Here is a 72,089-nt window from a genome sequence, read left to right on the forward strand (position 1 = left end):
TAGTGTCATCCCAAGTTGCCTTCATTGCAGGCTTCTTTTTCTTCTTTTCCTTCTTGAGTTGTGGACATTCTGGTTTGATATGCTCGACTTTTTTACAATGATAGCAAGTGGGAGGATGATTTTTATTTTTGCATTCTTTTTTATTACTTTCTCATTTTTCAGCTTTTGATCCATTAAATTTTCTAGCGAATTTTTTGTTTCTTCTTAAGAATTTTCCAATTCTTTTAGTTATGAGAGCTATGTCCTCATCTTTTAATTCACTAGATTCATTATCTTCCTCACTTGAATATCGTTTCAAAGCTTTTAGAGCTATAGACTTCTTATTTTTGTTTTCAGTGCTTCTTTCTTTCAACATCATTTCATAGGTTAGAGAAGATCCTATGAGTTCATTTAAGGAAGTTGTTTTAAGATTTCTCCTTTCCGTAATGGCTGTGGCTTTTGGTTCCCAAATAGGTGGAAGTGCTCTTAGAATTTTCGGATCATCTCATGGGTAGAATAATTTTTTCCTAAGGCACTTAGTGAGTTTATAATATGTGTGAACCTAGTGTACATGCTTGTTATACTTTCATCGGAGTTCATCCTAAAAGCTTCGTATTCACTGGTTAACATATCGATTCTACTTTCCCTAACATCTACCGTGCCTTCATAGGTTACTTCCAATTTATCCCAAATCTCTTTGGATGTTTTACACGCCATTACTCTATTGAATTCATTTGCATCAAGTGCACAGTATAAGACGTTTATTGCACTTGAGTTAATTTTGCAACATTTTGTAATCTGAGTCGTTTAGTTCTTTATCTTCTTTAGGTAATTCTTTTCCATCAACTAGTTTAGTAGGGATCAAATTTCCATTTGTCACAACATTTCATGCCTTCCAATCCATTGTTTGAAGGTAGATTCTCATTCGTTGCTTCCAAAAGGTGTAATTTAATCCAAAAAAAAATGGGTGGCCTAGTTGAGGATTGACCCTCACCAAAGGGAGCTACTCCTATTTGTGCCATTTTGATCTTTATATAGCTACTTGCTAGGTTTTTCTATAACCAAGCTCTAATACCAATTGAAACCTAAGGTGTAGTCCCAAAAGGGGGGGGGTGAATTGGGTCTTTTAAAAATTCCTTAGATCCTTTTTGTTCCTTTTTACAATCTTTTAAGGCTTTCTTGTATTCTTGTTAACCGAGCAATCCACACAAACTCCTATTTCCTCTAATTAATCCACAATCACAACAACCACAATCAATCAATCAACTATTCATACAAAACAACCATACACCAAGAAATCAATTTGGAATATTTAGCGACCCTGTATATGAATGTGAAGTTCCTGTAGTTGGCTTTTGAATTTGAATATTAAAATTACATCCAAGCACCTTTTTAATATCATAATTTAAATAAACCTTCAGCTAATAGGTTTTGGGGTGTTAACCAATCAACATACTTCCTTTCGATTTTCCGCAAAAGATCGATTAACCAACGTGCTCCTTTTCGGTTTTCGTAAGCCCAAAAACAAATTAGAATTTGGGTTTACTTAATTTCCAATATGCGTTACTTTATGATTAAAAATATTAAAACATCCATGCAGGTTATATCATTGTTGAAATGTAAAAGAGAGTAAGGGAAAGAGAGTGACACCACCACTTTTACAAGGTTCGGCTTACCCCAGCCTATATCCTTGCCTTAGGTCAACCACCTAAGGAATTCACTATACCTTGTTCCTTCTGGGTGGAACAAAAACCTTACAACAATTACCCTATTTTTTAGGAAGAGAAACCTCTCCAAGCAACAACTTGTGCTTGGTCCAACAATCCAACAAACCTTTGACCCATCAAAGATCAAGATGAAAGAAATAGATCTGTGTACAAAAACAATCTCACAATTTAGAGCAGGTTGTACAAATTAAATTCTAAATCATACTTCAAAAACCAAAACTAAATAGAAAATGTGAAGCTTTAAAGGTTTAGAAGTCACCAGTGGTTCTTAAAACAAATTTGAATGCAACTCGGAACCAATCTCTTGTTTGTCAATCCACCAATATCTTATAGTTTTTCCCCAACAAAATGATGTGAGCACACAAAAACTTTTTGGAGAATTTCAGTGTAGGGATCGTATATAACTTTGGCGTATTGCTCGTTTGATCCTTTTGCTACTTTTGCTTGTGTCATTTTTTCATTGCTCAAAGGAGGTATTTATAGACTTTTTCAAAGAAAAGTTTCCTCATTTAACATGAAGCATGTAACTTTTCAAAAAGTATTAAATTATAGAATTAATTTTGAAAATCTTCCATTTAGGTAACTTTTCAAAAAAAATATTAAATTACAAAATTAATTTTGAAAATTTTCCCACAACTTTGAAATTCAAAGATTTTTAATTTTGACAATCTTCCCACTAGTCAAAAATTCTCAATTTTGACAATTTCCCCACAAGTTTGAATTTTAAAGTTTCTTAATTTTGACAATCTTCCCGCAAGTAAAAAATTCTCAATTTTGACAATCTTCCCACAAGCCAAAAATTATCAATTTTGACAATCTTTAAAACTCTAGTTTACTTGAAAAACTTAATTGGAACATTTTAAAAACATTTTTAAGAGTTTTTCAAATAATGATCTCTAGGTCTTTGATTCTTAAGGAGCTTCACATATCTAAATAGCATTGACTTTGAAGTACTTACAACAATCATTCTAATCATGGTCTCCTTAATCACTAAGTCCTTCAGCCTCCTTTAGCCTCTCGAGGTTCACTTTTGACTTTAAGATTTGCTTGGCCTTTAACCTCTTCATCTATCATTCATTGCTTCAATATTCTGAGGAGCTTCCACTAGATTGACATTGATCTTCAGCTTATCAATCGTGAGTGTCATTTTTCCTAGATATGAAGTCAAATCACTTAACACCACATGTTAAAACATCCTTCATTTTGTTATCATCAAAACAAGATTGAAAAGCCCAGTTAGGCCAACGGATACCTCAGCTCGGGATGACATGCAGAGTGAGTTGCCCACTATGATGAGCAGCGTTGGTAAGGTTATGATTAATTTATTTTGACGTAAACTATTGATTTTTATTCACATGTATGATTAAAATATTGTTGTTAATTTAACTCTTCTTTCAACATCGACATCCACGGCCAGGTCAAGCCGTGTTGTAGTGAAGAACATGATACTTAAGAAGCACTTTCAGAGGACGGAGCAGCGCACTAGGATCGACATTCTTCCAGGCTTTACCGCCCCGCGTGACGATTGGTGTCCAACATGGACGCTAGAACTCGACATTATATGCCAATAGTATGCTCCAATCACCGCCTTCAGCTGGCCGCAGGTGACCGAGGCGCAGCGCATGGTTCTTTACGTGCGCATCTTGGTAAGTAATCCCAAACCTTTAATTTTTTTGATTTTATATATTAGCAAAACAACTATCTAACATTCTAACTATATTACTTATGTAGGAAGAGTTCGACATGGACATTCTCCATGCGAACCATGTGAAAAGGGTGGTTAACGTCCAACTGTCCAATAAATTTAAGACCTATCATGCAAAATGCGATAACATTTTCATGCGATGGGAGATCAAGTAGAAACCCACCCGTACGATAAGATATCCCATAAGGATTGGGAGGTGGTGTATCTCCATTTCTGAGATCCACACTATCAAGTGATGTGTTTGTATTATAATAACTACTTTAAGCTTTGATGTGGCTAATAAGAAGTCATTACATCTTTTTGTAGGCTATATGTGAAAAAAATGTTGCAAACCGCAGCAAACTCCCTATAACGCATTGCGGTGGGTCGAAGTTATTCGTAAATCATTAAAGGGTGATTGCAATATATTAGACTATCTGACCATTACCTGAATTAATAGTAATGATGTTTTATATGATAATGTAATGTAATCCTGAGACGGGTGCAGAGGAGCCGTTGCAGATCTTTATTGGAGAACACACCAAAAGCGATCAAGGGAGTGGTGTGACGGTGCGTAGGACAAACACGTAAGTTAAAGAAAATATTTAGTTTCTAATTTTATTCAAAACATCAAATTTGTATTCTTATTTCTTCCTGTTTTTCATTTTCATGACTGAAAATAGGTGATGACGGTCGAGTTGAGGGATGCACCTATTACAGAGGAGAGCCAGCAGATGATGGATTACCAGATAATGGCTCAAGTGCTTGGGGAATGAGCGGGGGGGCTGGGTGAAAGGTTTTAGAAGTGGATACATTGCCCTAACAGCATCATTTTTTATGGGTGCAGCGGCTCGTACTGAGATAGAACGAGCGCGTCGAGACACCGAGTCTCAGGCGAACGAGATGGTTCAGCGGATGCATACGATGGAAATAGAGAACCAAAAATTGAGAGACATGGTGTCTAACATCTCAATAGAGAACCAAAGTTTTAAAGACATGATGTCTAACTTCTCAGTGGAGAACCAGCAATTGAAAGACAAGGTCTCCACCGTTGAAGCCACACTCGCAACAATTCTGAACAAGCAAGCGCAGTTCGAAGAAATGATGCGTCGATCTCAACCAAATGATGCAGGTGGCGCCTCCTATCATTAAAAGGTATGTAAAACATAATTTCAATATTATGTTGGTAGTTCTACTGCTTGTTTAATTGTGCTACTTGATTGCATGCGTAGTCTAGAATGTCTCATGCATAGCGGATGCAGTGAATGTGAATTGCATATTGGTAGTGGATATAGGTTCTCGTATTCCTTGAACTGAATCATAAATTACTTATTTGAGCCTATTAGGTACAAGTTTTATGGGAAAACATCCAATTTACAGATGACATGCTGCCAAAATTTCGGTAGATTTTTTGCCCAAAGTAAAACCTTGTACAAAGATGATTATGTTAAAATAAATGATAAAATATTTTTGAAAGGATGAGTGGAAACTAATTGAATATTAAATTTAATCCTAGAATAATCATCGAATAGTTAGAGGAGCTTAGTTCCATCCCTAGAGAAAGAGCATAAAGAAATCATAGGCATCATGCTTTACTTTTTCTTTCCCTTAAGGATTCCTGAAGGGGTAACTCAAAAACTAAGGAGGGTTACGATGAATTTTCTTTGGTCAAGCGAAAGGGAGAGGAGAGAGAGTTTAGTTAAGTGGGAGGTGGTGATATGTCATTTTAAACAACATTGCAAACTGATTTCCATAATGCATTAAACGATTGAATCTCTTTAATGGATGATTTATATGTTATGTGAATTGTTAATTGTGCTAGCTGATTACATGCGTAGTCTAGAATGCCTCCTGCATGGCGGATGTAGTGGAAGTGAATTGCATGCTGGTAGTGGATATAGGTTCTCGTGTGCCTTGAACTAAATCATAAATTGCTTATTTGAACCTATCAGGTACAAGTTTTATGGGAAACGTCCAATTTACAGATGACATGCTGTCAAAATTTCAGTAGATTTTTTACCCAAAGTAAAACCTTGAACAAAGTAGATTATGCTAAAATAACTGATAAAATATTTTTGAAAGGATAAGTGAAAACTAATTGAATATTAAATTTCATCCTAGCATAATCATCGAATAGTTAGAGGAGCTCAACTTCATCCCTAGAGAAAGAGCATAAAGAAATCATATGCATCATGCTTTACTTTTTCTTTCCTTTAAGGATTCCTGGAGGGGTAACTCAAAAACTTAGGAGGATTACAAGAAATTTTCTTTGATCAGGCGAAGGGGAGATGAGAGAGAGTTTGGTTAAGTGGGAGGTGGTGATATGTCATTATAAACAGCATTGCAAACTGATTTTCATAATGCATTAAATGATTGAATCTCTTTTATGGACGATTTATATGTTATGTGAATTTTTAATTGTGCTACCTGATTGCATGCATAGTTTAGAATGCCTCCTACATGGTGGATGCAGTGGATGTGAATTGCATGCTGGTAGTGGATATAGGTTCTTGTGTGCCTTGAATTGAATCATAAATTGCTTATTTAACGTATCAAGTACAAGTTTTATGGGAAAACGTCTAATTTATAGATGTCATGCTGCCGAAACTTCAGTAGATTTTTTATCCAAAGTAAAACCTTGTACATAGATGATTATGTTAAAATAAATGATAATTTTTTTTTTTGAAATAATAAGTGAAAACTAATTGAATATTAAATTTCATCCTTACATAATCATCGAATAGTTACAAGAGCTCAGCTCCATCTAGTGAAGTTAGGTCCATAAACCTTAGAGATAATTTCTTGGAGTTCATTTTTCTTTTCCTTTTTAAAACTATTCTTATTTTTTTGGAGATATTGGAACTGTATTGATTATGCTGTTAGGACTTGATTTATCTTTTCTGCAATATCATATATGCGTAGACAGACCCTAGGTTGTGTACTACTACTGTTGGCTTAGCTAAACCTAGGGAGGACTTTTGTGATTTTAAGGTTTGGGAAATGTTCTATTTACAAACGGCATGCTGCCTAAAATTTGTTAAATTCCAACGCTTTCTTAACCTCCTCCTAAATATTTTTGTAGTGTGTTCTACTCATGATCAATGCCAACGTGTATTGCTTGTGCTATTAGGACTTGATTTATCATTTCTGTGATTTCATATATGCATAGACAGACCCTAGGTTGTGTACTACTGCTACTGGCTTAGCTAAACCTAGGAAGAACACTTGTGACTTGCGCATTTGGGAAAAGTTCGGTTTATAGTCGGCATGCTGCCGAAATTTTGTTAAATTCCAACGCTTTCTTAACCTCCTCCCAAATAAATCTTCTGAACACTATAGCTTAGCCACTTATGAACATTAAAACCCATTAAAGAATCATAACTCGAAACCTCCTATATATTGAAAACTTTTCTAGTCAAACTCAAGTTAGCAAATTAAATCTTAAGGACCAAAAACAAGCTCAAAAATCTCCAATAAACTGCAAAAGGCAATCTTAAAACCTTCTAAAAATCATCAGCAAAGTGTACATGAGAAACATACTTCATTCCTACCAAGCAACAAACCTTGCACAAGAGCACAAGCCTCACACCTAATTAGCACTGTAATTAAGACATTTACCACCAAAATGAACAAAAAATGAATTAACATACTGCCATTAAGAAAATGAAAGATGAAAACCAGGATTCCACCACTATCATTAAATAGAAGAAAAAAAAACCATAATCCATTTCCTCAATCTATAACCAAAGATTTTTATGTCCATAACTGAATCCAAGAAACTCCAACCCAATTTATCACAAGCCTTCTCACAATCTAAGTAACAATTTCATGCACAACTCAAGCTGCATTAAGAATGCTTGAGAAGCAACCTTCTGGACAAAACTAGAAAACCTTAGTCAAAATCATGTCAACAGTAATCACAAAACCAGTAGGTCTGAAATTCCTTGATATTTTCATCCTTCTTAGGCACTTAAAAAAATAGGACTCTTGGCTACATCATCATTAGCATGAAACTCCGGTAGAAGGGACAAAACCTTCGTATAACATCCTTGACACTTTCCTAACTTAGGATAAAGTCCATCACAAACCCATTAGGTCCAGGAGCTTCATCTCTCCAACTCAAAGATACACTCCCATACCTTTGCAACTACAAAAGTGCCCTCTAACCACCACTTAGCTTCTCAGAAATAAAATTCCATTCCAAATCTTTTATTCATAGGTCAAAAGCAATTTTCCTTAAAATCCAACCTTAAAAATTTTTTTTCTTACCTCCTTTACAATAACTACAAATTGGACAAACTCACTTTTCAAAATCTCCTACTCCCAAATCATATTCATATGCTTCCTCGGACTAGCCACATGACAAAGGAGTTGCAAAAGGCTATAATCCCAAGGGCAGGATGATCTCATCATTCTCAATCTCCAAATCCTAATCTACATATTCTCAGAAAAACAAATGACACTAGCTTTGGATACTTTGTGAGGCATCTTTAATCATAAAGATAGTAAAAAAGTGCATTCTTCAACTGTTAAATCCATGTCAACTTGGTTTAATGTGGAACAACGGTAGTAAGTGTTGACTCTACGAGTCCAATCCGTTTTAGATAATGACAAATCACTTGATATTTGATCTGTGCATGGAGTTTGTGAACAGGAACTATATTAAGCATGCATGGAAAGATGACGAGTCATGGAGCCTTCAAGTAAAGCTTACAAATCTTGGCAAGATCCATGGAATTCAAAGAGTACGAGAATCAAGGTGCAAGCGGCAAAGTTCAAGAACATCTTGAGAATGAGTATTTAGAACTTATGTACTTACATTGTCATATGATTTAATTTGAGGCTCAACATAACTTAGAATGATTCTAAGATTCATGCATTTCATGTACATCATTAGGGAACTTCCATGGACTTAGAAATGTTTTTTAAAGTCTTGAAAAAGTTGTTTTATAAAAGACCCAAGAAAAAGAGCAAAGTAGAATTTTAAACTATAAAAGAAAAATTGAGAAAAAGGGGACTTCGGTAGCCTGAACTCAACCTCAGTCGATTGAAGAATTTCTTCAAGAGCCTGAAGATTAAATTCGGTAGCCTGAAGAATTAATGGGAAACACAGAACCTGGCAGAGGAACTTCATTCACCTGAACTGAGGACCTTATGTGCCTGAACTTGTCACTTCAGGAGCCTGAACCCCACTTCGGTTGCCTGAAGTCGTGGGAAAGTTTAAAAATCAGATTTTTATTAAACAAACTCGCGAGCTATTTCTTTGATTCAATAACTGAGATCAACCCTAAGGGTAAGACACTATATATACTGAATATCTAAACCGTAAAAAGTGGCTAAGACACACAACAAGAGAAAAACACATCGTATTGCAAGATTGTAGAGAAACTAGAGTTGATTGTCTGCACTTCATTCTACTTTCATTATCTTTGGGTAAATCCATTCCGAAAATCAAAGGGCATTCATTCATTCAACTATACTTCAATCTAGCATTGAGGTTTGATCTTTCAAGTTATTATTCTTAAGAACTTCTAATATCATCTCATTACGTGTTCTTGATTATCATTAGAAAAGTTTTGATCTTGAGTGTGCATATACATATAAAAATTATTTTTTGAAAAGATCATTACTTGAGAAAGCTTGTTTAGCTTGGTTGATTGGTTTTTGATTCAAGAGTATAAATATACATATATATATATTTCATAGAGCTTATTATTGAAAAACCTATTTTGGTTAAAAGGTTGATCTTGAAAGTGCCTATACATATATATAGTTATTCTAAACAAAATCATTACTTGATTTAAGTTGTGTGATTGATTGTAAGGTTTGATTCAAGTGTGTGTTTTCTAAAGGAACTATATTTTAGATATATTAACGTTTGATTAAATATCCTTGGTACTTATAACTACATATTCTATTGAGGGATATTTTCTGAAAAATAATATACTCAGTTTTTGATTGAATACTTGATATAAAACTTTGTGATTTTGATTGATTTAATATTTCAAGACAAAGTTTTTGTTAACAAGTTCACTTCAAATATATTTGTGCATTTTTACAAAGTGAACCAAGAACCCTAGTATACTCCAAAACATTTTAAATATATCTTCAATTGGGAGTTTTGGTTAAATAGGGATTTGTGTGTTGAAGCATATCATACATAAAACGATTGTATCATTTTCATACATTCATGAACTTCAAGTTATATCATATGTTAATGTATTAGGAAATTGAATTGTACTCATAAGCTTTTGTTAGAAGCATTGTTTTGAGTGTTATTTTTCAGATTCTATTGTATACACGGTTTGATGTGTGAACCGGTGTGTGAGAAGAGAGTTGTATCTCTTGTAAGTAGCGGAGTAGAAGGGAGTTGTGCCTCTTGTAAGCATCGGATTGTAAGGGAAGCTCCATCCCAATTTAAGGAGCAGGGATTTAGTAAATCCTTTAGTGGTTGCTCAAGGCGAGGACATAGGTCAAGTCGGCTGAACCTCGTAAAACTGTATTTGTCTTCTCTTTTCCCTTTACTCTTTATTTTCAGCACTGCATTTAAATTTTGTATATTGCATGTATAGGTTGGATAGCCTTACACATTAGTAATTGAGTAACAAGAAGTCATTGGTAAATATATAAGAAGGGTTTAAGAGGTAAATAATTGTCAAAGATTTTTTTAAATACCCAATTCGCCCCTCCCTCCCTCTTGGGATTACACTTGATTCAACAGTAAGGGTCCCATTTATCAGTTCCTATGATGCTGATCGGCTCCGTGGATTTTTACTAAAATGTTTTTGTAATGGTTGAGTTCTAATCCCAACTTTGAAAGTTTCGCTCGTAACCCACACTTAAGCTAGTAGGGTCGTTAGTCATCACCCATCATATGTTATCGACGGGAAAGCATTCAATCTTAATCTATATATGTATATATATTTGTGTGTGTGTGTGTGTGTGTGTGTGTGTGTGTATATATATATATATATATATGTATATATGTATCTATGGATGTATGTATGTGTGTATGTATATATTTAAAGAGATCATAGTGTTTCAAAGCTTACTTATATCTTCTTTTTGTTTGTTTTCTACCACTTATATCTTTCAGACTTAAATTGAATTAGTTGATTGGGCCTTTCATTTGGCTGCCTAGTCCATTCACAAAAAAAGGTTTAAACAAATCACTCACTCACCAGTCGTCACTTAAAAAAAATCACCCTAACCTCTAATTCCACAAACCACTTCTTCTGAGCCTCAACCCTCGCCTTGCCCTCGTGAGCCTTCTCATCTTCATGAAAACTCCTCGAAGGTCGCAATAACCTCTCGCATCCCTCATTCCTCCTCTTTTCCCTATAGCTCATTACTCTGTTATCCTCTCGCAAACGAATGATCGTTTCTTTAGTGTCTTTGTACTTTTTCTCCAAGCTTTCCAATTGATCTTCAAGTGAGGGTTTACTGAGCGCCAGCTCTCCATTCTGCTCTCTGATTGTATATGCTCTTCTAGTGAAGTTCATTCATGAATGAAGAGCAAAATGGAGAGCTAGCGCTTAGTAAACCCTTGCTTGAAGATCAATTGGAAGACTTGGAGAAAAAGTACAAAGATGCTAAAGAGACGATCATTCGTTTGAAAGAGGATAACAGAGTAACGAGTTATAGGGAAAAGAGGAGGAAGGAGGGATGCGAGATGTTATTGGGGCTTCGAGGAGTTCTCATGAAGGTGAGAAGGAGGTTGTTGCTTATGTGAAGAATAAGCTGAACGATTCGGAGTTCTCGTGAAGGCGAGAGTCGAGGCGAGGGTTGAGGCTTGGAAGAAGTGGTTTATGGAATTAGAGGCTAGGTCAATTTCTGCCTGAAAGAGGATACAACTTTGTTGATGAGGTTCAAGGTTAGTTGAACTTTGTTTTAACTTTTTCTTGGTAATATTTCTTTGATGGATGGTATTATGTTACATGAATTGTATATTGAACTACTGGAATATATGCTTGTGTTGAATGCCAACTACATGACTAATGCAGTATATTGTGAATTACATGCTGGTAGTGGATTTAGGTTGTTGCATGCTTGAAATATTTTATTTTGTGAAAAAAAAAAAAAGCCATGTTTTAGGTACAGGTTTTATGGGAAAATGTCCAATTTACAGACGGCATGCTTCCGAAATTTCGTTACATTTTTTCCAAAAAAAAAAAATCATGTACAAAGATAATTATGATAAAATGAATATTAAAATATTTTTGAAAGGATGAGTGAAAGTTAAACGAAAAGTTATTTCATTAAACCCTAAATTTGCATCTATGAACATACATGACATATCATTTGTTTTTAACTATGGATAAACATTATCATCTGTCCACCACCAAGGATATTCTATTTTGAGAACGAGTTAAGTGTTTACGTGCGTGGTTTGATGCATGCAACTGTATATATTCATACGTACACCATTCGCATTCATTTCAGTTATTCATTTAGGGTTGAAAATAATTGTACGGCGCACTCTCTATATTTTTCTTCCTAATTATATTGAGTGCCAGCTTTCCATTATGCTCTCCATTTGTATACTAATTTTTTTTTTTTTTATGATTCTTAATTTGCAGGGTTCGCGGCTGTCATAACATCAGCACAATGTCATGCATGCACTACAGTCGTCGGATGCAACTTTTGATTATTTCTTTGTAATTTTTATTGTTATTTGAACAAATGGAATTTCTATATTTTAATTTGAATTTGTATAATGTATTTGTATTTGAATTTTAAATTTTTTGAAATTTTTTTTGTTATCTAAACAAATGTTATTTCTTTATTTTAATTGAATTTGTATTTAAATTCAAAATTTTGAATAATTTATGAATTTTGTAGTAATTATGGTTTCAGGTTATGTATGCAAAAATTTAATTACATATTTTTACAAGAATTGATGATTAAAAAAATTAGTATTAAATTTTTTTTAATTTTTTTTAAATTATTAGTGAAGGATTAAAATTCATCACTAATGGCCTACCATTAAAGACGAATTTGAAAACCGTTATTAATATGCTACTATTAGTGACGATTTTGAATTCATCACTAATACCCTACTATTAGTAACGAATTTAAATTCTTCACTAATACCCTACTATTAGTGACGAATTTGAGCAGAGCCGATGTAGAATTTATAGCGATGGTATTAGGGTTTTAGTGACGACTATAATCCGTAACTAGTACTGTATTAGAATTTAAAATTCGTCACTAATAGTTAGTAGTAACGGCAAATATAGCAACTAATTTAAAACTGTCACTAATACTTATAAATTCGTCACTAATACTATTAGTGACGAATTTATAAGTACTATGACGGTTTTGATTCTTGACTAATAACCTTATTTTTTGTAGTGTTTCAAGGTCATCAACTAAATAAGCCGAGTTTGAGTTAGTTCATACTTGACTTATTAAACTCATAGGCCAGCTCGTTTATTTGTTTGTTTACAGACTTGTTTACTAGTTTGTTAATAACTTGTAAACTAACTCGATAATAGGCTTGTGAACTAGTTCGGTATTAGGCTCATGAACAAACTCGATATTAATATCATTAAATATTTGATTTTAAATTTTCTACCTTAAAATATATATTTCTCAAACTATATTTGTTAATTATCAATCAATTTAATTAGCTTAGTGATTTGGTTCATTTGTTAGTTTGAAACGAGCTTCTTTCAAGTCAAGTTTGAGCTTGAGCTCGACTCATTTAAACTTTAGTTGAGTCAAAATTGAGTTTTATATATATATATATATATATATATATATATATATATATATATATGTATATATATACACTAAAGAGCCAAGCTCAAATAAGAAAAACTTTAAGGTTGAGTCAAACTAGAGCTCGCCACAACTCAACTTGGTTTGGCTTGTTTGCAGTCTTAGGACTAGACTTTGACCTCTATTGCAAAATAATAATAATAATAATAATAATAATAATAATAAATATAAATATAAATAATAATTAAATAAAAAAATACAACTAGAAATACTAGCTTATTCTTTGTGAAATGTCGAGTTTATTCCTTTAAGACCCACAACTTAAAGCCAATATCTTAATTGTTCAATGGGTTTTGTCCATTCTAGGTCTATAGAAGAGTATAATGTCTCAGCTGCACAATGAGGGTGAATAATACCTTTGGGAGAATTCGACTATTTGGCCTTAGAAATTTAATTGTGCACAATATTTTAGATATTTAAACTTCTAATTTTGAAATACTACAAAGGATGGGCTATTGGTTTTGGAAATTAAAATATAGAAAAAATTTAGGGACGTTTTATATCACTATAAACAAATTTTTTAAAAAAATTAAAAAAAAATTAAAAAAAAATTAAAAAAAATTAAAAAAAAATCAACAATCTGTTTGGTTAAAATTTATAAAATTAAAATAAATTAAAAGCTTAAGTAAAAAAAATACTAATTAGTATTTTCCCCTCGCGCGTGGCGATTCCCCCAAATTTCCCTCCTCCCTGTGTTGTTCCCTCCTCCCACCGTCGCCGCCGCTGCTGCCATTTAGACCGTCGTCGCTGCCCAAATGTTCCTGCTTCTCCTCCTCCTCCTCCGCCTTTTCCTCTTATTGTTGTTGTTGTTGTTGTTGTTGTTGCTGTTGTTGTTGTGCCTGCTCCTCCTCCTCTTTTGCCTCGTCCTCTTGTTGTTGTTGTTTTTGTTATTGTTGTTGTTGTTGTTGTTTTTGTGTGTGCACTATGTGTGTGTGTGAGAGAGAGAGCGCGCGCATGTGTGTGTGTGTGTGTGTGTGTGTGACAGTGCGTGTGTGTTCTTCTTCTTCTTCTTCCCACTATCCAAGTGTGTCTGCTGCTCCTCCTCCACTTCTGCCTCGTCCTCTTGTTGTTGTTGTTGTTGTTGTATATATTATTTTGTGTGTGTGCATGTGTGTGAAAATGTGTGTTCTTCTTCTATATATTACTATGTGTGTGTGTGTGTGTGATAATGTGTGTTCTTCTTCTATATATTACTATGTGTGTGTGTGCGTGTGTGCACGCGTGTGTGTATGTGTGGATGTGACAGTGTGTGTGTTCTTCTTCTTCTTCTTCTTCTTCTTCTCTCACTCTCTCTCTCTCTCTGTATGTGTGTGTGTGTGTGTGTGTGTGTGACAGCGTGTGTGTGAGTGACATTGCGTGTCTTTTGCTTCTTCTTCTTCTTCTTCTTCTTCTTCTATTACTGTGTGTGTGTGTGTGTGGGGGGTTTGATGGTTAGATGGAATCCAATTACTTAATTAGATTTGTAGTGTATGCTTTATAGGTTAATAATTTAATTAATATAATTAATTGGATCATATGTTGACCCTATAGTTCATTCCCAGTTTTGATCATGACAAATACCTTGGTATTTAATGTTTATCCAGTTTGTGTGCAGATTTATATTATCAGATCATATGCTAGCACATGAGAAGACTTGAAGACTAAAGACCCTGAAGATTCATTGTAATTTATATTTTGTATAGTTTGGGTTTGTAATAGTAATATAGGAACAATCTATAATAATTAATGCATGACATGCATGTAGGAACTAAAGCTCAAAGACCGTAAAGACCTTAAGGAACACCGGAACTTATTTTGAGTGTATCATCCTCGGACACCCAAACTTGTGTTAGGGCACTTTTCAACTACTCGAGCAACCGAATGACACGTTCAAATTGGGCTCGGGCGACCGAACTGGTAAGTTCGGTTAACTGAATTATGAGCCGGGCACCCGAACCAATGAACAAATGCTACTGACTTTTGTTCGGCCGACTAACTCACAATTCGGGCACCCGAACCACTAAAAACTGGATTTTTGACTAAGTCTATTCGGGCACCCGAACCTCTGGCCGGTCGACCAAACCTCGCGAGTTAAAATAATTTTTACTGAATTTTAAATGGGGTAAACTGGGTTAATTTTCTTAATGGCTTTTTAAACAAATTTAATTTTTCCCGTTGTGTCCCCAACGGTCAAAAAATCCTCGTTGTCTATATATACTCATTCATTTGTCTTAATTAGAGAGGATTAGCAAATTTGATTAGGGCAAAACTCTCTCAAAATCCATAACCTTATTTTAGCCTATACTACTCAAAAACACTCATACACTTCATTTTCTTAGATCTTTCAAGTGATTGTGAGTATTTCTAAAGTGCTTGTGTCTAATCTAGCCTGCTCATACTCTCATTAGATTATATTGTTTGTTTTGATTTTATTAAGAGTAGAAGCATCAAGTTCTTCCACTGATTTAACTTGATAAATCTTGCGTGGGAAGACTTGGAAGGTTGTGGTTCTTTCATTATCATTGCAAGTAACCTAAGCCTATACTTTTGTGTGCAAAAATCATTTTCAAAGAATAGCTTGTTTGATATACACTCTTGTGCTTGATTAGATAAAGTCATTATTTTGAGTGTTGATTGCACATGTAGAGCACCGAGCTTATAGTTAATACATCATTGGGGTGCATTGATTATATTGCCCGTATTTGGGTACATATCTGCTTTACATGAAAGTATAATCACTATACCAATTTGTTTGTGAAAAATACTGTTGTATTTCTAGGCGTGGCCTATGGGGGTTGGATCTAGTCCGGAAGGATCAAGTTTGGATCAGCCCTATGAATTTGACCTAGGGCCTTCTCCGCCCCACAAGGAGAGTTTGTAAAGGTTGATGTCAGCCCTGTGCTAATTGAACTGGTTGTATTAGGTGCCGCTCTTCCCATTAAGTGAGCCATTAGTGGAATCCTCAGGCTTGCGGGCTAGAGGCAGTGACGTAGGCCCAATTGGCCGAACCCCAATAACACATTGTGTGTGCATTGTTTATATTTCCGCAATTTACATTTTCGCACGTGTATGTTATAGTGTGAATGTTGCGTATGATTTAATTTCCACGTTATATTTATCTGGGCATATTGGAACTGCATAGACAGACCTCAGGTAGCGAATGTGCTGCTTCTATTTAAGTCAAACCTAGCAAAAAGTTTTAAATTGCAATTCACCCCCCTCTTGGGAATATGCCAAAGCCAACAATTGGTATTAGAGCCTCGTTGCACTTGACTTAATAGTTTTTGTAAAAGATCGCAATGGCTCAATTTGGTGTATCCCCATTGTGAGGGATAGTCACCCACTAGTCCTCCATTATTTTGTGGTGTTAACTACACCCACTGGAAAATTTGAATGCGCATGTTTATAAAATCTATGAACTGGAGGGCGTGGCAGGTGATTATGAATGGAATTTGTATGCCTGTAGAAAATGATATTACTTTAATGCATGCAAATTCATATGCCATGGATTTATTGTACTATGCTTTAGCTACTGATATTCTTCATGAGATTATGGTATGTAATAGTGCACAGGAGATCTGGGTTGAGCTGAAAAGAGATATGGAGAGACCTAGGAAAAAGAAATTGCCACTCTAAATGATGATCGGGTCGTGGCTAATCATGAGCAGGTTGCATTAGTAGATGATGAGGTATATGAATCTTACACTACCTCATTTACTGATTCATGTAATGAAGCATGTGATGATTCGTATACTGAAACTAATGATATATCTTATGTTGACTCATCAGTCACATCTAATGACTGCTTTGACAATGACACATATATATATATTCATGTGATGATTACTGTGATGATTCTTGTGTCAAATCATGTGATGTGTCAAATTCTGAATCATCTGTTGAATATCATAGTAATTTTTTTAATTATGCATGTGATGATTCTCATATTGAGTCTTACAATACATTATGGAATGAATCATCTGTTGTATTTTGTGAAAAATTTGTTAATGATATATGTGAAAATAATTGTATTAAATCTTATGTTGAATCATGTGTATCAAATTTTGGAAGCATGACATCTTATGACAAACCGAAAAGAAAAATCCTTAATGCTCATGAGATTACAGTTAGGATGTCTAAGCAGAAAATCTTTCTGAAAAACAAAAGTAAAAAGTTGGCAGCAAAAGACTGTCATGCCTCATTAGAAAAGAGAAAGATTAAGAACGAATTGAAAATTATCTGCTTAGAAAAAGACGTGGATGATTATTCTAAACTTACACCCAAACTTAAAAATGAAAAGAATGATCATGTAAAACATTTTGGAGTAAAAAGATTTATTTCTTTCAAAAATGGTTCATCTTTTGAAACCCATATTTGTCTACATGCCTCATCTAGTGTAAGTAAGCAAAATTTTTCACATGCATATAAAGTATGCTTATACGGTGAAAGAAAAGGGCACATCATATACATTTATCCATCTAGAAGTGCCAGAGATTTAAGCAAAGAAATGACATGGGTGATCATGAAAGCAAACCCTGTAGGTCCTAAGGAAAAATGGATTTGAATTAATATTACTTTATTATTAAATGTTTCCTTAGATCCTAAGCTTGGGTTTAGGGGGCTGTGATGACTGTAGGCTTGGGAAGAGATTGTTGCTTAAAATGAAAATCATAGTATACACACTCACTAAACAAACTTGTTATACTAAGAATCTTTATCCACTTCCAAATGGACATGGCATCTTTGCCAGGTAATTAATTTTAAATGTTTAACCCATGCTAACATGAAAATCACAAAGTTAAGCAACTATTGTCCATTGCACAAAATTGAGTGTTAGGGTTCTATCTTATATCATGTATCACTATACCCTAAACTCATTTTTGAATATAAAAAACCTAAATCAAAATCAAGTCATCACTCTAGGCTTAAAGCACTATTGATCATAAATGACTAATATATATTGAGTACTTCTCACAGCTATAACCAAATTAGAGGTATCCACTAGGGATTTGGTCCCTTTGAGTTTAAATTGAAAAACCTTTAATTTTGGTTTAATCGCTCTATAGGAAATCTTTACCAAACCACGATCATATCAGGTATAGATTCATCCTTTCCTTCGTTTGTATCCTTACTCCAAATCATGATAATATCTAAAGGATACTTTCCAATCACCAAAGAGCATTGTTCACAACATTCACATATCCTATATGCTCTTTGCCCAAGCATGGACATGATTACCATCACAGAAATATTTTGAAAAATGTCCTATCTATCCTAAATACTCTTCTGTTCCCATTAGTGATTTAAATTTTCAAAGAGTATTTATTTATCTTCACTTCACAAGCTCTTAAATCATTAAGTCATATCCTTAGAGCTTTATGCACTTAGAAATGAAGTTGAATGGCTAATAAAATTGCTATAGGTTTCAACATACATGGAAATGCAAATGATTAAGAAACTTATGCATGAACTTTAAAAATGGAAAGCCATTTGAACTTGTGCCTCTGTCATATATTGAAATTCATAAGTAAAGAGGCATACCTTGGCTTATGACCCTGAAGAAGTATTGCATGTGACCTTTTGGTCCAATAAGCCTAAAGTGTTCATGCCAAGATTAAACCATTGAAAATCTTATAACGCTTGGCTAAAGAAAGTAGAAAATTAAAAAGGCATTTAATGAGTTGAGTGCATAATTCAAGGGGAGCTTTTACCCTTCATATATATAAATTAACATTCTCTCTTGATATCATACCTTTTATGTTCATATGCCTTTATGAAATCAGCATTGTAGTCGACTATCCCTGATTTAATAAATTGTTAGAATTTCCTTGATAGATAGTTTATGTATTTTTCTAGCACGAACTTCTATTGAACTATATTGAATATCTTGAGTTGATTGTACTACCTGATTGCATGCTTGTTATTAAAAGCCTCCTGCATGGCGGATGCAGTTAATGAGAATTGCATGCTAGTAGTGGATTATAGGTTCTCGCATGCTCAAATTGAATTATTTTGAATTAATTACTTGAGTCTATCAGGTTTTGGTGCATGAAAACTTGGGAAATGTCCGATTTACAGACGACATGCTGTCAAAATTTCGACAGAAATTTTTCCCAAACCAAAACCTTGTGTTAAAGATGATTATGATAATACAAAGGTTAAAATGTTTTTGAAAGGATGAGTGAAAACTGAAATAAAAATATCACACTTTCATCCTTACATAATTATCACATACTTAGGGGAGCTCAACTCCATCCCTATGGAAAGCGCATAAATAACTTATATGCATCAATTCATCTTTTGAATATTGAGGCTCTTCAGAAAACCCTAAACATCATATCATGTGCTTAATGGTCTATGAATATATATAGATTGTTCTAGGTTATGAATATCATTTCATGCCTTTGTATAGCTTTTTGATGCATGTGTAATATATAGGGATGATTATATTGGATGCATGGTAAAATGAATAAATCTTAATCCATTATGCTCCTTTTAAAAGACTTATATGTGAAGGCTTATACTGCATGGCATGTTAAATGAAATTAGTCCTTAACTGGTATAAGCAGTTTATCTCATCTAAGAAATAATTCAAATTGATAGGGGGAGCATCTAGAATTAAATTACTACCCTGTTTTGCTCACCTATATAGTTAGCTTAGATATGTTGTTTAATATAATGTGGCATGTGTTTTTAAATTATAGTTTCTTTTTCAGCAAGCAACCTCGAGTACCATTTTGCAAACATCATAAGGGGGATATATATTTTAAATATATACATATATACATATATAGTTCTCAAGTCGCATAATTGGTTCAGTAAACTACACATAAAAATGCATGTGAACTAGTTAGACTGTTTTTATGCTCAAACCTTCTATTTGGTATCATATGTCGTGTGTTTTAAACTCAAATCTTTCATGGGTCTTATGATATGTTTCAATTGCCATGGTTTGTGCATATTTATGGTTTAATTTAGTTTTCATGTCATTTAAATCTTTAAATGACTAGTTATATAGTTTGTGTGCTTAATTTCTAAATCTGATTTCGTTTGTGCTAAGAAATGCATAACTATCATATCTCTTGCATGTTGATAGTTATATTTATGTTTTGAGAATACTGAACTGTTTGAGTTGATTATTTTGGATATGTTGTAAATTTAAAACTCAATCAGGTCATTCTATATAGGTATTTTTGGGAAAATGCTCTATTTTCAAACAGCATTCTGTTGAAATTTCTAAAACAAATTTCCCAATCTTATTGTGTATTTTAATGATTCATACTCAAATGTCTTACTTACATGCTTTATATTTATAACCTTTTTTGTTGTTGCCAAAAGAGGGAGAAAAGGCAAAACTGGGTACTTTGCTAAAATCTAAATTTAATTACCTACTATTAAATGAAATTGTTTTTATGCATAAAGTCAAGGGGAGCCTTTCTTGGCTGTACCCACTTTTGCATAAAGTATTTGTCATCATAAAAAAATTGGGATATTGTCGATCCTATGGGTCATTCCTTGTTTTGATCATGACAAATACCTTGGTATTTAATGTCTGTCCAATTTGTGTGTAGGTTTATATTATCAGATCATATGTTGGCACATGAGAAGACTTGAAGACTAAAGACCTTGAAGATTCATTGTAATTTATATTTTGTATAATTTGGGTCTATAATAGTAATATAGGAACAGTTTGTAATAATTAATGCATGACATGCATGTAGGAACTAAAGCTCAAAGGCCTTAGAAAGACTCTAGGTCCCAACACTTAGTGCACAAAGTTCCCAATATCACTTTTCATATCAGGGGAATCAAATCAAGGCTAAAATGAAGTGAATGGAAAATGTTGAGAGGCTTCGAGTGACCAAACCCAGGCCATATAAAACGGCTCGAGCGACCAAACTAGTCAACATGTTGACTTTGTATTCGGGCACCCGAACTCGTTTTGAGCGTATCGTCCTCCGGCACTCGAACCTGTGTTAGGGCACTTTTCAACTACTTGGGCAAATGAATGACACATTCAAATTGGGCTCGGCCGACCGAACTATGAGTCAGGCACCCGAACCAACAAAAAAATGCTACTAACTTTTGTTCGGCCGATTGACTCACAGTTCGAGCACCCGAACCACTAAAAACCGGATTTTTGACTAAGTCTGTTTGGGCACCCGAACCTCTGGCCGGGTGACCGAACTTCACGGGTTAAAATAATTTTTACTGAATTTTAAATGGGGTAAACTGGGTTAATTTTCTTAATGGCTTTTTAAATAAATTTGATAATTCCCATTGTGTCCCCAACGGTCAAAAAATCCTCATTGCCTATATATACTCATTCATTTGTCCTAATTAGAGAGGATTAGCAAATTTGATTAGGGCAAAACCCTCTCAAAATTCAAAACCCTATTTTAGCCTATGCTACTCAAAAGCACCCATACACTTCATTTTCTTAGATCTTTCAAGTGATTGTGAGTATTTCCAAAGTGCTTGTGTCCAATCTAGCCTGCTCATACTCTCATTAGATTATATTGTTTGTTTGATTTTATTGAGAGTAGAAGCATCAAGTTCTTCTACTGATTTAACTTGATAAATCTTGTGTGGGAAGACTTGGAAGGTTGTGGTTCTTTCATTATCATTGCAAGTAACCTAAGCCTATACTTTTGCGTGCAAAAATCATTTTCAAAGAATAGCTTGTTTGATATACACTCTTGTGCTTGATTAGATAAAGTCATTATTCTAAGTGTTGATTGCACATGTAGAGCACCGAACTTATAGTTCATACATCATTGAGGTGCATTGATTATATTGCGCGTATTTGGGTACATATTTGCTTTACATGAAAGCATAATCACTGTACCAGTTTGTTTGTGAAAAATACTATTGTATTTCCAAGCGTGGCCTGAGGGGGTTTGATCTAGCCCAGAAGGATCAGGTTTGGGTCAGCCCTGTGAATTTGACCTAGGTCCTTCTTTGCGCCGCAAGGAGAGTGTTTAAAGGTTGATGTTAGCCCTGTGCTAATTAAACTGGTTGTATTAGGTGCCGCTCCACCCATTAAGTGAGCCATTAGTGGAATCCTCAGGCTTGTGGGTTAGAGGCCGGGACGTAGGCCTAGTTGGCCGAACCCCGATAACACATCGTGTGTGCATTGTTTATATTTCCGCAATCTACATTTCCGCACGTGTATGTTATAGTGTGAATGTTGCGTATGATTTAATTTCCATGTTATATTTATCTGTGCATATTGGAACTGCATAGACAGACCCTAGGTTGTGAATGTTCTGCTGCTATTTAGGTCAAACCTAGGAAAATGTTTTAAATTCCAATTCACCCTCAATTTTGGGAATACACTAAAGCCAACATCATATATTCCTTCCTTCATATTCCTTTAAATTTTCTTTGAATTTCTTTGAATTTTTATACATTCCTTTTAAGGTTCATACATGCTTGAATGAATGCCTCTTGGATGTTTTGAATTGTTCTTCATATTTTACTGTCTGTTTACTTTGCTAGGGCCATGAACCCACCACTAGTCTCTTTAGGAAAAAAATATTATAGCATAGGGTGGTTGATCGACCACTTAATGGTGTTCAAGGTGTATTGTTGTCTATTGAGGGAGAAGAAAATTTTTAGCTAATAAATAAGTTTATAATTGAGGGGTTAACTTTTGCTTTGCAAGTTTGTATTTATTTTTTTTCTAAAGTGATTATGGTGTATCAACGGTGGGATTTGAAGCTATTTTGAATCAAGAATGGTGTTGCAAAATCCAAACTTGGGGTCTCTACCTCGTAGAAACAATGATCAATGGAAATGGTATGAGAAATGGGTTGACGTAGGATGAGAAGCAGGTATTTGGATGGATCATTTAGACTCAATTAGGAGGCATATGTCAAACAATAAATTGAATGATTTTTATTAGGTATTTTGGATTGGAAGAAAACTTGGGGAAAACGGTAAGAAACATTTAAGCTCTTTATATAGTTTATATTTTAGCAAATTAGGTTGACTCACAACACACACGAATTATATTTTTTGAGTTATATAGCTGAAAGTTTTCCTGAAGTGCTGTTGTGTTATTGCTAAATTTTCACACGAAATTCTAATTCAATCTCTCAAAATCCTCACTCTTTAATCAAAATACTGGTGATATAATCTTGAGCTTCAACTTCTTTATTGATTTTATTGAAGTGTATTGATTCTAATGTGTACAAATATTCTCTTTTGAGAGTATTTCTATTGTACAAACCATCTTGTTTTGGTTGTTTTTTTTTTACGATTCAAGGTATTTGAATTGCTGCCTAACGAGAGGGTTGTTCTCGTTAAAGAGGCATCTCCACCTTGAATGGAGAGAGGCTTACTTGACCTGATAACGAAGTGGAAAGGAAAATCCTCAAAGCAGGTTACTTGAAGCAAGGACATAGGCCACTGGCTGAATCTTGTAAAAATTTTGGTGTTCATCTCTTCTTCCCTTAACTCTTTAAATTCTTGCAAGATTATAACCTGCGTGTATGTTTATATAATCATTAAGAAATTGCTGGATATTGGGAACTTGCTGAATATTTGATTTTTGTTGTGATTGAACTAACTTGTATCTTGGAGATTGGTTGTATGTTTATGTTGTTAGATTAAAAATTATGACAAGCATAAATTGCGAAATTATTGAGTGAAAAATTTGAGGTAAAGGGTTTGCGATTGACCATTTAACTGAAGCATATGTGCTAAGATAATCATAGTGGTAATACTGAATTTGTATCTTGAAATCATTATTGACTATTGCTGAAAATACGATTTTAATAATTGCTTAACTAAATTAATTGAAGTATTGAGTTTGAATTATAATTTCATATTTGATATTCATATTCATATCTACGATTCTCGATTGGTATAGTATGGTCGGTGCTTAGACATTGAGACTGTGTGGTTGTGAAAACTTTAAATTAAAAAGGTTTAAGGTAATCTAAATTTCCACTAATAAATTTTAATTACCCAATTCACCCCCTTCTGGGGAATATATCTTAATTTCAATTGGTATCAGAGCATTAGGTTGTAGTAAATCTTAACTAGTAGCTACACAAAGATCCCTACGACACACTTAGGTGTTTCCCCTTTTGGTGAAGGCCATTCTTCATCTAGACCTCCTATCTTCTGCAGTGTGAACTACACCTTCTGGAAACAACGAATGAGGATATTTTTACAAACCATGGATTGGAACGTCTAGAAAGTAGTCACACATGGTGAATTTATTCCCACTAAGAGTGTAGACGATAAAGAAATCCCCAAAGAAGAAAAGGAATTGAATGAAACTGATATGAAGATGCTACCGATAAACTTAAGTTCAATGAATGCACTATATTGTGCTTTAGATGCCAACGAATTCAATAGAATCATGGAATGTAAATTAGTTAAGAAAATCTCGGATAAGCTTGAAGTAACATATGAAGGAACAGTTGATGTAAGGGATGGTAGGATTGACATGCTCACCAGTGAGTATGAGGCTTTTAGGATTAACCTTAAGGAGTCTATCACTAGTATGTATACTAGGTTCACCCACACAATTAATTCTCTAAATGCACTAGGTAACAACTACTCTACCTATGAGATGATTAGGAAAATCCTTTGAGAACTTCCTCCCATTTGGAAACCCAAGGCCACTGCCATAACTAAAGGTAGAAATCTAATAAACACTTCCCTAGATGAATTGGTAGGATCACTTCTCACGTATGAGATGACGATAAATGAAAGAACTACTGAAGGTAGTAAACAAAAGAAGTCAATAGCTTTTAAAGCTACAAAAGGATCAAGTGAGGAAGAGGACGATGAATTAGACGATGATGATATAACTTTATTCACTAGACGACTAGGAAAATTGTTAAAAAAAAAAGAAGAAGAGATTTGCTCAAAAATTTCGAGGGCCAAAACTGACAATGGCAACACAAGAAAAAAAGAAACAAAGAATGAATCCTGACTTGCTATAACTGTAAGAAAGTAGGACATATAAAGCCTGATTGTCCACAACTCAAGAAAGAAGCCAAGAAGAAGAAGAAAGCAATGAAAGCAACTACTTGGGACGACTCTAGTTTAAGTGACTCAAAAAGTGAATCAAGTGATCAAGACATAGAAAACCTTTGTTTCATAGCAAGAGACGACGAGGTAAATTCTTATTCTTGCTCACTTGAAGAATTTAGTGATGAATCACTATAAGAAAATTGGTTTTTAGTGACGAACGTCTTAGTGAAGGATGAACTTTCGTCACTAAAAGTTCAGTATTAGTGACGATTTTTTTAAATCGTCACTAATAGTTCAGGTATTAGTGACGAAATTCAATCTGTCACTAATACTGAACTTTTAGTGACAAAATTTCATCATTCACTAATACCTCCGTCACTAAAACCTAGTTTCCACTACTCAAACAAGTGCGGGAAACCAATTTTCACACGAAAACTATCGTGGGAAAATATTAGCGACGATTCTTGAGGTACTAGTGACGATTTAAATGCGTCACTAAAAGGAACTTATTAGTGACGGTTAGTAAACCGTCACTATTATTATTGTATTAAAAAAAAAATTCACAATATTAGTGACGGTTTTACACATTCGTCACTATTAGACCCTTATGAGTGACGGTTTAGAGAACTGTCACTAATAGTTCTTTTATTTTAAAAAAAATTATTTCACAATAATAGTGATTGTTTTGGAATTTCGTCACAATTAGTCTCCTATTAGTGACGATTTAGAGAATTGTTATTAATACTTCTTTTATTTTAAAAAATAAAAATTTATTTCACTGTAGTAGTGACGGTTTTTGATTTTCGTCACTATTAGTCCCGTATTAGTGACTATTTAGAGAACCGTCACTAATATTTCTTTTATTTAAAAAAAATAAAAAAAATTATTTCACAGCATTAGTGATGATTTTGCACATTCGTCACTATTAGTGCCTTATCAGTGACTTTTTATAAAATTGTCACTAATAGTTCTTTTATTTTAAAAAAATAAAAAAAAATTATTTCACTATCGTAGTGGTTTTGAATTTTCGTTATTATTAGTCCCTTATTAATGACAATTTAGAGAACTATCACTAATAGTTCTTTTATTTTAAAAAATTAAAAATAATTATTTCACAACATTAGTGACAGTTTTGTACATTCATCACTATTAGTACCTTATTAGGGACGGTTTAGAGAACCGTCACTAATAGTTCTTTTATTTAAAAAAATTTTAAAAAATTTATTTCATAATAACAGTGACGAATTTATAATTTTGTCATTATTAATCCTCTATTAGTAACAGTTTAGAAAATCGTTGCTAATAATTTTTTTATTTAAAAAGAAAAATAAAATTTTTATTTCACCAGACGATTTTACATATTGGCAGTACTAGTCTCACATTGAAATTAAAACCCGGGACTCCCTCCTTCCTTTTCCCTCCTATCCTCATAAATATCCTAAATCTATCGATACCGGAAAAAGAGAGAGTTCAGATGAGATCTACAGCAGCAAGACCGCGGAGAGGACAATCCCGGCGGCGGATCCGGCGGCTGCGATTCTGTTCAAAGTGGCTCCGCTGGCAGCAGGGGTTTCGGCGGGAGAGCCAGCGGGAGTACCAGCAGGCTCAGCGTCAGTGGGAGCAAGGTCAGGAGTCAACGACGGGGGAGCGGGGGGAGACTGAGCCGGGGACTCATCAGCCAAAGAAGCAGCCGGGGGCGTGGTCATCGTCGGAGCGAGAGATGATTTGGGAGAAGTGGTCGGGGGCTTCACGGCGGGAGGCGGCGTAGAAGCGGGAGGAGTGCCGGTGCGTGTGGCAGATTTCTTGTACCTGCAGATTTCTCGCTCTCTCTTTTCGTTTTTTTGATTTTTTGTCTTTTTTTTTTTATATTTTTGTTTTCTTGCTTTGTGTTGAGATTTCTCTGTTATGCTCCAATGGCTACGGTGCTCTGCCTCTGATGATTTTGTTGTTGTTTTGGCCGTGTTATTGAATTTGAGCAGCAACGGTGAGATTGGGGAAGATAGTTTGGAAAGTTTGAGCTTCGGGAGAAGGAGAGGAAGTGAGAGATAAGGAAGGACTGGGGAGAGCGATGGAAGTCGAGGAAGGAAATGTTGGTAAGAAGATAGCTATTGGAGTCTGCGTGTTGGAAAAAAAAGGTGAAATGCGGCTCCGAGGTTCTTTTATTGTTGCTCAAATGCAGATGCTCCAAAATAGGTTGAATGTTTCTTTTTTGCAGAGTTTGAAGTCATTTCTAGGAGAAGAAAAACTCAAGGTAAGAGAGCATTCCTTATCATTAACCATATTGAGAGATCATTAATTTGGGTAAAAAAAAACATGTGTTCTAGAAGCAGGATTTTACACATTAATGGTTGAACAATAAAATTGCCCTGTATAAAATTACCTGCCTGTCGAAGAAATGGATCAACATGGTCATTAGAAGCATCTGGTTGATCTACATATAATTATGGCTCAAGGAGTCATAGGTTCCATGATTGTCTTATTTTACAGATTTTCTTAATGGAGGGATTGCCAGTATGGTTGAACATCATATATGTATAACATTTCCTGGTGCACAAAGCATTTCTTTTTGGTTTTCATTATACATTTGCATATGATTGTGCAAAAGTTTATTAATTTTATGCTGCATTATATTGCTGACTTGGATATCTCAATAAAAAGGTTAGTGAACTCGATTCCAAGTTTCAATTGTCATGTGTGTCATGTTAGTAGGCTTGCTTAACAAATCACCTTGTTAATAAGCTAGAAGCCTAAATTTCAATTCCTAAGATATGTTTTTCTTAATGAAACATCTAAAAATTTTATAGGGGAACATTTATAGAGTTCTGTATGTCATGTTAGTAGGCTTGCTTAACAAATCGCCTTGTTAATAATCTAGAAGCCTAAATTTCAATTCCTATGAAATCCCAGATATGCTTTTCTTAATGAAACTTCTAAAAATGTTATAGGGGAACATTTATAAAGTTTCGTAGTGGGATGATCAATGTCTCACCAATAGGGCAAAACTGCAGTCAGGAGGAACAGGATTAGTTTGAAAAATATGACGAGGTATATTGTTCCTTTGTTTCTATAGAACATAAATTTTGTACTTGGATGCTTATAATCTGATCAATGTCTCTGTTGTGCCGGGCACCTCACTTGTGTCAAATACCAATACTACAACTATTGCCATTGAATATATAATAAATTAAAGTAATGCAGGAACTAATAATAAAATAGTAAAAAAAACAAGACAAGAAATTTACGAGGTTCGGTATAGAATTACCTACATCCTTGGGCGTCAATTATCAATCTACTACTTCTTGACAAAGTACAACTTTGAGATGTGTTTTACAAATGAATAGTTGAGCTCTTTATATAGTTTCAACCTAAAGTCCAAAAAACACTTTTCTCAAATATGGGACTAATAATATAAAAAATTCAAAACAACCTTTTATACTAATGTGAGACTATTCTACCAATGTGGGATAAAAAACAACAAATCTCTACCTTTTTAATAAATTTTTTAGTCACCAACATTTTCTGGAGTTCCACATCATCGGCGCCTTCCACAAATATTTAGACTTGCAGGATATTGATCAAATCCAAATAATGTTTGAACTTGATTATTGTCACAATCTTGGTCAATATATCTATAGGATTTTCAGTTGTAGCAATTTTTTGAAAAAGTATCTTACCTCCATCAATAATATCCCACATAAAATGAAATCGAACGTCGATGTGCTTCGTTTGTGCATAGTAGATTTGATTCTTTGCCAAATGAATAGCACTCTGGCTATCACAGAACACAACAATATGCTTCTAAACAATTCCTAAATTTTCAAGTAAACCCTGCAACCAAATAGCTTCCTTAACAGCCTCTGAGGCTGTCATGTACTCTACTTTTATTATAGACAATGTAATGGTAGACTGTAAGGTAGACCTCCAACTTATTGGACCATTAGCAAATGTAAAAACATATCCAGTAGTTGATCGACATTTATCCAAATCACTTGTAAAATCAGAATCCACATATCCAACAACACGTTGACAATAATATAATTTTTCTCAAATACTATACCAACATCAATCGTATTCATAATATATCTCAAAATCCATTTCACAGCTTGCCAATGTCTTTTACCTGGATCATGTATATACCTGCTCACCATACTAACAACTTGTGAAATATCAAGTCTAGTACAAACCATTGCATACATCAAACCACCAACAACACTTGTATAAGGAACTTGTGATATATACCTACGTTCCTCATCTGATTTAGGAGATAAAGCTGTGTTAAGTTTGAAATTAGGAGCAAGAGGAGTGCCTACTGGTTTTGATTGCTCAGACATGCCAAAACTCTGTACTACCTTCTTCAAATGCTGTTTTTGAGACAAACTAACTCTTCCTCTCATTCTGTCTCTGCGAATCTCCTTGCTAAGTATCTTCTTTGCTTCACTAAGATCTTTCATCTCAAACTCTTGATGTAACTGACTTTTCAACTTGTTGATTTCTTCCATATTCTTTGAAGCTATCAACATATCATCAACATACAAGAGTAAACATATAAAAGATCCATTTTGTAGTCTACGAAAATAAACACAATGATCATGTTTATTTCTAATGTACTTCTGACCCATCATAAACTGATGAAATCATTTGTCTTGGAGATTATTTTAAAACATACAACAATTTTTCCAGTTTACATACCCAATTTTCTTTTCTAGCAACCTAAAATCCATCTGACCGAGTCATATAGATTTCCTCTTTCAAATTACCATGTAAAAATACAGTTTTTACATTGAGTTGAACTAGTTTAAAATCAAATTGTACTACCAAAGCCAACAAAATTCGAATGGAAGAATGTTTAACAACTGGAGAAAATATCTCATTATAATCAATGCCTTCCTTCTGTGCATAGCCCTTAGCTACAAATTTAGCTTTGAAGCAAACATTATTTGCATCTGGAAATCTTTTTTTCTTTACATAAACTCATGTGCAACCAATTGCTTTCTTACCCTTGGGCAGCTGGGCTAGCTTCCAAGTCTAATTCTGATGAAGAGACTGCATTTCTTCATCCATCGCTCTTTTCCACTTGTCTAATTCAGAGTTCCTCATTGCTTCTTTGAAAGTGTAAGGAACATTATCATCCACAATTGGAAGTGCATAGGCCACCATATTAGCATACCGAGTAGGTTTTCGAATTTCTCGTCTTGGCCTTTGAGAAACAATTGATTCTTATTACTATGAAGATTCTCGAATTGAAATCTCCTCTTCTTGTACACTATTCCCCACAGTAACTATAGAGTTACCTTGTGTAGTCTCATTTCTCACTGGGTTTCCCAAAATTGTCTCAACCTCCACCTGTTGTTAAGTATCACTGGTTTTCTCTTTAACTTGTGACTCATTGCATATTGTTTTCTTCATCATCGCAAGTTCATCAAAAGTCACATCCCTGTTTTAAATCATTTTTTTCATCTTTAGATACCAAAGACGGTATCCTTTGACTTCTGCACTTATTCCCAAGAATATTGTTTTCTTGGCTCTTGGATCCAACTTAGATTCTTTGACATGATAATAAGTCATAGTACCAAATACATGTAAAGAATCGTAATCACTAGCAGGCTTTCCAGACCATACCTTATAGGGTGTTTTTCCCTCTTTTGCTAATAATGGTAGACGATTGATGAGTTGACATGCATATCTAACAACCTCAGCCCAAAACCTTTTGTCTAACCCAGCATTAGACAACATAAATCGAACTTTCTCCAGTAAAGTCCGATTCATGTGCTCTACCACCCCATTCTTCTGTGGTGTATTTCGAACTGTGAAGTGTCGAATAATACCTTCATCCTGACATACCTTCATAAACGGGTCACTCGTGTATTGACCACCATTATCTGATCTGAGTCGTTTAATCTTTCTGCTAGTTTGAGTTTCAACTAATTTTTTCCACTTAAGGAAAATATCATACACTTCATTTTTATGCTTCATAGAATACACCCAACTCTTCTGGAAAAATCATCAACAAAAGTGACAAAATAATGCATACCACCCAACGAAGCCATTTTTGTGGGCCCTTATACATCTGTATGGATGTAGTCTAAAATACCTTCAGTTTGATGGATTGTTATGCCAAATTTCACTCAAGTTTGTTTTCCTAGAATGCAATGCTCACAAAATTCAAGTTTGCATACCTTTGCACCCTTTAACAAACTTCGCTTAGCTAATTGTTACAATGATTTTTCTCCTACATGTGCTGATCGCATATGCCATAACCTGGTTGTATCTGAACCTGCATCTTTCTCAGAACAGTTGCTGAGCTGATAACTGTACTACCTTATAAATAATACAAGTTGTTTTTCCTTATTCCTTTCATCACCAATAGCACACCTGATTTAATCTTTAAGGTTCCATCTTTCAAAGTGATAGTGAACCCTTTAGATTCTAAGGCATCCAATGAAATCAGATTCTTTTTTATGCTTGGAACATACCTAACATCAGTCAAGGTCTTAGTAGTTCCATCTTGACATTTCAAATGTATTGATCCTATTCCATTTGTTTTACAAGTATTATCATTTCCCATAAAAACAATCTCACCATCTAAATCTTCAAAATTAGAAAATCATTCTTTATTGGGACACATGTGATAAGAACAACCAGAATCCAAAATCCATTCACCAAAATAATGTGACGAAGATTTTCCAACAAGAGAAAAATCTGACTCACTTCCATCATTATTGGCTATATTGGCATTAGAATGTGCTTTGCCCTTATTCTTCTACTGTAATTTAGGACAATCTTTCTTCCAATGCTCTCTCTCACGAAAAAAGGCGCATTCATCTTTAGCAGATCTCCCACGATATTTACTCTTCCTTCCAGGCATGCGACTCTTAGAACGTCCCCTTATTGTTAGTGCTTCTGCTATTTCCATATGGACCTTTTGATCATTCTTTTTGCATTTAGTACTAATCAATGTAGTATAAACAGCATCAAAAGTAACTTTATCTTTCCTATACAATAAAGTGGTGGTCAAATGTTTATACTCATCAGGGAGAGAATTTAGTAACAATATGACTTTATCTTCATCTTTCACCTTTTCATCCAAATTTAACAAGTCAGCCAAAATTTTATCGAAAGCATTTATGTGGTCATTAATCGAAATACCTGGTTGATACTGGAAGCGAAACAATTTCTTCTTCAAATAGAGCCGATTTTTCAAACTCTTGGTCATAAATGTATCTTCCAATGTCTTCCACAATTTCTTTGCAGATGTCTCTCTTATAACACAATATTTTTGATTTTTGGCGAGACATAAACGAATCGTATCAAATGCCTGACTATTGATCTTTTCCCAATTTTTGTCACCTATATCTACTGGTTTATCATCTAAAGCAATATCTAGTTCTTGCTGATACAAGATGTGTGACAATCCGAATAAAAATGGAATTTAAATAATAAAGAGGAAGAGAAATAGAAAACAGTAACAAAACGAGGAGGTCGACTTCGTCGACGACATTGCACTTTGAAAGGAATAACTGAAGGAATCATCAGGGCTTCGTCGACAAATATAGGGTATTCGTTGACGAGGATATAAGAGAATTTGTCGACGAAGACAATGTTTGTCGATGAAGAAATACCGAGAGAGGTTTTGAGCCAACTGAATTTTGCCGACGAAATTATTAAAGGATTCGTCGACGAATGACATGGCTCGTCAACGAATCCCCTGTCCTATAAATATCAAAATTCAAATTTTTAACTTCACAATTTAGCTAACTCTCTCCTCTCTCTCTTTCTCTCTCTCCTTCGGCACTCTCTCTCTCTCTCTCTTCAATTTTGGGCCGGATTTATGCCGGTTCGACAATCTGAAGTCACCACGACGCTCATGGGGAAGTTCTCTCCAAATCTGTCGGAGCAGATCGTTGGTGAAAGCAAGTTGGAAATTATCATTGAGTTGAGGTAAGACTTTTTAAGACAAATTTTATCTTGCAGTAGTTATAGGAAATGATATACACGTGAAAATACTGAAATTTAATACTGAGAGTTTTTAGTTTTAGGGTATTGATCAGAAAATCCTACGGCAGTTAGACCAGGATATTTTAGGGGCTTTCTCAATAGTCAGGTAAGGGAATAAACTAAAATAGTTATTTTTATGCAAACTATTATTATTTATGAGAAAAGTTATTTTCTGAAAAGCATGTGTTATATTTGTAAATTACGAAGGAAAGGTACGTTTGAGAAAAATACTGCTACAAAATTAAAATGTATATATATGTATGAGATGTCAGAAATTATGATTTTTGGAATGCAATGTATGGTTTTATACAGTAAATGTGTGGCATGAATATTATTTTACATGGAAGAATATCATGATATGATAATGATACGAATGGAATATGTTTTGAGAAACTATGGAAGAATACAATACCTTATGATGTTGAAATGCATGATAAATTGATTATTTTCAGAATGATATGTATGAAATGTTTGGCACAAGGCCGTAATTATGAAATGTTCAGTACGAGGCCGTAATTATGAAAGATGCTATAATATCACGTATTATATGTTATCAGAATCCGAATGTTAGTTTAGTTCAGTTTCAGGAGCTCGGTACCGTAGCTATATAGATCAGATATCTATGTTCAGATTAGTGCTAACCACTCCACGAGGGGGTGAGAGATGGATAGTCGATGTGACTTTCAGTAGAGTGTGGACGTCCACCTGGCAGTCCGAACCAGGATGTGGCGGACCCATCGTACTTACATATATATTTGACTCGATAGTGGTCAGCCAATCATTGTCGGATCCAGCCTTCGAGCTGCCGAACCCGTCATGGAGGGTAGTACATGACATTAGCTAGTTATTCATCCTGGGTATGTTTTCAGTATTGTCAGTATAACAAATGTTTTATGCACGATATGATTTATTAGGAAGTATGAAAGTATATGATTATTCAGTATGTTATGATAAATGCCTACAGATATATGAAATTTACTGTATATGTATAATTGCATTAAATATTAATGTTGTCACACAGTTGTATTTAGTTTATTTTCCCTTACTGAGATGTGTCTCACCCCCAACATTAATTAATTTTTTCAGGAGACCCTAAGTGATCGGCAGGTCGTGGCCGCCGTTGAGTCAGTGATATTATCCCGTTAGGAGGGTAAGATTTTGTACCAGGATTGGGATTATTCTGTGTTTGATCCTAGAGTTATTTTGATGTTTTGGAGGATGTATATAAACACAGTATTACGATGTTGTAGTAAACTCTGGTATTATAGTTTATGGTTAGATGGTTGAGATTTTATGCTTACTGCTGCTCAGGTTTTCGCTGTGATTAACAGGTGTCACTGTTAACCACTGGTTTGGGTTATGCTACATTTTACATTATGGAATTTGAGGTTGTTATAGTTTGGTATCGGAGCCTAGGATGCTAAGTTCTGTTGACTCTAGAGTGTAGTAGTAATAATACCAGAGTATAGGATAAGGGAATTTGAGGTTTGATTTTGTAGTCTAGATGCAGGACTTCTGTGGTGGTTTGTGTGATTTTCTTGGGGTGATGATTTTAGGAAAGTTATGGTAAATTATCGTCGGATTGGATATTTAGGTTGTAGGATTGAATCTTGAATTAAGATAAGGAAAGATGAATTAATTAAAAGAATATATTATATGAGTTGAGTGATATGTATAGTGAAAGGGTTCTAAGATAAATTATTTGTTTTCAAGATGGACCTTGGTGGCAATAGTGCCCACGCCAGTGGGAGTGAGGGCGCTGGACCCTCAGGCACTGCGGGTTGTGATTCAAATACAGTTCTACGCAGCGTGACACAGTAGGTTATAACAGGAATTGCTAAGAATTCAAAGGAACAGGGTAGTCCATTGGTAGGCTACGGTAGCTAGATAGAGAAGTTCATAAAGATGAATCCTCCGGCCTTTTCTGGAGGAAAAGATCTTGCAATCGCTGAAAATTGGGTGCAGGAGATAAAGAAAGTGTTTGTAGTATTGCAGTGTTCGGAGGAGCAAAAGGTACTATTTGCTACATATAAATTAACTGTAGAGGTCGAGAGATAGTGGTCGGTAGTGAGACTTTTAGAGTAGTAGAGGATTATACTTAGGGAGATGACGTGGGAGCGGTTTAAAGAAATATTTTGCAACAGGTATTTTCCAGCCTTGTCCAGGGAGGCTAAAATTGAGGAGTTCCTAAATCTGAAGTAGGGACAACTGTCTGTGCAGCAGTACGCGGCAAGGTTCATCGAGTTATCTCGCTTCTCCCCGTACATCATTCCAGATGAGGTGAAGAAGGTTTGACAGTTTGAAAGAGGCTTGAGGAGAGAAATATACAAATAGGTATCGATACTGAATTTATAGGACTTTGCCGAACTGGTTGACCAAATCACTATAGCAGAAATTGGTGATTGGTTGGAGACCAAGGAGCAGAGATAGAAGAAAAGATCCATACCTTCTGGTTCTCAACAGGGGATTGGACGTGGTTTGTGGAAGAGAGGTGGCTACTATAGGGATTAGAGGCAGGAGATCAGAAATCGCGATTTTCAGGGTGTACAACCATCTCCTGTTTGCCCGACTTGTGGGAAGAGGCACCTAGGGGAGTGTCGTGTCGAGCGAGGTGTTTGCTATCGATGTGGGGAGTCAGGGCATATGATAAGGGATTGTCAGGCTCAGATTGGTGCTGCTCCTGCTCCTAGACTTGCTCGAGGAGGCTACCAGGCACCACGTGGAGGCCAGCAGAGAAATATGGCCCCAACCAGGGTTTTCGCTTTGACGCCAGGTGATGCTGAGGCAGTCGGCGACGTGGTGACAAGTACGGTTAATATGTTTTCGTTTAAAGTTATTGCACTTTTTGATTCTGGTGCCACACACTCGTTTGTGTCCTTAAGGTGTGTTAAATTATGTGGGGCGGAAATGCAATCATTAGATGTTGAACTGTTAGTGGCTACACCGACTAGGTCAGCGGTGAAATATAGTAGGATGCTTCATAGTTGTCTAGTTGATGTTCAAGGGAGAATTTTATCTGTTGATTTGGTGGTGCTGGATTTGCACAGGTTTGACATCATCTTCGGCATGGATTGGCTAGTAGCTAATTCCGCTATTATAGACTGTCGTGCAAGAGAAGTGATATTTAGACCCCAAGGGAAACCAGAATTCAGATTTACAGGGTCACAAGTGCAATCTTTACCTCAGATGGTCTCAACTGTTCAGGTGAGGAGACTAGTCAAGAATGGCTGTTTGGGATTCATGGCTCTTGTGAAGGAAATGTCAGAAAATGAATTGAAATTTATCAATATGCATGTGGTAAAAGACTTTACAGATGTGTTCCCAAATGAATTACTAGGTTTGCCGCTTGATCGTGAAGTAGATTTCCCTATTGATCAACTTCCAGGTACAATGCCGATCTTTAAAGCACCGTATCGAATGGCGCCAGCAAAGTTGGTAGAACTGAAAGATCAGTTGCAGGATTTGTTTGATAAGAGCTTCATATGACCTAGTGTATCTCTGTGGGGAGTTCTGGTGCTATTTGTGAAAAAGAAGGACGGGTCTATGAGGATATGTATAGATTACAGAGAAATTAATAAAGTGACAATCAAGAACAAGTATCCTTTACCCCGTATCGATGATTTGTTTGACCAACTCCAGGGTACACGGGTGTATTCCAAGATCGATCTCAGATTAGGCTACCATCAGGTAAAGATGAGAGCAGAGGATGTATCGAAGACAACTTTTAGAACCAGATATGGGCATTATGAGTTTCTTGTTATGCCATTTGGTCTGACTAATGCTCCTGCGATATTTATTGATTTGATGAATAGGATTTTTCATTCATACTTATATCAGTTTGTAGTTGTTTTTATTGATGATGTACTGGTTTATTCGAGGAGCTATGAGGAGCATGAGATACACTTAAGGCAAGTTTTGCAAATGCTCAGAGAAAAGAAGTTGTTTGCAAAATTTAGTAAATGTGACTTCTGACTTGAGAAAATTGTGTTTTTGGGGCATGTTATTTCAGGAGACGGAATTTCTATAGATCCCAGTAAGATTGAGGCAGTAATGAATAGGGCTAGACCGAGGAACGTCTAGGAAATTAGGAGTTTCTTGGGGTTAGCTGGTTATTATTGTCGTTTCGTTGATGGGTTCTCAGCTTTATCTGGGTCTCTGAGACGATTGACTAGGAAAAATGTCAGATTTGAATGGGACGACAGCCATGAGCAAAGTTTTCATGAATTGAAGCAGAGGCTAGTCATAGTGCCAGTATTAGTCATCCCGTCAGGGGGTGAGGGCTATACTATCTATAGTGATGCGTCCATGAAAGGACTTGATTGTGTATTGATGTAGCATGACAGGGTGGTGGCGTACGCATACAGACAGTTGAAAGAATATGAAAAGAACTACCCTACCCATGATATTGAATTGGCTATAGTGGTACATGCATTGAAAATTTGGAGGCATTACCTGTATGACGAGCAGTGCGAGATTTTCTCTGACCATAAAAGATTAAAGTATTTCTTCACTCAAAGAGAACTGAATATGAGGCAGAGAAGGTGGTTAGAGTCAATTAAAGATTTTGATTGTATCATCAATTACCACCTTGGGAAAGCAAATGTGGTAGCTGATGCATTGAATAGGAAGACCGCGAGCCCAGTGTTAGCAGTTATGGAGATCCAACATTCGATTATTATGGATTTGGAGAGACTCAATATAGAGTTGGTAGAGAGTAATCCTTCAGTATGTATCGCCAGCTTAGTGGTACAACCTACTTTGCAGGAAAGAATTAAAACCGCCCAGAAGATCCAGAATTAGTAGAGGTAATGGACAGAGTGCAGAGTGGTCAGGAAGAGGAATTCCGCATTTCAGATGACGGAGTTTTGCGGTTCCGTTCCAGACTGTATGTTCCTACTGATACTGACATTAGAAGGTGAAATTAGGAATAGCTTCCCAAGATGGGGGTTGAATTGGATTCTTATTTATTTTAATGTTTTTTTTTTTTTTTTTTTTTTTAAACTTTTGCCTATGATACTAAGAAAAACACAATTGATAGCTGATAATAGCACTTGAAAATACTGAAATTTAAATTAACAAACCAATCAATGAGACAAAAGTAATTCAACCACTTAACCAAGAATATTAGTGCTTTCGTTAATTTCCTTGTAAATGTTTACCACCTTCTTTGAGTAAGCTCTTAGTGTGCACTTCTCTTGATTAAGATTTTCATAGATTAACCAACGTACTCCCTTTTGGGTTTCCACAAACGGTTAATCAAAACGTATTTTCTAAATGTCAAGAGTCTTTGTTTATTTCTCACTTTAAAACCTACAACCTGCACTTTTAAATCATACAACAACAGTAAGTACAAAATATAAAGTAAGGAAGAGAGAAAGACACAAGATTTTTACGAGGTTCAGCTTCAACACAGCCTACATCCTCGCCCTTGGTAAAACATCGAAGGGTTCCACTATAGCTGTTCCATTATCGGGTGGAACAATGTCTGTTTGCAACCACTCCTTGGTCAAGGCTAGAGCCCGTCTTCTCCAAACAATATACCCTTGTTTGGTCAATGATCCAATAGCCTGGAATCGTCCAAAATCTACAAGAGAGATATAAAAAATCTGGTGTACAAGAGAAGCTCACATAAAGAGCAGATTTGTACAAATTGAAAACTATGTACTTGAAAAGATAAATATCAAGAAAGAAATACACTTTTGAAGCTTTACAAGGATTTCACCAAATTCTTTTTCTCCAGATGAGAAATCAGTAATCTTTCTTTAGGAATTGATGAGTAAGAAAATCAGAACCATTATACTTTCAGCTTGTAAGAGATTAATCAAAGAGAGATTTTGAGAGCAAGAGAGGTTGAGAGATTTTCAATGCTTGGTGTATTTTTGATTTACAAGAACCATGTATTTATAGCCTTCAAAGCTGGTTTTCTTGTTGCAAGAGTTTCTTTAGAGAGTTTCCCAAGTTGTTAGAGAATTTGGGGTTCAAACGACTATAATTTAAAAAATAAGATTTTTACAAATTTGCCCGTTGAATAGTGTTTAGATGTGTGAGGATTCGAGGTTAGACATCTAAAGTTCCTAAAACCTTTTAAAAATAGAATTAGATAGAGGGTCAAATGTCTGAAGATAGGGTTCAGATGTCTAAGGTGCTAGGTTTAGATGTTTAAAGTTGCGAGTTCAAACATCTGAACTACTACTGCCTGTTTCTATTTTGCTTCATAAAATCTTCAGACATTTGCACTTAATCTTCAGATGTCTGAAGTAATTCTTCAGATGTCTGAACATGAAGTTCAATCATCTAATCTTCCAAAAACCCATTTTTAAAAAAAAAATTTCTTTACAAATTCTTTTGCTCTCTTATAATTTTTACAAGACTTATTTCAGAAAACTTCAATAGGTCTTTTAAGTCCTTATAATCTCTTGGAAGAGCTTCAAAATATATTTCAAATAATATTTTAGCTTTTGAAATACTTACAATATATTTCCTAAAGCTTTGTATGACAAGCTTGATATTCTCTTCAATTTGACTTTTGAAATTCTTTGCTTGAGCTGCAAATATCTGAGTTTCTCTTTGGATCATTGAATAGTTGTCCCATACTTGATTCATACTTGATCTTCACTTGAACCACATTTCATCTTTTCTTGAATCATACTTGAACTTTACTTGAACCATACTAGAACTTCACTTGAACCATACTTGATCCATATTTCCTGAAACAGAAAAACTCAACCTTTCCAAGTTAAATAGTCCTTTGTTTGTTATCACCAAAACCGATTGAAGGACCTTGTTAGACCAACAATCTCCCCTTTTTTGATAATGACAAACAAGGAGTAAAGATAAAGGTTTTATGAAAAATGAAGTACTCCCCCTTACTATGAACATTAATAGCAAGCCATATAAAATTGAAGTACTCCCTCTTGCTATAAGCCATAGAAAATTTATCATGTATTCCATATATGTTGCAAGCCATAAAAATAGAAAGTTCATCATATATCAATGTTCATGTGTTTATATATATCCATATATGTTAAGTTCACATGTGTCATATATCTATCCATTTACATCAAGTTCTTTCATTTGTTCATATGTGATTCATCAAGTTCTCATGTTGTAGTTCATCAAGTTCTTATGTATATATCCATCCATTTACATCAAGTTCTTTCATTTGTTCATATGTGATTCATCAAGTTCTCATGTTGTAGTTCATCAAGTTCTTATGTAGTTTATTCATCAAGTTCTCATGCTTTATCTTTACTAAGTATTCTCTCCCCATTTGTCATTAGTCAAAAAGAGTAACAAGAGTATGAAAAATCATCAAAAAGTCATTCTTATAACAAAAGGTAATTACTACAAAGAGGCAATACATAGAAGTTTTCATGTGTTCCCATACAAAAACAGAAATACAACAAAAAGTTGCATTGTAGCATGATTACAGACATTTGAGATACATAAGACTTGAGACTTTATGACAAACAAAAAGTTTCATAATATCCTAAACTAGGTAGCTTATCCTAATCTTCTTCTTCAGAGCCATCTCCTTGCTCTTCTTTTTCTTCTCCTTCTTCTTGTTCTTAGGTTCCCTCTTCTTCAGTATTCCCTTCTTCACCTTCTTTTTCAGAATCTCCTTCTTTTTCTGCAGAGTCATCATCATCATCATCATCATCATCATCTCCACTTGTAGGAGCAGAGCTAATGTCCATAGGATCACTTCCCTTAGAGGATTTGGCATGATATTGTTCTATATGAGTGACCTGTTTGTCAAGTGATGTGACTTTTTCTTTAATGTTCTGAAGTCCAGTGTGTACTTCAGATGAAAAGCTGGAGAAACCCTTTTGAAAGGATAAAAACCATGAAGGTGTGTCTTGAGATGAGCCAAGATCCTGTGTAGAAGAAGATTGTGCGGCTGTTGATACTAGTGCAGAGGTTGAGGCTGAGGCTGAATCAAAGGTTGCTGCAGAGGCAAATGGTGCATATGTAGTCCTTCCTATTTTTTAGTACCATCCTAAACTTCCCTTATCATACCCCATCTGCTTGAGAGAAGTCTCATTGAAAAGATCATATCGAGTTCTTTTTATGAAAAAATCAGAGATATTGGTAATATTAAGATGAGTTAAAAAAAGAGTAAGAATTTCTCTGTAAGGAAGAATGACTCGATTAGATTCCAGTTTGGTCCACATCCACCTAACGATTAAACTAGCCAAGTCTAGTTTCTTTCCTTTGAGCAGACACCAAAGAACAAAACATTCGATATAAGAAAGATGATCAAAAGAACTTTGTTTTGGTATGATATTGTTTGAAACTAGTTTATGGAGAATTTGGCCTTTTAAATTCTGTTGCTTGTACAATGGAGGATGTGCAAAATAAATGGGTTCATTCTCCATGATCAGTGGAAGAAAAGCTTCAGGAGTGAATCCTTGTTCTAGGATCCAAGATTGAGTAAACATAGGACAGTTAAATTCTCCTGGAGTAATTTTGAAAATAGGAGACAATATTTCAGAATTCAGCAGTATTTTCTTTCTTTTAACTTCCGATGAAAAAATCCCATTTTCATATGTCATATTTGCATAGAAGATTTTGACCAAATGAGGAAAACAACCTTTAGGTTGTTGAGTGATGAAATAAAGCCAACCAATATCATGAAACAATGAAAGGATTTCTAGAAATTCAGTAGTGAAGAATGATACATCCAAGATTTTACCTAAGATTGGTTCTACAGAACTTAGTGAGTTTCGATAACGGATTCGAGCTGGAGGAGCAACCAACCATTTGTCAATATTTTGAGTATCCTTCCCCGATGAAGAACCCTTGTTTGCAGTTTGCTTGATTCGAGGCATGAAGACACAAGATTTTGGTTACCCTAGGTTTCGTGGGATGAATCCTTGTAAGGTAGAGGCTTCAGATTGAAGTGAGAATGAGAGAAGTTGAATAGTGGGGTGTTCAGATGAATGAAGTAAACAACTTCAGAAGTCTAAAGTTAGGTTTTAGTGCGCTAAAGGTATTTAAACCCCGCGACTTCAGATATCTGAAGATTATCTTCAGATGTCTAAAGTTTTTAAAACCTGGAATTTGAAAAGTAAGTAGCTGGTCAGACATCTGAAGTCCCAAGTTCAATCATCTGAACCTGACTGCTACAGTGCTCAGACGTTTTGGGTGTGAAGTTCAGACGTTTGAAGTGTATAAAAATTTTGAAAGTTCACTTCTAATACACTTCTCTGCTATGGATTAGTCCAAGTTCTCTCCTTATATGTATAAATCTTTCTTCACTTAGAGGTTTTGTAAATATATCAGCCCATTGATCACTTGTATTTGTAAATTCAAGAATTATATCCTCATTTTGAACATGATCTCTCAAAAAATGATGTCTTATGTCTATATGTTTAGTTCTTGAGTGTGAAATTGAGTTTTTAGATACGTTTATGGCACTTGTGTTATCACACTTTATTGGTATTTTTTTATATTCTAAATTAAAATCTTTTAGTTGTTGTTTTATATATAAGATTTGTGCACAACAACTTCCCGCTGCCACATATTCAACTTCAGCCGTTGATAAAGCTATAGAATTTTGTTTCTTTGAGAACCATGATACTAAGGATTGTCCTAAAAAGTGATATGTCCCACTTGTATTTTTCCTATCAATTTTACATCCGGCATAATCAGGATCGGAGTAACTTATCATATTAAAATCAGTGTCCTTTAGATACCATAACCCTAGATCAAGTGATCCTACCAAATACTTAAGAATTCTCTTGACTGCTATTAAGTGAGATTCCTTGGGTGCTGATTGAAATCTAGCACACATACACACACTAAACATAATATCAGGTCTACTAGCAGTTAAATATAGTAAGCTACCAATAATTCCTCTATAGTGTGTTATGTCTACTTGTTTTCTTTTTTCATTTCTATCAAGACTTGTAGATGTACTCATAGGAGTTCCTATAGGTTTACTTTGTTCCATATCAAACTTTTTGAGCATATCCTCGATGTACTTAGTTTGATTTATGAAAGTTCCATTTTCAGCATGTTTTATTTGTAATCCTAGAAAATAATTTAGCTCCCCCATCATACTCATCTCAAATTCTTTTTGCATACATGTGGCGAATTCTTTGCATAGATTTTCATTTGTAGCTCCAAATATAATATCATCCACATATATTTGAACTATTAGCATATCTTTGTTTTTGGATTTAATAAATGAAGTACTATCAACCATTCCTCTTGTAAATTCATTTTTAAGTAAAAATTTACTTAACCTCTCATACCAAGCTCTTGGAGCTTGTTTCAAACCATAAATAGCTTTTTTCAATTTGAATACATGGTTTGGATTTTTAGAATTTTCAAAACCTGAAGGTTGTTTGACATACACTTCTTCATTTATATATCAATTTAAGAATGCATTTTTTACATCCATTTGATATAACTTAAAATTCTTATGGGCTGCATAAGTTAAAAGCATCCTAATTGCTTCCATCCTTGCCACAGGGGCAAATGTTTCATAGTAATCAATTCCTTCTTTTTGATTATACCCTTGTGCTACTAGCCTAACTTTATTTCTTACAATAACTCCATTTTCATCTTTCTTATTTCTAAACACCCATTTAGTTCCTATGATTGATTTATCTTTGGGTTTAGGTATAAGTTCTCATACTTGACTTCTTTCGAATTGATTTAGTTCCTCTTACATTGCTATAATCCAAGAATCATCATTTAAAGCATCTTCAATATTTTTAGGTTCATCTTGAGATAAAAATGCGTAATGTTGCAAATATTTTTTAGTGAGGCTCTAGTGGTTATTCCTTTTGATGTTTCACCAAGAATTTGTTCTTTTGAGTGATTTTTGTCATATTTCCACTCTTTAGGAAGTTTCATATTTTCTGTAAGGTTATCATTTAGAGCATCATCATTCTTTTCTTTTTTATTTCAAGATCTTCTTCTTTTTGTGAAATATCTTCTTTTTCATCATTCATATCTTTAGTGTCATGATTATTTGATTCATCAAAAGTTATATGAATTGATTCCATAATAATAGTAGTTCTTTTATTATAAATCCTATAAGCTTTACTATTTGTAGAATAACCTAGAAAGATACCTTCATCCGACTTTGCATCAAATTTTCCTAAATCATTTTTAGTATTAAGTATAAAACATTTACATTCGAATATATGAAAGTAGGAAATATTATGTTTTCTATATTTTCAAAGTTCATATGGTTTTTTATTTATTTTTAATCTTATTGATACCCTATTTATACTATAACATGTATTTATAGCTTCTGCCCAAAAGTATTTAGGTAAATTATTTTCATTAAACATTGTTCTTGCCATTTCTTGTAGAGTTTTATTTTTCCTTTCAACAACTCCATTTTGCTGTGGACTTCTAGGTGCTAAAAAATTGTGAGTTATTCCATGTTCATTAGAAAATTTATCAACTTCCTTGTTTTTAAACTCTCTTCCTTGGTCACTTCTAAAGCTTGTTACATTATAGCCTTTCTCATTTTGTAATTTCTTGCATAAGGTTATTAATTGGTTACAAGTTTCATCTTTGTTTGCTAAAAAAATTCCCAAAGTAAATCTTGAATAATCATCTACTATTAAAAAAGCATATTGTTTTTCACCTAAACTTAAGGTTCTAGTTGGACCAAATAAGTCTAGATGTAAGAGTTTTAAGGGTCTTTTGGTGGATATGTATTTTTTCTTTTTAAAGCTTGTTTTTACTTGTTTTTCCTTTTGACATGCATCACACAACTTATCTTTTGTGAATTTAGTATTTGGTAATCCTTTTACAAGATTTTTCTTAGATAATTTGGATAGTAGGTCCATGCTAGCATGACCTAGTTTCCTATGCCATAGCCAACTTATTTCATTCAAGACTGTCAAACAAGTTATGTTTTGATTTGCTAATTTCTCAAGATTTATGCAATATACATTATTTTTTCTATGAGCCATAAATAAAGTTTCTTTATTTTTTGGATTTTGGATAACATATTTTTCTTTCATGAAAATTACTTCGAACCCTTTATCACTTAGTTGACTAATACTTAAAAGATTGTGTTTTAGTCCTTCCATTAATAGCACATTATCTATAGTGAGCGAAGGTTCTTTACCAATTTTCCTGATAACAATAATTTTACCTTTGGCATTGTTGATGAAGGTGACGTATCCCCCATCCTTTTGTTTTAAAGTAGTGAACTTGGTCTTGTCACCAGTCATATGCCTTGAGCACCCGCTGTCCAAGTACCATTTGTCTGTTATCGTTGTTGTCCTAAGGCAAACCTACAATGAGAGATACTATGTGTTAGTTTTTGGAACCCAAATTCTTTTGACTTTCTTTGTTTTGTTATTGGTTCCACTATTTGCTTTCTATTCTCCTTGAACTTTAACATATTTTCTCTATAATGGGCAATTAAACATCACATGACCTTTAGTCTTGCACATATAGCAAGTGGTGTGTTCATGTTTGTTATTTGATGAAGTACTAGCATAAAACTTAGCTTTCTTAACAAAATATCTCATGTATAGCTTTTTATTCCTTTTATTTGTTTTACCATTGTAGCCTATTCCTTCTTTGTTTCCATGAAACCTTTGCTGTCCAATCATCTTTTCAAAGTTTTCTTTACCTTTGGTAAAATTATAGATAATCTTTTCTTTATCCTCAACTACTTTTTTGAGTTCATTTATTTCTAAATCCTTCTTATTCAAGTCATCTTTATGAGTTTTATCTAACTTTTGTTTTGCTATATTTATTTCTTCTTCCAACTTATTAATACAAGTATTTCTTTGTTCTTCAATAGTTTTGAATAATTCAAGCTACTTTACTAGTTCTTGATTTTGATATTTCAAAGTTGTATTTCTTTTAGAAACTTTTATGTAGTGAGAATAATTCAGCTTGTAATTCTTTATAAGAAGGCAAGCTATCACACGATTCATCACAAGACTCATTTTGAGAATCGGTTGAAGAGTAGTAAGAATTTACCTTTTCGCCATTCGCCATGAAGCATATATTTGTCATCTCTTGTTCACTTGATTCGATTTCGGTTTCGTTGGAGCTTGAATCATCCCAAGTAGCCTTCATTACTTCCTTCTTTTTCTTCTTGTCTTTCTTGAACAACGGGCAGTCCGGTTTGATATGTCCTGACTGTTTGCAATGATAACAAATTGGTGGTTCATTCTTACCTTTATTTTCTTTCCTACTTGTCTTTTTTTTTCAGTTTTCTTTTTATTAAACTTTCTAGGAAACCTTTTATTTCTTCTATAGAATTTTCCTAGTCTGTTGGTAATGAATGCCAATTCATCTTTATATAAGTCACTTGTTTCATTTTCTTCTTCACTAGTGCTGTGGCTAGATGCTTTTAGTGCTATAGATCTTTTATGCTTTGATTCAGGATTCCTTTCTTTCAAGGCCATTTCATAGGTGAGAAGTGAGTCTATGAGTTCATCCAAAGAAGTAGTCTTGAGGTTTCTACCTTCCGTGATAGCTGTAGCCTTTGGTTCTCAAATAGAGGGAAGACCTCTTAGAAATTTTCTAATCATTTCATATGTAGTATAGGTTTTTCCTAAGGCACTTAAGGAGTTTATGTTGACCTTATAGGTCACACCCGATTTTAATTATGACAAATACTCATTGCATCTAATGGGTGTTTGAGGTTTTGTGTAGGAACTAAGATTGTTAAGATCATGATGGACACAAAGCAAGTAAAGCCTAAAAACCAATTTATATTCAATGTTGTAATATGTTTTAAAATTGGTCTGTAATAGTAATTAGGGTTTTGATTTGTAATAAGCTCATACACATTACATACATGATAATACGTAAGGTCAAAAAAACCATAAATGAAAAATGACCGTAGAATGACCTTAGGGTTTACCCTTCGGTCAACCGAAGGACGATCGACACCGGATTTTTTCGGTGTCTTCAAAAATTGGACTTAAAGTGACCCTAAGACACTCACATTTGCACCTATGTTTGATAGACACTTGATTAGGGTTTGTGTGATGCATAACAGGACCGAAATGCACACATTGTGCACTTTCGATCGACCGGTCAAGGTAGTTCATTTTGCCCTGGTCGACCAAAACTAGCCTGGGTTAACAATTGACCAAGGTCCTGATCAACCGAACCATTGTAGTTCAAAACTCCTGGTCTACCGAAACGCCTTAGGGTCAAACGTTTGACCATCTGGTCGACCGAGACAAAAATGAACTCCAACTACCTGGTCGACCAAGGGTCCTCAGGAAAAATCCTAACGATCTGGTCGACCGAACCTCGGAGAAATAGGAAATCACCCACTTTCGGTCGACCGTGCCCTCAGTTCAAAAACCTCCTGGTCGACTGAATCATATGAGATCTGGTCGACCGAAACTCTTCTAGTTGACCGGACCTCTCGGGTTGCCCTAATTTTTACCGTAGTTAAACATTTTTTAAATAGGGTTAAAATATTTGAAATGTCATTAAACTTCTCTAATAATGCCCAATAGGCCCCTAATGGTCATATCTCTTCTCATGTCTATATATATGAGATCATTTGTGAAAATTAGATAATTATTAGCCACTTTGTTTAGGAGAAATTCTTTGAAATTTTCAAATCCTATAATACTCATATCTAAGCCCTAACCACTCATACTTACCTTCTCTTATTGCTCAAAATCTCTGTAAGTGGATTGAGTGCTTGATTAGAAAGGTTTGCTCTCCCATTTTGATTAGATTGATTTGATTTTTTACGGTAGCTATACCTATGTGTTCTTAGGGGACTTTGTTAATAAGTCTTTCCTAAGAAGACTTATATAAAACTTCTGAGTATCGCATATTCATTGCAATATCTCGAGAAGTTTATATTTGTTTTTGGATTGCAAACTTGTCAAACATTTTCAAACATCTATTGTGCCTTTATCTTGAAAAATATTTGAAGAGATATTAGTTTAGGTGATAAAATCTTTATTACAATATTTATTAACTCACATATCCTTTGCTGAATACAAAGATTGAATATTTTTTTGCAAACCAAACATATACATTACTAGAGCATCATACGATTGAGAAAATCCGCTCATTGAAATATACATATATAGTGTTTGGCTAGTATCTTTGTGTGAACATCTTGCCTAAATATGTTGTGATACAAAGATTACTTGATTGATACTCTCACGCACTTATTACACTGATAGTAAATATATACATCTGAGAGTTGAAATATTGGACCACACTGAGCTTACATATTATATCATTTGTGGTGTATATAATTGCACGTATTCAGGTACATATCTGCTTTACAAGAAAGCACAATCACTGTACCATTTGATTGTAATACATATCTATTGTATTTCCAAGAACGAGCCTAAAGAGGGAGACTAGCCTTGGAATAGTCCCGGATTGGCTTAGACCCGGTTAGAAAAGTTAGGTGTGCCATCTTGTTAAGGCGTGTAGGTTGAGGTTAGCCCCGCTAATTGACATGGTTAAGGTTGAGCTCAACCTTGTGCTAATTGACCTGGTTGTAATCGGTGTCGCTCCATCCTTAAGTGAGCTATTAGTGGAATCCTCGGACTTGCGAACTAGAAGCGAGTATGTAGGCACAGTTGGCTGAACCCCGATAACATATCATGTGTTCGTGTACATTGTCGCACTTTATATTTACCGCACGTGTATGTTATTATGTGAATGATGCGCTTGATTTAAATTTCCGCATATTATATTTATCGGCGTATTTGAAACTGGATAGAAAGACGCTAGGTTGTAATACTCAACTGACATTTAGTTTAACTTAGGAGAAAAGTTTTAAATTCCAATTCACCCCCTCTCTTGGGAATACACCAATTCTAACAGTTTATTATGTGGGTAAATCTGGTGTACATGCTTGATATTGTTTCATCAGAATTCATTTTGAATGCTTTGTATTCGCTTGTTAACATGTATATCCTATTATCTCTAACATCAACGGTTCCTACATAAGTTACTTCTAGTTTGTCCCAAATCTCCTTAGCTGTTTTGCAGACCATGACTCGGTTAAACTCATTAGCATCTAATGCACAATATAACACATTTATAGCACTTGCATTTATTTGAAGCATTTTATAATCTAAGTCGGTTATATCTTTCTTTTCTTTTGGAATATGTTTTCCATTAACTATCTTAGAGGGGATAAGGTTTCCATCAATAACAATTTCCCATGCTTTCCAATCCATGTGTTGGAGATATATTTTCATTCTCTTTTTCCAGAAGGTATAACTGTGTCTACAGAAGATTGGTGGACGAGTTGAGGATTGACCTTCATCGAAGGGTGCTACTCTAATATTTGCTATTAGATCTTTTTATAGTTTCTTGTTAGGAATTTTTATAATTAGCCTCTGATACCAATAGAAATTAGGAATAGCTTCCCAAGAGGGCGGGGGGTGAATTGGATTCTTTTTTATTTTAATTTTTTTTTAAACTTTTGCTTATGATACTAAGAAAAACACAATTGATAACTGATAATTGCACTTGAAAATACTGAAATTTAAATTAACAAACCAATCAATGAAACAAAAGTAATTCAACCACTTAACCAAGAATATTAGTGCTTTTGTTAATTTCCCTGTAAATGTTTACCACCTTCTTTTAGTAAGCTCTTAGTGCGTTCTTCTCTTAATTAAGATTTTCGCAGATTAACTAACATACTCCTTTTTGGGTTTTCGCAAACGGTTAATCAAAACGTACTTTCTAAATATCAAGAGTCTTTGCTTCTTTCTCACTTTAAAACCTGCAACCTGCACTTTTAAATCATACAACAACAGCAAGTACAAAATATAAAGTAAGGAAGAGAGATAGACACAAGATTTTTTACGAGGTTCGGCTTCAATACAGCATACATCCTCGCCCGTGGCAAAACACCGAAGGGTTCCACTGTAGCAGTTTCGTTACCAGGTGGAACAACGCCTGTTTACAACCACTCCTTAGCCAAGGCTAGAGCCCGCCTTCTCCAAACAATATACCCTTGTTTGGTCAACGATCCAACAGCCTAGAATCGTCCAAAATCTACACGAGAGATATCAAAAATCTGATGTACAAGAGAAGCTCACACAAAGAGCAGATTAGTACAAATTGAAAACTATGTAGAAGAAAGAAATACACTTTTGAAACTTTACAAGGATTTCACCAAATTCCTTTTCTCCAGATTAGAAATCAATAATCTTTTTTTAGGAATTGATAAGTAAGAAAATTAGAACCACAATACTTTCAGCCTGCAAGAGATTAATGAAAGAGAGATTTTGAGAGCAAGAGAGCTTGAGAGATTTTCAATGCTTGGTGTATTTTTGATTTACAGGAACCATGTATTTATAGGCTTCAAAGCAGGTTTCCTTGTTGCAAGAGTTTCCTTAGAAAGTTTTCTAAGTTGTTAGAAAATTTGGGGTTCAAATGGCTATAATTTAAAAAATAAGATTTTTAAAAAATTTGCCCGTTGAATAGTGTTTAGATGTGTGAGGATTCGAGGTCAGACGTCTGAAGTTCCTGAAACCCTTTAAAAATAGTGTTAGATACAGGGTCAGATGTCTGAAGATAGGGTTCATACGTCTGAGGTGCCAGGTTTAGATGTCTAAAGTTGCGAGTTCAGACGTCTGAACTGTTACTGCCTGTTTTTGTTTTGCTCCATAAAATCTTCAAACGTCTGCACTTAATCTTCAGATGTCTGAACATGAAGTCCAGTCATCCGATCTTCCAATAACCTATTTTAAAAAAAAAAAATTTCTTTACAAACTGTTTTGCTCTCTTATGATTTTTACAAGACTTATTTCATAAAACTTCATTAGGTCTTTTAAGTCCTTATGATCTCTTGGAAGAGCTTAAAAAAAAATTTCAAATGATATTTTAGCTTTCGAAATACTTACAATATATTTCCTAAAGCTTTGTATGACAAGCTTGATATTCTCCTCAATCTGACTTTTGAAATTCTTTGCTTGAGCTGCAAATATCTGAGTTTCTCTTTGGATCATTGAATAGTTGTCCCATACTTGATTCATACTTGATCTTCACTTGAACCACACTTGATTTTTTCTTGAACCATACTTGAACTTTACTTGAACCCTACTAGAACTTCACTTAAACCATACTTGGTCCATATTTCCTGAAACACAAAAACTCAACCTTTCCAAGTTAAATAGTCCTTTGTTTGTTATCACCAAAACCGATTAAAGGACCTTGTTAGACCAACAAAAGGACTATTTTAAATGAGGCTTATAGATCTTTGTATACGGTTCATACCGACAATATGAAAATGTACAAGGATCTGCGAGAGTTTTATTGGGGGAGTGGTATGAAGAGGGAGATTGCCGAGTATGTAGCCCAGTGCTTGATGTGCCAGTGGGTAGAAACTAAGCACCAGAGGCCAGCGCGTCAGTTGCAGCCGTTATTTATCCTAGAGTGGAAGTGGGATCATATATCCATGGACTTCGTTTCAGGGCTGCCATCGACATCACATGGGCAGAATGCGATTTGGGTGATAGTAGACATGTTGAATAAGTCTGCCCATTTTCTTCCTATCAAGATCAGCTATTCCCTCAGCCGATTGGCAGAGATTTATGTCTTGAAGATAATTCGTTCTCATGGGGTGCCTGTATCTATTGTGTTTGATTGAGACCCGCGATTCATGTCACAATTTTGGAGGAGCTTGTAGGAGGCTTTGGGGTCTTAGTTATTGTTTAGCACGACATTCCATCCTCAGTTAGACGGACAGACTGAGAGGACGATATAGATACTAGAAGATATGCTTCGTGCATATGTATTAGATTTTGGGGGTAACTGTACTCAGTTCATGCCACTGGTGGAGTTTACGTATAATAACAGTTACTACTCTAGTATTGGCATGGCACCGTTTGAGGCCTTGTATGGTAGGAGATGTCGATCTCGTTTGTATTAGGATGAGATAGGTGAGCAGCGAGTTGTGGGACCAAAGTTGGTACAGCAAGCGTATGATAAGGTTCGGCTCATCATTGAAAGAATCAGTGCAACTCAGAGCTGACAGAAGAGTTGTGCCAACAATCGCCGCAAGAATTTGGAGTTTGATGTGGGTGACCACACATTTTTGAAGATAGCTTCGTTAAAAGGAGTTATGAGATTTGGTAGGAAAGGTAAACTTAGCCCTAGGTTTATCGATCCATTTGAGATTTTAGAGAAAGTGGGGCCGGTGGCTTATAAGCTAGCTTTGCCACCTACACTATCCAGAATACATGATGTATTTCACGTATCTATGTTGAGGAAATATGTTCCAGATCCTTCTCATATTATCAGTTATGGTGAGTTAGAGTTTAGTGACTCGCTAGTTTATGAGGAGGTACCAGTACAGATTCTGGACAGAAAAGAACAGGAATTACGTAGTAAGAAGATTCTTATGGTAAAATTTCTATGGAGGAATCATGCGATAGAAGAGGTTTCTTGGGAACTAGAGGAACAGATCAGATAGAAATATTCGCAACTATTCTAAGAAGTTTAAATGTAATTAAAAATGTGAGTAAATATGTAATATTTCTTTTGCAGGTACATATAATACTTTAGTTAGTATGTGGTCTTTTAGTTTTAGGGGAATTTCTTTTGGTATATGTAATCTTCCAGAAATTGAGTTGTAACCACGGTATTCCTTCGCCATAAGTAAGGGTAAGTAATAAAATAAGTAGACCATTTTGCCTAAGGGATGATAAACTACGTGGATAGTAAATTTCGAGGACGAAATTTTATAAGTAGGGGAGAATGTGACAGCTCGAATAAAAATAGAATTGAAATAATAAAGAGGAAGGGAAATAGAAAACAGTAACAGAAGGAGGAGGTCGACTTCGTCAATGACATTGCACTTTGAAATGAATAACCTAGGGAATCATCAGGGCTTCGTCGACGAATGAGAGTATAAGAGAATTCGTCGACGAAGACAGGATTGGTCGACAAGGAAATACCGAGAGAGGTTTTGAGCCAACTGAATTTCGTCGACGAAATTATTAAAGGATTCGTTGATGAATCCCCTGTTCTATAAATATCGAAATCCAAATTTTTAACTTCACAATTAAGCTAACTCTCTCTTCTCTCTCTCTCTCTCTCTCTCTCTCTCTCCTTCAGCTCTCTCTCTCTCTCTCTCTTCGATTTTGGGCCGAATTTACGCCGGTTTGACAATTTGAAGTCACCACGACGCTCTTGGGAAGTTCTCTCCAAATCTGCCGGAGCGGATCGTTGGTGAAAGTAAGTTGAAAATCATCCCTGAGTTGAGGTAAGGATTTTTAAGTCAAATTTGGTCTTGCGGCAGTTATAGGAAATGATATACACATGAAAATACTGAAGTTTAATACTAAAATTTCAGTTTCAGGGTATTGATTAGGAAATCCTACGGGGGTTAGACCAGGATATTTTAGGGGCTTTCTTAGTAGTCAAGTAATGGAATAAACTAAAGCAGTTATTTTTATGCAAACTATTATTATTTATGAGAAAAGTTATTTTCTGAAAATCATGTGTTATATTTGTAAATTACGAAGGAAAGGTATGTTTGAGAAAAATACTGCTACTTTGTTGAAATGTATATATATGTATGAGATTCCAGAAATTATGATTTTTTGAATGCAATGTATGGTTTTATACAACAAATGTGTGGCATGAATATTATTTTATATAGAAGAATATCATGATATGATAATGATATGAATGGAATATGTTTTGAGAAACTATGGAAGAATACAGTACCTTATGATGTTGAAATGCATGACAAATTGATTATTTTCAAAATGATATGTATGAAATGTTCGACATGAGGCCGTAATTATGAAATGTTCGGCACGAGGCCGTAATTATGAAATATTTGGTACAAGGTCGTAATTACGAAAGATGCTATAATATCACATATTATATATTATCAGAACCTGGATGTTAGTTTAATTAAGTTTCAAGAGCTCGGTACTATAGTTATATAGATCAAATATCTATGTTCAGATTAGTGCTAACCACTCCATGAGGGGGTGGGAGATGGATAGTCGATGTGACTTTCAGTAGAGTGTGGACGTCCACCTGACAGTTCGGACCAGGGTGTGGTAGGCCCATCGTACTTACACACATATATGACTCGACAGTGGTCGGCCAGCCATTGTCGGGTCCCGCCTTCGGGCGGCACAACCCATCATGGGGGGTAATACATGACATTAGCTAGCTATTCATCTTGGGTATGTTTTCAGTATTATCAGTATAACAGATGTTTTACGCACGATATGATTTATTAGCAAGTATGGAAGTATATGATTATTCAGTATGTTATGATAAATGTATATAGATATATGAAATGTACTGTATATGTATAATTGCATTAAATGTTAATGTTGCTGCACAGTTGTATTTAGTTTATTTTCTCTTACTAAAATGTGTCTCACTCCCAACATTAATTAATTTTTCAGGAGACCTTGAGTGATCGGCGAGTCGTGGCCGCTGTTGAGTCAGTGATATTACTCCATTAGGAGGGTAAGATTTTGTACCAAGATTGGGATTATTTTGTGTTTGATCCTAGAGTTATTTTGATGTTTTGGAGGATGTATATAAGCATAGTATTATGATGTAGTAAACTCTGGTATTATGTTTTATGGTTGGATGGTTGAGATTTTATGCTTACTACTACTTAGGTTTTCGCTGTAATTGACAGGTGTCCCCGTTACCCACTAGTTTGGGTTGACTTTTCTATTTATTATGCTACATTTTTTATTAAGTATTTGAGGTTGTTACAAGATGTCCATCACCTCATATTGCCACATACCAAAATTATTGGTACCATCAAATTTCTCCACCTCAAATCGAGCATTAGCTATCGTCTTTAGTGATGATGTCGAAGCCAAAGGGGTTGGAGTTCATGTGGACAGAGTTTCTTCTACTGCTACACTAGTTTCTACCATCTTCTATACATTCAATAGTAACCAACAAAACAAAAGGCCTAAGATGAATAGTACATACCAACTGTGTCTAGTCTGTTTTATCCTATGAAATTCCACTTTGACTAGGCTGACCTCTAGGGAGCGACTGAGCCGCAATGGTTTTTGAGCAATCGCTTAGCCAAGGTCTTTCTTAGGCATCAAACGTAGAATCAAGGATCCTAACAGAGGAACACCTCCGTATCAACACTATTCAACCTAACTCTGATACCAATTGTTGTATCGGACACCTCACTTGAGCCAAACATCAATACTATAACTATTGCTACTGAATATATAAGAAATTAAAGCAATGCAGAAACTAATAATAAAACAGTAAAAAAAACAAGACAAGAAATTTACGAGGTTCGGTATAGAATTACCTACGTCCTCGGGCGCCGATGATCAATCCACTATTTCTTGACAAAGTACAACTTTGAGGTGTGTTTTATGAATGAAGAGTTGAGCTCTTTATATAGCTTCAACCTCAAGTCCAAAAAATACTTCTTTCCAATGTGGGACAAATAATATAAAAAATTCAAAACAACCTTTTATACTAATGTGGAACTATTATACCAATGTGGGACAAAAAACAACAGTCTCACCAATAAGGTGAAACTGCAGTCAAGAGGAATGAGATGAGTTTGAAAAATATGACAAGGTATATTGTTCCTTTGTTTCTATAGAACATAGATTTTGTACTTGGATGCTTATAATCTAAAAATGAAATAAATTGCAAAATGTATAGGTTCACAACATATGCCCAAAAATGGTATCAGTGCTTTGTGAGTAGTTTGCGCACCTTAGCCTGACATTTTCCATAGGTGGACAAATAAGCTTTGATGTGAGTAATTTATAATGTTTGCTCCTATGCTTTGATAATAACTAAACAGGTGCTAATGGCAAGGGGCTGGATTGCTTCTACATTTAATTTTTCACATTTGACACTTGTAACAGTTTTCCCTCAAGGTTGGGACAAGACATACTACTTGAGATACCTCAATGATTTTCATGAAATCCACTTTTTTGGTGACAAAACTTACAAGGTAATCCTTTTACTTTCACCAATTGTTTTGTTCCCATATTTTCATCATTTCCTCCATTGGTTGGTGTTCTCCACCATCATCGGCCTATTATCCATAATTTTTTTTAATATTTTTTCTTTTTCATTTTTTTAGTGATTACTTTGCATGTCGTTTATCTATTGGTAAGTCAAATTTTATTTTTCCATTGCTTCTTTAGTAATGGTATATTGTTGTTGATTTTTGGTAAGAAGTGAGTCATTGTAACTTGTGAGTCTATTAGTTGGATGTTGTAAACTAAGAAGAGAAAAAATAGGAGAGGATGACCATGGAGTTGGTGCAAGAATAGTCAATGATCTTCCTTTAACTAATAATATGGCTTTAGTTAAAACTGAATTGCAGAACAATATTGATCTTGTTGAACCCAACTGCCTGGAAGAGAAATTGTGATTTAAATGAAAGATTCAAATCCTATACACATGTGAGGGTGGCAGGAGAGTTGTCTGTGGCACAACCCTCCTGCGGACTGAGGGTGAGCTCTGATGTTTGTTTGTTATTTATTTTATTTATTTTTGTTTTTTTTATTTTTTGAGCAAGGTGGAAATGAGCAAAGTTTGGGCATGGTTTTTCTTCCAATAGTTGATGTCCCGAGTCAGTGACTGCCAGTGTATGGTATTATTCTTCATCTATCTTGGTTATAAAATGACTTAATTCTCTATTACAAGTTCTCAATATGACTTTAGCTCAATGTGAAAAGTTCTTTCAGAATTCACAAAAAATTTGCCACTAATGGAAGTACAGCTCGGTCTCAAAACTTTGAGACTTTGGCTGTTCTAATTTAACCAACTCACTAGTATGGTTCATGAGTCAATCACTATTCAACCTAGAAAGGGTAATATATTCTTGACAATCAAAGTGTAGAAGGAAAAAAAAAATTTGCTTACTCATTAATAAATGATGAGTGCCACTTAATGGTCATAATAGCCTAATTTCAGGATTTTCTTGTAGGCTTACAAGAAGATTGCCAAGTGAAGCGCATGATGAGTATCATTTAAACAAACCTCGCCTGACATGAAGCTGATTATTTTAAGGTAAGACGAATTATTCTCACAAAATTTCTAAAATAAAATGCATGACCAGCATCATCAAGGCTAATATGGAAAATGGTTTGAAGCAAAAACTAGGCTTTGCTTAGGTTTATTTTAATTTCGCAAGTGCTTGGGACTTTAGTTGGAGAAACACAACATAAAAAGAGCCTTAGTCTAATTCTCCTAGTATATTGACAAGGGTGGATATATTTCATAGCCATTGAAGCGAGTCCTCTTCATTGGCCAATGTCATCTTTGCTCTAAAACTATTGTGGTGCACATCAACGATGTGATTCTATATCGCTAAACGCTTTGTATTTTTCTCCTTTGCTGTATCATAATAATTGGGGATAAGTATAGAAGAACTCTAAATTTTGACATGAGTGGTATTAACCTTAGCCTAGCTTCACTAGCTACTGAACATTCTTACATTTTTTATTGTTGACCTTATGATACTAGTCTCTAATGGGGTTGTTCATGATTCCCTTACCTGAATCGAAACTTCCAAAATTGAAACGAATCAAAAGTTTAGGTTCAGTGTTTTTGTAAACCAAAATCGATCTAAACCTTTTGGTTCACTATGGTTCGATCAACCAACAGTTTAGTTTGATAATTCGATATGAACCAATTTTAAAATCATTATAATTTTTTAAAGAAAAATTAAATATTTTACTTGGATTTTGATTTAGTTTGTACATTTACACTTTATTTATATAAATTTAATCATCCAAAAAATATTTAGGGCATACTATTTTTCAACTATAAGATATAAACGATTGTATAGAAATCTATAATATAAATAATATATATCATAAATAAATGCATGGGCAAAAGACACTCACCTTTTTTGAGGTTTCCCAAAAAGACAGAGACCTCCTCTAAAGTTTCAAAAAGTCAAACCTCCTATGAGGTTTCAAAAATCTCAGGACTGCCTTCTCCAACATGGCCTTTGGAAAACTAGCTAACGACGAAAGGATAACCTTTAGGGGTAAGAATTTGGTTAGTTCGACATTTGATAAATGTCGCAGGTGCATTTGACAAACCGAAAGACATAACCATAAATTCTGTTGACCTTATAGGTCACGCCCGGTTTTGATAATGACAAATACTCCTATATTTAATGAATATCTAGTTCATGTGCAGGTCCATATTAGCAGATTATTAATGACACGTGAAAGCTCAAAGTTTGAAGACAAATTCATACTCTTGATTGTAATATTTTTGTAGGGAAATTTTTCTGTAATAGTAATTAGGGTATTCGGTTTGCAATAAGTACACACATCACATGTATGGTTTATTTTGTAAGCTCAAACCAGACACAAACCAAAATTGACCATAGAAAAACCTTAGGGCTTACCCTTCGGTCGACCGACACCGGACTTTTTTGGTGTCTTCAAAGTGGATCTCAAGTGACCCTAGGATACACAAATTTACACATATATTTGTTAGGCACTTCATTAGAGTTTGTATGCTTCAAGATTGGACCGAAATGCACACATGGTACACTTTCGGTCGACCAGCACAGTTAGTTCATTTTGGCCTGGTCAACCGAAACCTCTCTAAGTCAAAAGTTTGACCACCTGGTCGACCAAACTAGATAGTTCAAAAAGACCTGGTCAATCGAAACCCTCCCTGATCAACATTTTGACCATCTAGTCGACCAAATACTTTTGTTCTCCAACTACTTGGTCGATTGGAGGATCCTCGGGAAAATTTCCAGCAGTCTGGTCGACCGAACCAGTCAGTTCAAAATGGCTTGATCGACCGAATCTCAGAAAATTGAGAAATTGCACTCTCCCAGTCGACAGAGCCCTTAGTTCAAAAACCTCTTGGTCGATTGAACCATTTGAGTCCTGGTGGACCGAAACATTTCTAGTCGACCAGACCTCTCGGGTTGCCTTGATTTTTTACCGCAGTTAATATTTTTTAAACAGGGTTAAATTGGTTAAAATGTCATTAAACTTTTTCAACAATCCCTAACAGGTCCCCAACGGTCAAATAGTTTGGTATGTCTATATATACTTCTTTATTTGGGAGAATTAAACATTGATTAGCCAAAGGATTAAAAATTTCTCTCTCAAGCAAAAATACTCTCTTTTGATTCCTACTGCTCATACTTTCCCTACAAACACTCTAGTTTTCCTTCTCAAGTTCAAAATCATTTGTAAGTGCTTTGAGTGTATATTCAAAAAGGTTTTTCTGTCATTGTTTGAAGTGTTTTGAATCGATTTTTCTGACGAGAGCATAATCTAAGCATTCTTAGGAGGCTTTTCTAATAAGCCTACCTTAAGAAGGCTTGTGGTGAACTTTCGAGTATTGCATTCTTATTACAATATCTTTGGAAGTTTGTATTTTTTTTTTGGTTTGCAAAAACATTTTCAAACTACTCAAATATCTTGTGGAATCTTGATTGAACTATTTGTGAAAAGATATTTGTGTTTGTTACATTAATCTTTGTGGCAATATTTATTCAAGTATATATATCATTTGCTGAATACAAAGATGATCTATTTTGCAATCCAAGCATATACATATTCATGTGATTGAGATATTCTATTGATTGTTATTCTTAAGGCTTGCTTGATATTCTGTGTGAACACATTCGATTGAAACATTTTGAAATACACAGATTGTTGTTAACACTCTCACGTGCGTACTACACTGATAGAAAATATATTTGAGAGTTGAACTATCTAGACCATACTAAGCTTACATTATTAAATCATCTGTGGTGTTTGTGACTGTGCGCATTTGTGGTACAAATTTGCTTTACGTGAAAGCACCCTTATACTGTACCTTTTGTTTGTATATCTGAGAGATTCTAGGCATAGCCTGAGAGGGCAGTAATCCAGTCCGGTAAGGATTGGTGTAAAGGTTGAGGTCAGCCCTGTGCTAATTGACCTGGTTAAGGTTGAGGTCAGCCCTGTGTTAATTTGACCTGGTTTGTATAAGTGTCACTCCACCCATTTAAGTGAGCAAGTTATTGTGATAATCCTTGTGCTGGTTAGCCAAGGCGGGGACGTAGGCAGTTGGTCGAACTTCGATAACATATTTGTGTTTCATCCTTATCTTTACTGCTTTTTGGTACTTGTGTAATTGATTAAACTGCTTTATTTAATTTTGATATTACTTGCACTAGATTGACCATAAGATTGTGAACATACTGCTGTTAGGAGGAATACCTAGAGGATAGTTTTTAAAAATACCAATTCACCCCCCCTCTTGGGATCATGGTAAAGCTAACAAATTCTTAATGGTCATATCGGGTACGAAAAGCTGTCTTCGGAACGTCCTCCGCTTTCACCTTCAGCTGGTGATACGCAGATCGTAGATCGATCTTAGAGAAGATCTACGTGCCCTGTAGCTGGTCATATAGATTATCAATCCTAGGTAGTGGGTATTTATTCTTTATCGTCACCTTGTTAAGCTCTCTGTAGTTAATGCACATCCTTATCAACCCGTCCTTCTTCTTTACAAATTGCACCAATGCTCCCTAGGGTGAAACACTCGGTTGGATGTACCCCTTTATCTAGTTGCTCCTATAGCCGCTCTTTCAATTCTCTCAATTCTACTGAAGCCATATGATATGGAGCTCTCGATATTGGTGCCTTAGCTGGGACCAACTCTATAACAAACTCCACCTCTCAATCTAGAGGTAATCCTGGCAAGTCCTCTAGAAACATGTCTGAGAACTTGCACACTACAGGAATCTCTTCCAGTTTATGTTCTTTTTCTGGCATGTCTTTCACAAATGCCAGATACCCTTGGCATCCCTCTAGGAGTAACTTATTAGCTTGCATAGCTAAAAGAATCCGTGGTGCTGAACGCACACATGATCCTACGAACTTGAATTCTTGTTCCCTTGGAGGTCTAAACATCATCCCCCCTCCGGTGGCAACCGATACTGGCATAACTGGCAGATAACCAGTCCATCCCTAAGATGATATCGAAGTCATGCATGTCAAATACAATAAGACTAACTAGTAGTACCCTATCCTGAATTTCTACTGGAAAATCACGAACTACTTTACTACATACAACTACCGACCCAAGTGGCGTAGCCACTACCAATTCATAATCTAACTATTAACCTCTAATCCACACAATTTAACGAATCCCCTGGAGATAAAAGAATGTGTTGCCCCTGAATCAAATAATAAAATAGCTTTATTGGAATGCATGTAAATGATACCTGTGACTACATCTCTAACATTCTCTGCATTGCCTGGAGTCAGGGAATACACCTTTGCTTGGGTTGTACCCCCTGTTGACCACCACACTGCGCCTGTGTACCTCCTCTATATAGCTATGGTGAGGCTCCATCATTCCTCAGCATGCGACAATCTCTTATCTGATGTCCCATTTTTCCACACTGAAAGCAAGCCCCTATACTCCATCTACACTCTCCGGAGTGCCTAATATCACACATAGAGCAAACAGAAGTGGATGAGGTACTCTTAGATGTACCACTGCTACCCTTCTTCTAGGTGCCTTGCCTCGCGCTAGAGTAAAAACTAAGAGGCACTGGCCTCTTCTTCGGAACCTAGACCTCTGCGTCCTTCTGCAGGCTCTCCTCTGCTACAGTGGCTTTGTCTACCAGAGTAGCAAAGTCTTGCAATTGCAAGATCGTTGTTTGCCTCTCGATTTCCTTCTTCAGACCCCTCCAAAACTTCCAGGCCTTCATTGCCTCATCCGGTATCATGAATGGAGCAAATTGGGATAGCTCATGGAATTTGGCAGCGTACTGCTGAACTGTCAGCTGCCCCTGTGTCAGACTCATAAATTCCTCCATCTTTGCATTTCTGACTGTGGTTGGAAAGTACCATTTAAAGAATATCTCTCTGAAACGGGCCCACGTCATCGCTACTAGTATCAATTGATGCTCCTCCATCATCTCTACTAACACCCAGCATCTCTCTGCCTCCTCTGACAACTTGAACATTGCAAAGGTTACTTTCTACTTCTCTATGCAGTTCAGAACATCCAGGATCTTTTCGATCTCCTAGATCCAATTCGTAACTCGAATCGGATCTGCACTTCTCATGAAAATAGAAGGCTTCAGTCTAGTGAATTGGTCGATGGAGCATCCCATCTCAGTTAAGGGATGGTCCTGCTCCCAATTCGTTCACACTACCTCAGCCATAAGCTGCTGTGCGAAATCCCGTAGTACACTCGTGGTGCTGCTGTCAGCCTCATGGCCGGCTCCCTCGCTACTTCTGCCTCCACTGTTAGTAGTATTATTCCTGGACTCCATCTTGAAAAAGCAATTAAAAAATTCGATTAGAAGCTTAATAACCTAAGTATGAGCTAGTACTATAATAGTATACACTCATTTCCCTAAATCCACATTCCTAATACTGACGCACTCTAGTAATTTAACATTCTCATTCTAACTCAAGTTTCACTCCTCTACTCGAAAACGAAACCGTCAATAGATTATCGTGATTTTCTGAACCTTTCGATTGATCTAAAAAAACATAGAAGTTTGTCAATGGATTTTTGTCTCCAGGTATACAAAGCTAAAATCAAGATCTTATTCCCGTTCTAAACTCTGGCATAGTATATTCTACAGAACCTAGGAATGTAAGCTTTGAATATTTCATTAACCAGATCGTGTGAACCACATCAGACTTCCGGGTGGCTAAGGCTTTGATACCAACTGTAACACCTCGGCCCTTTATACGGCCCTAGAGTGCTATTACACCTGTCTCTGATAAACATACACATACAACCTGCCCTGAATAGGGACATACGCGTGTTTTATACTGATCTGTAATCTCAATGCACAGCGGAAAAAATAAACATTCATATGGAATCTAAAAGACAAACCAGAGTTTCTAACTGTATTCTTACATACATATAAACGTACTTGAAACATAACATATATTACATTCCCAAAAAGACCACCTAAACTAAGTCCAGTGCATATACAAAACACTTATGTAAGCTAAAAACAGTACTAAGCTTTGACGTCCCTCTAAAAGCGCCCTAGGACTTGCTTCTTGAAGGATCTGAAACAAAGGTTATAAGTTGGGGTTAGACACTTCTCTGTAAGGTGGAAGATATAACATTAGTGTGTGATAACATGTGTTTATTTCAGTTGAAAGCAATTACATATAAGGCATATTCTCAATACTGTAATATAAGAGATATTTATATATATTTCCTATAATAGATAATTCAGCATCATCACAAGACTTTGCCCATTTTAGTTTTTAAATCATGTATATGCATATTTAGAACACTATCCAGCTTAGAAACTTCATAAGAAATGCCAACACTACCCTTTGGCGCGGGTTGTGCGATCATAAATCCCTGAACAAGCCCTACCTCGCGCAAGCACTATCAGTCATTATGGTTACTATAGTCCGACTGAATCCACCTGGTCCATTAATCCACCAGTGGCCACACCTACCCAGTCGACTATCTCGATACCCACACTAAAGATCATATGTGTGGTAGCATTGTATCTAGATTATAGCAAAAAAATTGTGCTTAAGCTTTTTAAGGCTCTCATAGTAATAATCTGCGGTCCCAATATCATATATACAATATACAATAAGACAAATTAACTTTCTTCCAATTCATAAATCACTTGTACAGTTCCAGTATTTTCACAAACTCACTCATTTATACTGTGGTATAAATCGGCACACACACTCTCAGTTTAACCCTTTTTACATACAAAACTCTGTATATAACCGACACTTGTTTTCCATATTTTCAGATAACAAAATCGAACTTTAGTTCCAATAGCACATATACATATATAACAGTTCAGTATATTACTTTTTATATCATATGCCACACTTGTTTGGTCAAAAATCCACTATATATAGTATATAACTCGAAAGATAACATTTAAACGAAGAACAAGGGGTCAAAGCATCTCCTACATTAAGTTTAATGCAAATAAAGAAGTTTTGAAAAGTTTGGAGATCATACGCCGAAACCCTCATTTTTATCAAATCCGTAAAATCGTAAAATCGACATTTTTACCTGGTGAAACTTTGCAAATAAACAATCAATATGTGCATATAAACATAAGTTAACTTTTTAGCGGTTTAGTTTTCTAAAAAGACTAATGTAAAGAAATCCCCTTACCTCTCCCCAAACACTGAAACACGAACTATACGACTCCAAAATAGCGAACCAAGTTCTCAAAATCTAAAAACCAAAAAACAATACTTCAACACAATTTCATTTACTACAGATCTACTAAGCCAAAAATGAACTTAGACCCATACCTATATTTTGGGATAAAATCTAGAAACCTTAAAATGAAGATCCGATCGCTACAATCGTAGAGGTTTTCCCCCTGATCCACGTGGTAACCTCAAATCATCGAAACGAGCGACGAACAACAAAGGATTGAAGAGAGAGAGAGAGAGAGAGCTTTTGTGATTTATTAACCATTAAGGAACTAAAAATGAAATTTATGGACCTCTTGATATGATCAAATTTGCCGACGAATTGTGCCTTCGTCGACGAGTCATAGAAGGCTCTTTGTCGACGAACCTCTTCCTTCGTCGACGAACTCTAGTATGATATTTTCCCTGTCGGTCAGGATCTCTTTGTCGCTGAGGCTCTGAATTTTGGTAAGGAACCTTATGAGGGAATTCGTCGACGAGAACCTTGGCTTCGTCAACGAAACCTGCTAAAATTACCTTTTTACCCTGGGTTCAGGTCTCTACATATGTACATAACAATCCGACAATATTAAGGTGCACCTTCTATAACTCCACAGAACATTAACATATTTAATTTGGTAAACTCGATGCCTTCTTAGTTAGGTGTCAACTAGGTTCAAATTTTAAGGATTATAACTTTTCAATTTATTAGATTAAATTGTGGTATTTAAATGGAGAAGGGTATGAAGGGGCAAAGACATGTTATCCTAGAGGATTAGTTGAGTACTTGAAGAATCTCAAACACAGTCATATCAATATATATATATATATATATTTGTGTTTTTGTGTGTGTGTGTGTGTGTGTGAGAGAGAGAGAGAGAGAGAGAGAGAGAGAGAGAGAGACATACATATATGCTCACAACCTTTTATATTGATCAAGCATGTCAACATTCTCCCTTAACTTGTCATTTATCCATTGTTTTTAATAGTAGAACAATTATGATTAATATAAACACGAGAAAGAAAAAATATTTAACAGAACCACATTAGAAAAGGAGAACATTTCTTCAAATTAGTATAGGTCAAATGGTCAATCATGCATTCTTCTACACATGAAGTTATTATAAGCACTTCATTAATTAGTTTTGCCAAAGGAATTAATCAAAGACTGATACTTTCTAATAAATTTTCAATTAGTTAACCACCCTACAATTCCTTCTAATCTCTCTTTCTGTTCCAGTAAGGGGGCTGATTTTGCTTAGCTTCACCATTGCAGCAGAGAAATCTCTAAAAAAAGTAGAATTGTCAGTGCTATAACTCAAAACTAGGGCATCTTGAGACCCATTATTAAATAGCACTTGATCTGAGTGAAGAAGTCCACGTTGTGTCAAAAGGTTTTGGTAGTACAAGTTGTCAAATGGTTGTTCTGAGGTTTGAACGTCGAGCGGAGCCAAATTGGTGTCACCGTTGCCTTGGTCGGGTGGGCATGATGCCTGACGAGTAGCAGCGAATCTAGAATTGATGTTGGAGTCATTATATATGCGACTTCGAAACAAAGAGCAATGAGCTAGTCCAATGGTGTGCGCACCAGAGAGTGCAGTCATGTCTTGGGCGGTCAAGCCTTTGGCCTGGAACATGGAGATTAGGGTTGCAAGGTCTGAAAATGGTGATGGAAGATCTGTATTTGCTCCGGTGAGGTTGGCTGTTGTTGCATCTCGTCGTCCAAATTCCACTGTCCATGAAGGCCCTCCCAGCTGAAAAAAAAAAAAAAAAAGGTACCCTAAGATGTTTAGCTACTATTATCAATCCAAGGGTGATATATACACGCATCAGGGATATGCTAGGAAAATTTTGGTCATGTAAGGATATAGTTTAGGCTCCAACCTTATGAGATGTCTTTTATAGGGTAAAACTATGAGTCTTGATAGACAAAAGTGGATAATACCACACAAGAGTTGGATTGAGAGACCAATAATTTTGGTAAAATAGTCATCTTGACAATACTATCATGTGGGTTGAATCTAACACTAAGTTGTAGGTGGTTCTCACACATAGGAGTAGAGATTCCAATGAAGATTAGATATCAAACACTTATCCCTTACTTCATATAATTGTCCTATATACATAGTGCAATACATACATACAAAGCAATGGATAAATATAAGTATCATATTTCGGGAGGTAAATATATCACTTCTATTTATCTTATTGCAAGCAAGTGAGCTTCAAAATATTAATTACTAACCAATACAACTCCATCTCGTGCAGCAAGCGATAGTATGTCTGCACAAGAAACAGTGGCATTGCAAGCTGCCTCCACCTGAGCTTTGATATCATCAATAACTTCGTAACCCCTCACTGAGTCTTTGTTTGGGAGTGCATTCTTTTCACCTTGGACGGTGGTTGTGTCATCTAAAAGAATTGACGCATCACAACCCTGCATATATTTATATCAAATGATCAAAACTAAACTAAGATAATATTTGATTCACAACATCAAAAATATTCTCATGACAAAGGGATGTCTCTACCCATAAATATAGGGTTCTCATGTCAATGTTTGATTCAATAAGGGAATCTAGGTATTTCAAAAAGAAAATTACTATTGCACCCTTAATATGTGTTTAACCAATATACGAAAAATAATTAATATATTTTCGAAACAAAACCTACTAAGAAAACATAATTAAAAATGTCTCCTAAAATTTTTAACACATTAAATTTGAAATTTTCAACACTTGATAATTAATTAATCAAAATAATTGTGAGCAATATAATGTCTAAATATTAACCATTATATTAAATTATAATCATACAATAGTAATGTTACTCCCATTTATATTATATATTATTTTAAATATAATAATAGTGTGATAATACTATATTATAAGGGTATTGTTGTCCAATTTACTGAAATAGCGAAAGGAACTTGGTCTAAAAAGTAGAATTCTCTTGCAAGAGTCTATTCTCATGATGGGGAGGGTTTGAAATAAGATCCTCATCTTTTTGTAGGAATCCTTTCGTCCCACAAATATTAACATTCTTGCCACACCGTCAAATTTAGATGATGCTCAAATAAACATGGGAATGAGATGTCATAGAATTACATTTCCCAATGATTTTGAAAGATATTATGAACCAAAAGCTATCTAGCTATATTAAAACTAAAAATTTAATTTGAGACAAAAAAAAAAAAAAAAAAGAGTAAAATAAGTGTTCATGAACAATTAACCTAATCTCATTGATAATATGCTTTACTGTGGACCAGACTTTGTAACTAGCTGGTTTGTACATAATCCTTTATTTTTATTTTTAATAATAATAATACATTAGTTGAGTTAATTTGAAAAACTTGTAAACAAAATCTATACACATAGCATTGGTGTTGAATCTTACAACAAATATACAATCAAAGTCAATTGAATTACACCATATACAATGGGACAAGATCTAGTTTGTGTGTGTATATATGTAAAAATAATTAGAATGTAAAGAGAAATGCTTATGTTATATATTGGAAGGTAAAAGACATTAATATCTTTCGAGATCCAAACCTCTTCTACTATTTTAGAATTTTCTCATACCTCTCTTAGGTTAGTAAAAAAAAAAAAGAAAGAAAGTAATTTCTTAGGTTTTTTAACATTTCATGAACTTTCTTAAGTAGTTGATTTTCCTATGTTAATTTACCTCAAGCTCTAGGAGGCATTGAAGTACTATTTAAAATCGAATTTCTAAGGATGGAACTTGATATTTTTGAAACATCAAAAGAGGTTTGCATTTTTTTTTTGTAAAATCTTAAAAAAGATTCATGAAATTTTTTAAATCTCAAGAAAAGCTCACATCTTCACTTGAAATCTCAAGTGATCAAGGTTAGTGTCTTTACAATGAAATAATATATGCTTATATTGTTTTAAAAATTACATATTATGAAATACTTTAAATCACCAACTATAATATATTTTTTCTTCATTTTTTATCTCTACCACACACTAACAATGATTTAATTAAACGTTTGGCATTGAGGCTGTCATATTTAATCAGTCTAAAACTAAATTTTTTTTATTCAATTGGTGATCAATAATCACTTCTTCTGTATCAAGCCTTGACAAACTTCGTCATGCATGGCATATGCATACAAGACAAGACAAGGTGAGACCTCTGAATTGGCTACCAACCTAGCAATCTCCAAAATTTAAAGGGTAGTGAAAGGAATAAACCAATTTTAATGTATCAACGTCCCAGACCGAGTAAAACGTATGAAAACTCATCCCAATATAATTTGTACAGGGAGCTATTAGACCTACTTCAATCAAACAAATATATACTGAAAGTCTGCACATTAAAAAAATTCATTAAAGTACTGTATTTTGTTTTTAATGATTTTGATATGATACAACATTGTGGCATACCACAGCTAGCAAACTCCTTCCCCCTCCAACCCCAAAATCATCCCACTCTTTTTGTAAAACCAGGGAGGATCCTTAAAAGGGGATTTGAACCCTGGACCTTGCAAAAGAGCTAGGAAATGATCTGCCGAGATAAAGCCTGAATTCATTAAAATGATGTTTGAAAGTATGGAATCTCAGAGTTTGGATATACTTTTTTGAAAGAAATTTTATATAATTTTATACTATATATATATCTCTAAATTAACATAAATTTAAATTTAAAGGCTGAAATTTATGCTCTCGATCACAAAAGATTACAAAATATGTAAGAGGAAAAAAAAAAATTGCATGGATGTATGAAAAATGCATACATGTGTGTGGGTGTGGGTACATACGCATGCATTCTTACATTTACAAAGCAGTCGTGGAAGTGCATGCGGAGGAGAGAAGCGGCCATGCGAGGCTCCTTGGTAACGGCTTGCTGCGTTGCATTTCGCACAATAGTACGAAGATTAGAACAAGTTGTGGCATAGAAATTCCTTGAGAGCTGCGCGTTGCCACAGAAAGCAAGGAGCGTCACAACGCACGACGCAATCACAAAGATGAGCGTGGTGAAGGCCATTACCCTACTTTTACCCTGTGCCCTGCAGAAGCAACTCTTGCTTTAGATTCAATTTGGGTAATCAGTTCTTAATATATATAGACGGGGAAACTGGCATGCATGAGAAAGAGGAAGAGACAGAGAGTAGAATTTAGGTCTGACTGGGAGTAATAAGTTCAACCTTTGCGGCCGATGTTGTAGGGTTGTTAAATGAGTGCATGCATGCATGATTAGGTATATGAATTTAAAATTATATATAATTAGCAGAATTTAAATTTAAATTTATGTATATTTGAATAAAGTTGCATTGCATTTTATTCAGAATTACATATAAATTCAAGACTTGAAATTTAAACTCTCAAAGGAAGGATTAGGGTTTTCTAACTAGCTCAAGCTCTTACTTTTCCCATTAGAACTAGTGATTTTGCGTAAGAGAAAGAAATAATAGTAATTCATTTATATATTATGTTCTCTTTATGTCAAATATGATGGAAATGAAATTGATTCAAATGTGAACAAAAAATAAAAAAGAATAGAGAAAAGTTAGTTGTAGGTAAAATAATAAATAAATAAAAAATTATCGGTTGATGATTTGTATGTATTTTATTTTTTTCTTTGTTTTTCTGACTATCCAACAAGTTAAATTACTAGATTCTTTGATATTTAACTTTTTTAATCTTTTCTGTTTTTAAGTTAATAACTCCAAACTACACCCTAATTAGTGTATCATCAGATGCAAATGGTACTGCTTCATGAATGTTTTTAAAGAGGTAAAGATAAATTTATTAAATGGAGAGAAAAGACTTCAAGCCCGGGACTTGAGAGCCAAAGGATTACAGGGTTGCAGCTGAAAAAATAGAAAAGAAATCATCCCACACCACAGTGGAAAGGGCAGGAGATGATCGAGACCAATAAAAAATTTGAGAATGATATTGAGATTTTGGCCATTGAACAAATCTCACACGTGCCTCCTATTCCTGTGTGTATGATTCACAAGGGAAAATTGAAGATTTGACTTGCATTTTGTATATGCCAGCCGGCCTTTCTCCTCCGCATTGGCTTCAGCCTTGTCCGCCGTCTGCACCACAAGCCAACGGACATTGGCAGTCTCCCATTGAGCACGCCATCGTGATTCGCTCAATGCCTACATGGTTATATGTTTAGTCACATTGCATTGGAGTTTGGTTAACAAGGTCACGTGGTTCGATTCTCTTTTAAGAGTTTTTTCAATGAATTATCAGGAATGCGTGATGAATAGACTGTCGTGACCCCAAAATTATTATTAATTTTTTTTTTTTATAATATTACTTTGATACCTATAATAATATCCATTATAATGTCTCAGACCTCAAGTGGTACCGAGGATACCTATTCACAAAACATATCACTTATGCTGCGAGAAAACATAAAAATACATTAACCTTATTTACAATATCGGAGTTTTACTATTTCCCAAAACATACAAATACATCTCCTAAAAAATCCACAAAACTTTGAAAGAATACTCAAAATACATCTCCTAATACAACAATTACCCTTCAGCGAGGGCAATACTAAAGTCTCCTCTATCTCGGAGTTTGCTTCGCCGGCCTATCTGGATCACCTAAAAAGTTTAGAATTTTGGGGTGAGACACCTCTCAATAAGACGGAATAAATTATAACCAGTGTGTGGCAAATGAGTTTTATTTGAATAACATAATTATTAATTCAATTGTAATTGTGATAACATTTTAATGTAAAACATATCGTAACTCACACATATGCATTTTAAAATAAACTTTCTTTTTTAACATACTTTTAACTGTAATAGATAGTTCTAGCTCTCTATAAAACTATATACATTTATTTATATAACTGTGAAAGCTTCCCCAAATGGATAATTATATGCATGAATTAACCCCGCATGCTCGACTTGTGCGGCCCGTGCACTGGACTTTGCCTTGGCTGGCTTATGAGGCTAAGTCAAATTGTAAACTTCTATAGTATAATTGGTCCCCTCAACCTGGTCCTGAGTGCCAGGGAGCTCCTCGTCTCTCCTCTGGGCACAATCGACTGTCATTCCACACTCTATTTGAGATATGTGGTTGCACTATCTCTACTATATTAGCTACGATACCGTACTCTGTAATCGTTTCTACACCATCAAAGATCTGATACTACATAATACTATGTTTGTATATTATTGTTTTACCCTGATTCTATATAACTGAAATAACCATGATTTTGTATAATAACTGTAAATCATAGCTCTGTAATAACTGTATATCATGGTTCTGTAATAACTGTAAATTATGGTTCTATACAAACTATAATATCATGATTCTGTAAAACCTGCAAAAATTTCTGTATTAAATCTTTGTACTATATCTACTATTTCTCATGCCACACAATTTAAATAAAACTCTTATACTATAATTTGTACGGGAAGAACTATATTTTCCTGCTTTATAAAAATAATATATATCATTTGTAAAACTTTCTCGCATCCCAAAATTTCTGAATTTTCACAATCATACAACAGATGTAAAATTCAAATCCCATACTCTACATTTTATATTCTGTAATATCTAGTAAACCATATGCTAAAATTCCATAAACACATATTATACTTTAATTGATAAAATTCCTGAAATTATCTGGCTTAACTTATTCCCTTTACTTGATTATTGAGAGGCATGCTAAAAATCTATATACTCACACCTGCCGCACATAGAATTCAAAAACTCTGAAATCATGTATCCCCTAGAATAATATCACATTCACATTTTCCCAAACCCACATACTCCATTTAACCAATGAAACATCAAATAATAAACTATTTATTACTCTTGC

The 72,089-nt window shown here is 34.9% G+C and overlaps 1 protein-coding gene and 1 pseudogene across 1 annotated transcript; one reads left to right on the forward strand and one right to left on the reverse strand.

Moving 5' to 3' along the window:
* Positions 1–26,554: 26,554 nt before the first annotated feature.
* Positions 26,555–56,500, forward strand: LOC131148206 (phosphomannomutase-like; annotated as a pseudogene).
* Positions 56,501–65,461: 8,961 nt separating this feature from the next.
* Positions 65,462–69,278, reverse strand: LOC131148847 (peroxidase P7-like). Its single transcript, XM_058098786.1, has 3 exons — positions 69,066–69,278; positions 66,514–66,705; positions 65,462–66,022 (listed from the first exon to the last, which is right to left on the reverse strand). The coding sequence occupies exons 1-3, from the start codon at positions 69,276–69,278 to the stop codon at positions 65,462–65,464; spliced, it is 966 nt and encodes a 321-aa protein (XP_057954769.1).
* Positions 69,279–72,089: the final 2,811 nt, after the last annotated feature.

This window comes from Malania oleifera, chromosome 2, assembly GCF_029873635.1.
Source record: "Malania oleifera isolate guangnan ecotype guangnan chromosome 2, ASM2987363v1, whole genome shotgun sequence".
NCBI classification, from domain to species: domain Eukaryota; kingdom Viridiplantae; phylum Streptophyta; class Magnoliopsida; order Santalales; family Ximeniaceae; genus Malania; species Malania oleifera.

What these genes read in the sequence shown, in the direction of transcription:
- LOC131148847 (XM_058098786.1), bottom strand. Translation starts at nt 69,278, where the DNA reads ATGGCCTTCACCACGCTCATCTTTGTGATTGCGTCGTGCGTTGTGACG. An exon ending in TCCACGACTGCTTTGTAAAT is followed by an intron (nt 66,706 to 69,065) that starts GTAAGAATGCAT and finishes AAATATATGCAG; the next exon opens with GGTTGTGATGCGTCAATTCT. An exon ending in CACGAGATGGAGTTGTATTG is followed by an intron (nt 66,023 to 66,513) that starts GTTAGTAATTAA and finishes TTTTTTTTTCAG; the next exon opens with CTGGGAGGGCCTTCATGGAC.